Source organism: Zingiber officinale, chromosome 2A, assembly GCF_018446385.1.
Source record: "Zingiber officinale cultivar Zhangliang chromosome 2A, Zo_v1.1, whole genome shotgun sequence".
In the NCBI taxonomy this organism is placed as follows: domain Eukaryota; kingdom Viridiplantae; phylum Streptophyta; class Magnoliopsida; order Zingiberales; family Zingiberaceae; genus Zingiber; species Zingiber officinale.
Window position 1 is genome coordinate 148,095,112 of NC_055988.1, and position 70,931 is coordinate 148,166,042.

The 70,931-nt window shown below is 42.5% G+C and overlaps 4 protein-coding genes, 1 long non-coding RNA gene and 1 pseudogene across 8 annotated transcripts; 3 read left to right on the forward strand and 3 right to left on the reverse strand.

The window, feature by feature from the left end:
- Positions 1-3,972: 3,972 nt before the first annotated feature.
- Positions 3,973-6,184, reverse strand: LOC122042593 (septum-promoting GTP-binding protein 1-like). Its single transcript, XM_042602770.1, has 6 exons — positions 5,789-6,184; positions 5,575-5,698; positions 5,399-5,495; positions 5,269-5,308; positions 5,077-5,160; positions 3,973-4,288 (listed from the first exon to the last, which is right to left on the reverse strand). Exons 1-6 carry the CDS (start codon positions 6,080-6,082, stop codon positions 4,124-4,126), a joined length of 804 nt encoding a protein of 267 aa, XP_042458704.1. The 5' UTR covers positions 6,083-6,184; the 3' UTR covers positions 3,973-4,123.
- Positions 6,185-7,488: 1,304 nt separating this feature from the next.
- Positions 7,489-9,981, forward strand: LOC122040136 (annotated as a pseudogene).
- Positions 9,982-10,358: 377 nt separating this feature from the next.
- On the forward strand, positions 10,359-13,554 carry LOC122042595. The gene is made up of 3 exons (XR_006129313.1): positions 10,359-10,481; positions 11,267-11,370; positions 12,807-13,554. It is a non-coding gene; the product is annotated as an uncharacterized LOC122042595 (long non-coding RNA).
- On the reverse strand, positions 12,348-31,342 carry LOC122042594 (transmembrane E3 ubiquitin-protein ligase FLY2-like). 3 transcript variants are annotated; one of them, XM_042602771.1, is made up of 16 exons: positions 31,102-31,342; positions 30,808-31,031; positions 25,998-26,070; positions 21,560-21,687; positions 20,797-20,912; positions 19,648-19,708; positions 17,772-17,835; positions 17,603-17,680; positions 16,056-16,216; positions 15,922-15,981; positions 15,009-15,102; positions 14,145-14,312; positions 13,226-13,554; positions 12,981-13,097; positions 12,781-12,900; positions 12,348-12,669 (listed from the first exon to the last, which is right to left on the reverse strand). In XM_042602771.1, the coding sequence occupies exons 2-15, from the start codon at positions 30,955-30,957 to the stop codon at positions 12,799-12,801; spliced, it is 1,701 nt and encodes a 566-aa protein (XP_042458705.1). In that variant the 5' UTR covers positions 30,958-31,031; positions 31,102-31,342; the 3' UTR covers positions 12,348-12,669; positions 12,781-12,798. The 3 variants fall into 3 exon arrangements, with proteins under 3 accessions (XP_042458705.1, XP_042458706.1, XP_042458708.1); XM_042602772.1 differs by having other exon boundaries at positions 31,098-31,342; XM_042602774.1 differs by lacking the exon at positions 31,102-31,342 and having other exon boundaries at positions 21,560-21,697; positions 30,808-30,947.
- Positions 31,343-49,556: 18,214 nt separating this feature from the next.
- LOC122042596 (metacaspase-5-like) lies at positions 49,557-51,253 on the reverse strand. The gene is made up of 2 exons (XM_042602775.1): positions 50,826-51,253; positions 49,557-50,734 (listed from the first exon to the last, which is right to left on the reverse strand). Exons 1-2 carry the CDS (start codon positions 51,172-51,174, stop codon positions 49,824-49,826), a joined length of 1,260 nt encoding a protein of 419 aa, XP_042458709.1. The 5' UTR covers positions 51,175-51,253; the 3' UTR covers positions 49,557-49,823.
- An 840-nt stretch (positions 51,254-52,093) lies between these two features.
- On the forward strand, positions 52,094-57,206 carry LOC122042597. Of its 2 annotated transcripts, XM_042602777.1 has the most exons (8): positions 52,094-52,508; positions 52,594-53,581; positions 54,148-54,266; positions 54,823-55,434; positions 55,797-56,070; positions 56,154-56,310; positions 56,395-56,485; positions 56,586-57,206. In XM_042602777.1, exons 1-8 carry the CDS (start codon positions 52,498-52,500, stop codon positions 56,701-56,703), a joined length of 2,370 nt encoding a protein of 789 aa, XP_042458711.1. In that variant the 5' UTR covers positions 52,094-52,497; the 3' UTR covers positions 56,704-57,206. The 2 variants fall into 2 exon arrangements, with proteins under 2 accessions (XP_042458711.1, XP_042458710.1); XM_042602776.1 differs by having other exon boundaries at positions 52,094-53,581.
- Positions 57,207-70,931: the final 13,725 nt, after the last annotated feature.

Genomic DNA, 70,931 nt, shown 5'->3' on the forward strand with positions numbered 1-70,931 from the left:
AACTCGAGTTAGGTCAACCAGGTCAACCTTGACCTAAGGTTGCACCAACAATGAAGTGTGCCAAAAGGTTTGGAGATGAATTTGAGTCTCAACATTAGGGAATTAGCACAACTGGATTGTGTTTCATGCAAGAAAATATGGCATTGGGGTCATATTGTATGATAATTAGTTTTGAATGTATATATGCCATAGAAAACCAATGCTAGGGATGCATTGTGGTTTAGCATGGGCAAAATGCATTAAGAGGAAGTCAAAACTAGGACTTTAGGTCAAGGTTCAATTTAACCATTTAGCTAGTTTTGGGTTTTGTATCAATCTTGGGATTGGTGATAGATATATTTTTGAATGTATTTTTCACAAGTAGACATGGGTAAAACATACCTCTCCACAAAATTTAGAGATATTTGGATGTCTGTAGAATATTTGGCGCATTTCTGAAGTTGGGTTCAAAATGTTATTTCGGCTGAAAACAGTGTGTCAATCGACTGATGTAGTTACAAGTCGACTGGTAATAGTGTTTATCGAACACAGAATAGTTCTGTGAGTTTGTTTCGATAAGGGTAGTCGACTGGTGCTTATAGCAGTCGACTGATACCAGTCTGAAATTATTTTCAACACTGATTTTGACCCAGTTAGCTCGTATATGTTGAACCCCGTGGTTGTTTTAATGTGATCAACCAAGTTAAGTTAGGTCCTATTTTGTGTTGATCCTTGTGTCTAAGTGTGTAGGAGCTTAGGAACACAAGAAGTCGAGCGGAAGATGCAGCTAGCGAGAAGGATAACACGGGAAGGGAGCCAACGGGCTTGGTGCATCCGAAAGATGAGATGCTGCGGAAGAGTACACTGGTGGACAAGAAGAACGTATGCGACGTTCGAGAGATGAGAAGCCGGAACGGAAGCCTGCTCGAGGAGAAAGCCAGAAATTGGGTTCGGGTGAACCCTATTTCGGTTGGCCGCAATCACCCAGGCGATCGGAGCAGCAGCAGAGCAGAGAGAGGTTGTAAAGACTGATGGAGGCACCCTCAATAAGGGTTGAAGGCGCCTTCGAGGCACGCCCGCACCTCCGCCACCTTCAGGCGGAAGCCGCCCTCCATAAGCATGGAGGGCACCCTCCATGCTTATGGGAGGTGCCCTCGACTAGATTTCTAGTCGTTGCCTTGCTGGAGGTGCCCTCCAAGTCCATGGGAGGCGCCCTCAAGCTACGGATAGGATTTTCAGGAGCTATAAAAAGGCTCATGGAGCTAGAAAATACCACAACAACTACTGTAATCAATTTCCTAGTCTTTTCTTAGCTTTTTATAGATTATAAGAGGCTTCTCCGCCTACACGAAGAAGATATTTCTAGTGGAGTTTTGTAACCGCCTTGGATTAACAACCACCTAGGTTGTAACCAAGTTAAACTTGTTAGCCTCTTTTAATTGTATTAGTTGTTCATTTAAGTTTATAATTATTGTGATAGTGTTAATAATCTTAGTTGGAAAAACAAACAAAGATTTTGTTTTATTTTTTAACAGACGTTGCGCCCTCTTACCAGCCCCACTGCGCTAATAGTATAGGTGTATGAGATCCTAGGGGGGGTAAATACATGAATGAGTTTAGGATCAATTTGGATAATAAATTTCCGACAATTGGGATATTGTTGGAGCTTTTTGATATTAGGCAAAGGGGGAGAAGTAAGGTTTAGTTGGAAAAATCTTAAATGTCTTTGCATGAAATTCCTAGCTCAATGGAGAGCATAGGTGTAGGGGGAGTCTTGTGATAGGTTCTTAAATAGCCCTGTGGTAAAATTCCTACCTCAATGGGGTGCATAGGTGTCGAGGGAGCCTTGGGATAAGTTCTAATGCATGTTTGCATTTTTGATTCAGCGGTGTAAGTCCAAGTGTGTATCCTTGGCAATATAATTTCATTCGGTGGTGTAAGTCCAAGTGTGTATCCTTGGCAACGTAAGTCCATTCGGCGGTGTAAGTCCAAGTGTGTAACCTTGGCAACGTAAGTCCATTCGGCGGTGTAAGTCCAAGTGTGTAGCCTTGGCAACGTAAGTCCATTCGGCGGTGTAAGTCCAAGTGTGTAGCCTTGGCAATGTAAGTCCATTCAGTGGTGTAAGTCCAAGTGTGTATCCTTAGCAACGTAAGTTCATTGTTTTTAGCATGTTTATTTGCTATTATATTTCCCCTAACTTAAACGTATTGTCAAACATCAAAAAGGGGGAGATTGTTGGAGCAATCACAATGGTCCGTGCGACCATGTATTTTGGTGTTTGGGCAAAGGGTTTAAGTTTGATTCACCCTTGTATTTGATATGTGTATTTGAGTTGTGCAGGTTTGCAGGATACACATATGACTCAGGTTGATGGCTTCAAGTCCGGTGAAGGATGGATCATCCGAGGGACTGTGGACAAGGTAGCAAAGACAAGGGCCAAGGGAAGTGACTTCGAGGTATACACGATGGATGACATTGGGACAAGCCGCAGGCTTGGGTGCATCCGAGGGACGAGAGTCAAAGGAAATAGGCTTGAATGCAAGAGGTCAAGGTTGCAATGAAGAGTCAAGTGAGTCATAAGGATGAGGGTCAGAGTGCTGAGAAACTGTACTCGAGATACCAGTTGACTGATGGAAATGACAGTCCACTGGTATAGTTGACTGGGAGCGAACAGAATGCTTTTATTCACTCGGCCAGTGTGGAGCAGTCGACTAGTACTTTCACCAGTCGACTGGTGTCGAGCTGTTGGGTTGTAACGATCAAATCTCCACAGAGAGTAGTCGACTGGTATTTTCACCAGTCGACTGGTAGACGGGGGTTTCCAACCCGTGGCCTATATAACCAAGGCTTAGAAGCTTAGTTAAGGTTGACAAAATTAGTGGTGGTTAACCCTAATTAGTAGTCAACTAATGCCCTAACAATCTGAGTACTCTTGGTCGAGTTGTGGCGAGGTTTATCCACAAACAAAAAGGATTGTGCTAGCCGAAATTTTTGGGGGTTAATCCACCGACGGATTAAGGGATCGTCCACCTTACGAACAACCGTGGAGTAAGAGCCCTAATCTCTTTACCACGTTACATCGACGTGTATTGGTTTACATTTCTATTCTTGTCTTTAGTTTAACTTTCGTCTTTGTATTAAGTATTAGATTTTTGCTGTGCAAGCTAACCATTGTAGGAAGCTATTAAAGTATTTCAACCCTCCTTCTAGCAAGTCATAAAGATAACTTTACCATGTTTGGGAGGAAAGTGAGAGTAATGACGGTTAAATATATAAAGTTATAAAATTACCCTCATTTTTATTAAAGATATGTGTTCAAAAACCCAGTGCATCTTGCATATATTTACAGGTTAAGACTTACGCATTCAAGTAATTGTAGCTCATTTGTTAAAGTCTGCGTCGACATCGACGTTGACATCGAAATCAGTGTCAGCATCCGCGTCAAAGTTGTTGTCTGTGTCGAAGTTGGTGTCGGCATCAGCGTCTCGTCAAAGTCGGTGTCAGCATTGATAGAGTACAAGCGTTGGGCAATGCGAGTGTTTTTCGTCGTAACGCAAAGAATACCTAAAATAATATTTTTTAGAATTAATATAATAAAATAAGGATAAAATTGAAACATAATGTTTTTTAATTTTCCTTACCCTTCCTTACATCCCAAATCGGGGTGTAACAAATTCTTTAGTTTCATGATAAAAAAGATTACCCTTCCTTACCTTTTCTTTCCATAGCTCACTTCCTCCCAATCATAATTTCAAATTTCCCTTCCCCATCATTACTCTTCCCTTCCCTTCCCTTCCCTTCCCTCACCTCCTCCCAAACAATACATTATTCTAATTTTTTTTTAATATCATTTCTTCTCTCTATTATATTGTTTTGGAGTTCTATGATAACTCCCGATGATGCGGGATAAATTTCTTCCGCATCATGCTTCCGGCTCTAAATGTTCGTCTCTTATATTTTGGATGAATAAAAACAAAATAATAATAATAATAATTTGTCAAATAAGAGCATCGCATCTATTTATCTGTAAGTAATTCTGAACTGTTATTTCTGAATAAAAGGTAGGCCTGTGCTGCTATTTACAATTTCGCACTTGTTCTAAAGAGAAGGGAAGAATGAGTCACGAAAGCCAAAACTGAGAACCTTAAAAATCTATTATCGGTTCTCCAATGGTCAAATTTCTATGGAGGGACCATGGCAGGTTAAACAGCTTGGCCACCACGAACTTGAAGATTTTGTTGACGTTTATGTTGTGGGTAGCACTCGAAAAGAATAGCGTCGCTTTCATTGCTCTCGCATATGCTCTGGCCTGCCAAACCGTACAATAAACAAATCCACAGATTATCCACTTTAGTTAGAGAGCAAAGTGATAATTATAATGTTGTATCAATTTCAATTTACATAGTAAGTGTATCATAAATTATGAAAATTTTATAAAACTAATGTTGTGCCATATCAATTATGCCAAATGAGCCTAGCTATCAGGCCAATCTGTCGACCTCATTCAATCGATCTAGTCAAACAAGTTGCACAAGCCAATTCATATGATTAGGTTGGTCGAGCTAAGTGAGTTGGATGAATTGATTGAGACAAGTTGGTTTGGTCCGATCAGACTAAATTGGCTAGTTGAGCTAGTTGGACTAAAGAACAAAGGACTTTATTAGGACAATTGGGTCCGATAAGCAGACAGATTAGTCAAGTCAAATGGGTTGCAAGAGAATTGATCGAATAAGCCATCATCGAGTGGGTTGAACAAGCTGAGTCGGCGATGAGTTGCCTACTTATTCAGTTCATGAATCTACTTCCTCCTTTAATTCCAATTCCTTCTCTTTCCTTTCAACAGAGGTAAATGCAATGAAATCCTATGGACCAGTTTCATGATCTTATCAGATGAAATTTTCACACACCCAAAGTTGAAACCTCATGGAGACCCTACTGCAGTACTTTGGCCAGGCAATTGTAGTCAATCAAATCATGAATGAAGATGGAAAAAAAAGCTTAGCAATCATTGTACTCATTCAAAACTCAGAAGGAACCCAAAAAAAAAAAAAAAAAATCATTTCCTATCAGTGGCAACGTACTGTGAAGCAAAATTACCTGATTCACTATAGCCCATTGCATTTCAAGAGGGAGTTGAGCAAAATCATCAAACTTGGTTCCTATTAAAATAGGAATTGCTGCCTAAATTGAACCAAAAAGATCGTCAGCCCCATCACTAAAATCCCAAAGAAAACCATATCATACAGTTTTAGTGCATCCATAAAAGAAAACCAGGAGGAAGATTAGCACCTTGTTCCATTTTCTTGCTCTCTGATACCAGACAATGACACTAAATGCGAAAAAGGAGAAAATATCACAATGATTCATATTGAATCAGATGATTGATTACAGGAAAATTTTGAGGGGAAAAGAAACTAACTTGTTTAGAGTGGAGCGATTTGTGAGGTCAAACATTATGAGAATCGCCACAGAGTCTTTACAAGCTATAGGAACATGATGAAGAAATTTGGCATCACCTGCAAGTTCTCGATGGCAATCTCTCCAGTAAGATGAAGAAAACGAAGCTCGATTCTGCCTGATTAGTAAAGTAATTACCTCCTACATCCCAAATACTGAAAGCAATTCTTGCTCCTCCCTTAATATCCAAGACTTTGTCCATCAAATTTAAACCTGTAATTTCTAGCCCTCTTTGTTCTTCCGCATCACCCAAATACTTCATCTACAGAGAAAAGAGAGAAAACAAAAAATCAAATAGAGGAACTAATTCTTCAAAAAGCAAAACTATATTTAGGGTTGCAAATCCATATACCATGAAGCTTGTCTTTCCTGTGTGTTGGTCACCAAGCAGGCTGATCTTGAGAGTGACCAGGTCCGGATCCGCCTCGACGGCATCCGTCCGAGCTCCGGAGGCAACGGGACGGACGCACTGCGCGAGATCGATCTGAGGAAGGGAGGAAATCTGGGCCTTGAGGCGACGGTAGCGGCCGCGGCCGCCAGGGGAGGAACAAGAGAGGAGGCGGCGCAGGAGGAGGCGGAGGAAGCGGCGGAGACGGGAGAGACTCAGGACCCGGGACCATCGGAGGTCGACGGTGAGGCCACTCATGGCGAGGCGGAGGCGGAGGCGTTACCGGGAAGGAGGTTGGCCATCAGAGAGAGGAAGAGGATGAGGAGGAAGCTGGGTTGGGTAGGAAAGTGGAGGAGAAGCTAAAAAAAGGGATATTATGCATTTTTATTTAATTTATTAAAATAAAGTGAATTAATTTTATTAATTGTAGTGATCAATCAACCACGTCGAAAGTCGAAACGACTTAGTTTGGCGACTAACGACTTTTTGGTCGGGAGTTGACCGGGACTGCCCGGTCGGTCCAACATGCCGGCTCAAGTTGGAATACGTGTACTTCATAAATATTTTTAATATAAATTAGTATGATCATACACATGCGTAATATTTTCATTAAACCTATATAATAGTGATGCTAAAGAATCATATCTATAAAAAAAAAAAATTATTTTAATTTAATATTATATTTGTCTTAGTAAAAAAAATTAAGAAAAATATATTTTTTAATATCGTCGGTCTAAAATATTTATAGATTCTTTGATGATAGTATTGTCAATTTTAAGATATGGGATTAAAGAGAACTATATTTTTTTTATATAAAACAACCAGAGAAAATTAATGATAAGAAAAATTCATAAAAATACGTTGTAGCTGAGTCTCAAACTCTAGATCACTGATTATTTCGCTTGTGGAATTACTAATAAACCTTAGAATTATTTTTAATGTAAATAGAAAAAAGACATTAACATAAATGCATTTTAGACTTCACCAAAATTAGTTAGTAAAGGGGAAAGATTTTTAATAAAATAATAAGATAGTAAAATTAACGATTGTGTACATGTGTTACGGATCGCCTAAAAAATAAGTTAATGTCATATTTAATCTTAGTTAAAAATTTAATAAGAGTATATTTTTTAATATTATTAACTAAGATATTTATAGAAATTTATTTATTCATAGTGTTGAGCATTTTAAAATATGAAACTAAAAAAATTTACTATTTTTAATAGCTCATTGATGTGTTTATAAAAATTATTAATAAATTTTAGAATTATTTTCAGAATGAATAAAAAATAAGATATTAATATAATAGATCCTGATTAATATAACGATTCGATGATTGAAAATTTATTATTTTTGTTTATTAGATGAGAAATTAAAATTATATATGTGTATATATACTGGGAGCGGGGCCACACTATGCTTACCGCCTCGTTTTTTTTGTTTTTTAAAGTGTATCCTGAATTATCCGTTCTCAACTATAAATTAATATTTGAAAATATGTATAATTAAAATCTTAATTATTCTCGATTCTCAAAAATTCATTTCATAATTGTTCAGTTAAGATATCTCAACGGTACTCGATCTAATTAATGAAATTAAAGCACATTAATTATGCATTAATTTAGAATTACATATTTTGCCTCCATCTCTTGGTCAACGCCGGAGGAGTTTTTGGCGAACAAGATGGAGACAAACTAGGAGGAAACAGTCCCCTTAAAAGCTCCCACCACAGATCTCAGGAGAAAAGAAGAGGAGAAGAATATGGAGGAAGAACTCTCGAAGAGATAGATAAGAACAGAGCAGAAGGGCGGAGAAGGGGGGAAGAAAATGGCCCAAGAAATCAGAGGAGAAGAAGAGAAGATCAAGGAAGTGGTGGAGGAAGAGACAATGGCGGCGGTAGCGTCGTCGGAGCGGGGGAGTGTCTCGAGCCCAAGGTCGTCGTCCAAGTTGAACGTCCACGCTCCGGAGTTCGTGCCGCGCTCGCACCTGCAACCGGTCGCAGCGCCGCCCTCCCTTTCAGCCGAGTGCTTCTTTCCTTACCTTCAGTTCGGCGGACCAGCTGGGCCACTGGGGCCGGAATGGCTCTGTCTCGCGGACCAGCTGGACCCTCCTCCTCATTTTGCACCGGACCTCCACGAAAAGGGCGGCGGCGCGAGCCATTCGAAGAACAGCAACGGCGATCTGGTCCAGAAGATCGTAAAGCAGGCAGGTTCTTTGCTTCAGAAATCTTCGTCCCTGAATCTCTACCCGCGCCTTTAACGTGTTTGTGGAATTGCAACTGCAGGTGGAGTACCAGTTCAGCGACGCGAACCTCGTCGCCAACGACTTCTTGATGAAGATCATGAACAGAGATCCAGAAGGCTACGGTGAAGAACACATTCCTTTCATGCTTCCTCGTCGATTATGTTAAATTAATCGTGTATATATTTCAGTGCCAATGTCAGTGGTGGCGTCTTGGAAGAAGATCAAAGCTCTCGACGTCAATAACTACACGCTCATTAAGGCCCTTCGTACCTCTTCTAAGCTTGTGAATAGTGTTTCATGCATCTCCTTCATTTCTCTCTTCTTCTTCTTCTTCTCCTCGCTTTTAAGAAGATATATATGGCAACTTCGATTCACAGGTTCTCAGCGAGGATGGCAAGAAGATCAAACGTAAACAGCTCTTCACTGAACGAGACAAAGAGGAGCTCCAAGTAAACACTCAAATCTATAGCATCGTGTTTTGTTATACTTCTAATTTTTTTGTCTCTGTTTTTGAAGTCTCGCACAGTTGTAGTAGAAAACTTGCCTGAGGATTACTCACGCCAGAACCTGGAGAAGATATTTGGCGTCGCTGGGAGGTGAAAATATATAAGTCGATCGACATTATTCATGATTGTTTTCAAGATCAAAGAGGTGAAATTAAATATATAATCTTCTGTTTTGATCAGTGTGAAGAACATCAGGATATGCCATCCTCAAGAGCCGAGTTCAGCGAGGAGTTCTAAGAATGATTTATTGATCTGTAACAAGCTGCATGCGCTGGTGGAGTATGAGACTGCAGATCAAGCCGAGAAAGCGGTAAACAGATTAGTAAATCAAAGAACAGTACATTATTGCATTCAAAGAACAGTGCTGGATTTCAAAGAAGATAAATTTTTGTCAGATTTGGAAGTGAAGATTGTCGTTAAGGAGATTAATTATATATGAATATTGTGCAGGTTGAAAAACTAAATGACGAGAGGAACTGGAGAAAGGGGCTTCGAGTTCGAACGATGCAGAAATGCTCTGTAATTTTCTCTACCTTTACTGATAATTTAGCACATTTATAGCCTTTTTTTTTTTGGAAAAAAAGGATATATATATACATGTGTGTATACTTCCATTTGCAGCCAAAATCTGTGATGAGAAATAAGAAATTAGGGTTCGATCATTTTGACATGTATTGTGAGGACGATCAATCGCCATCTTCACAGAGTTTGGGATCTACTCACAGTGATCAAGTTCCTGACCACAATGTAAGCATCAATATTGCGCACTTAAACCACCCACCTAAATTTTGTATATATTTAAATAGCACATTTGACTTTTTAAAATTAGTAACTTAGGCACATTTTTTTTTTTCAAATTATACCCGCGGCCGCTTGAATAGACGGTGGAGATGATCACAAAATTGCGACTGAGTTAGTTGAGTGGCCTCCCGACCATGATTTCACACTAGCCGTGAAATCATGGCCGGGTCTAACCGGTTGCTAATTTTAAAAGTAGAGTGTTTGATTTCAATTACGGTTGAATATTTGAATGTCTAGTTAATTGGTATATATTTACTTAGTTATTTCGACAGAATGAGGAGAATCAAAACGGGGCTCGAAAAAGTTGGGGGAGGGGTCGAGCCAAGTCACACGGGCAAGGCTTGAACCAAATCGGAGAAGCCTCAAGTAAGCTGATGAGTCTGCCGGCCCCTAGAATGCCTGATGGCACACGAGGTTTCACCATGGGGCGCGGGAAGCCGCTCGATAAAGTTTTAGGGCGCACACAATCATTTCCGATGGCAAAGTGTTCTTCACTAGACCCATGAATGAATCAAGAACAAGCAGGCGTTGCATGTCTTTGTTGTAATCACTAGCCGATTGGATCAATTATCAATAGCTTAATTGTTTAATACTTAAATAATTTATCATAAGACACTCTTAGCACTGCCCTAATAAATTTGTCATACTATTTTGATTGTATAATTATGTTTAGCATGATAAGCTTTTGTGTCGATAGGTTACATTATGTTTAGCATTAATGTATAATTATTTTCGTGATTTTATATATTTTCAAAAATATTTTTAATAATTTTTTTTCTCATGTTTGTTTTAGGATTTTAAAATCAACTTGGTATTTTGAAAATGATCCATCTTTAACTTTGAAAATTTGCAAGATAATAACTTAGATCAAACCAAACCACATCATCTGATCCGGGTCGAACCGCCCGGTCCGGTCCGGTCCGGTCCGTGGATCACCGGTGCTGCTTATAAATGCGGTCCGCTTCCCCACTGCCACCGACACCTCTCCATCGCCCTTAAAGCGACGCCCAGCGCACTCCCAGCTCAAGCGGAGGAGTCCGAAATGGGAGGCACTCCGCTGCTCGGTGCCCGTACGAACCGCCTCGCCGCTTCCCTCTTCGTCCTCTGTGAGTACGCCCAACTTCTTGATCTCTTGTTCCGGTTTCACAGATCTCTTATTCTTTTTTTTTTTTCCGTCTGGTTTGTCAAATTTGTGATGTCGGCTTGGTTTTGAGGGTTTTACTGGCATTGTATTGACCCTATTTGGATGGATGGTAAACAAATTTGATTTCTCGAAAGGGTGTCTTTTGGTGGCATCCGTAGAAAGAAAGGAAGTTTCACTCGTTGACAAAATTTTGTCGCAGAATCCTGTTCAATTTTGTGTAACTTCAGTTTCCAATTGGATCAGTGAAACAGAGTTTGAATTTACATCTTTAGAATATACTGGACGTGAAGAATGTACTAGTTTATATTTAGTTTATGCAAACATGAAGAATCGATAAAACAAAAGAAGAAGAGTTTCTTGACTGATAAAATAATCGTAAACAACTCATTCAAGCTATCGGCTATATCTTATTAGTCTTTTTTTTTTCAGATCTGATGGGAACCGGTATTAAACTCACCATGATCTTTTGTTCATTACTGTCACTTTTGATGATGTAATCCTCTTAAGTGACATTGTTTCGATACTACTGATGCTTCTCGTACCACCAATGGTTAGATTTTGCGAGTGTTTACCAATACCCTTAACCATATCCTGCATTTGTTCAGTAAATCTCGTGCCCAAATTTTTGATTCTGTAGCTAACGAGGACTGATGGTGTGAGAACATTATTGTCTTTGTAATTAGTCACAGATCGTTTAATCCCATTTGAAACTCCTACAAGCCTTAAAAGCTTTATTACTCGTATCAGGGTGAGACAAGCTGTAGATTAAAAGTGTTCGCGCCGTCCTGCCTTTCAGATTCAACAAGCCTGAACTTTTATCCCATCCTCCTACCTTCCATCGTACCTTTCAGGTAAGCATTAAAATTTTTAAGCACATTTGAATGCAAAAAATAATCTCATTCTTTAGTTCCCTGTTGTCCTCGTAACAACCTCATGACCTCTGATAGGATATTTATTAGAACCAAAAGAATTTAAATATCTCCATGATAGTATGATACTATCCACTTTAGACCTAAACTCTCATAATTTTATTTTTAGACTCTATCCAAAAGGTCTCATGTCAATAAAGATATTTTATATCCTTTTAAATTCATGATCTTCTTCATATCTTTTTCAATGTGGGACTTTAACAACAATCTTCCCCTTAAACAAAGGATCATTATTACTCTTATGGTTCGGGCCTCTCCACGAGCATCCGATCACTCTTGAGTTACTCTGAACCTCCCCGCGAGCATTTAGTTACCTTAATCTGCTCCGAGTCTCCCTGAAAGCATCAACATTCAGTCACTCTTGACCAACTCCGGACCTCCGGACCAAAAGAATTTAAATATTTCCACAATGATATGATATTGTTCATTTGGAGCCTAAATTCTTATGATTTTATTTTTAGATTCTACCCAAAAAGTTTCATACCAAGATATCTTACATCCTTTTAAATCCATGATCTTTTTTCTATTTTTTCAATATGGGCCTTTGATTGTATCCCCAACAACCATAGTCATACGATTGCCAATAATTTCATCAAATACTTGGACAATTTTAAATGTGACCCCCTTCACAGAGCTTAGGATGGGTAGAGTCTACTTAACATTAAGATGAAGAACAGGGGCATCACAAAACATAAGTCAAACAAGTGCAAATGAGAGTTAAAATAGGATGTAGATGAGATGGAAAAACATGTGTACATGGATTGAAAGAAAGGAACTTTTTCATATTCAAAATGGATACTCAGAAATGCACTTGAACACTTCATAATGAGTTAATGAGATGGTTGGAGAAATAATCGAAGAACCTTGATTTCTTTTGCTGAGCTTATTGATGCTATAGATGATAAAAATTACATTCTATTGGATGGCAATTTATTGTCAGCTTTGAAATAAGAACAAGAGCAAACATATTTGTAACACTAGCACAGTGAAAAAAGAATAGTGGAAATATTACAATATTATCACTTACAATGCTATTTTCTATTAGATTCATCTGATCTTTTCTTCAGATCCTCAGGCCATCCTTTCAACTTTACAATATTGATATTTCATGAACACAAATCAGGATCTCCAGAAATTTCGAGATCATACGACAGATCTTTAATGTGTCGCTAGTCATGTATGCATATCTTTGTTACACTTTTTGATCCTTTGATAGGTTTCCTAGAAAAGAAGCGCCCAATCAGACCTGAATTTTTTTTAACTTGTTGTCCTAGTAATTTCACAAATATATTTTGAATATTAAGCTATTTTATGCAAGTCTTAGATGCTTACAATTCCAGTCAAGTATGATCATGCAGGTGGGAGGGAACGTCGGCAAGTCGGGCATTCCATCTTAATGTCCATCCATCTCTGTAAGCATCCAGTATGGAAGCAGTGATCGCATGGTGTAACCTGTGGGAGTAGAGCTTAACTGTTAAGTCTATGGCAACAGCATTTTGGTTTCAGGGGGAAAAAAATGGAACTCTCAATACCATGTAATCATTCAGACGTTGTGGAAGTTCGATACCAGTCATGCAAATCACACAATCAACTGCTTGATTACTGTGGTTCCCGAGCTTTCGGTAGTAGTTATATTTCTCCGGTAGGATCTGTAAATCACAGGCAGTAAAATAGTTGTACAAGCCAACTTATGAAGCCTTGTGCAACTCCAGAAAGAACCATCAACCGAGAAAAAGAACATTTGAACTCTTTTCAGTAGAATTGGATAAAGACATACCTGACGGGGAATAAACCACCGGGATCCAAAATAATTCTGAAACAGAAGGATCAGTGCTTGCAATGTCATAAACAACAAGAAATATACACACCAACTTCGGTTGATCTGAATTCGCAGAAAGTTGTTCGGGCAACCAAATATGTATAGTGGAATTGCAGTACGAGTGAGCGTCATGCCTATTATGTAATGAGGGTGCAGGGGTTTCCTTGTATCCCGAACAACATTAGTGATTATCTGAGGGATCCAAAACGAGTACATAACTAAAAGAATAGGACGAAGGAAATTGTGCAGCTCATACATGAAGAGAACTCCTCCCAAAAGAATGCCATCTGTAAAGCAGGAGAGTTTGGTTAAAGCATGAAAGTAACCAAGAAAAAAAAATATTCTCGATATCATTAAAAGGATTTCAGTTGGCTCATTCTATGATGTACAAGCCGATTGAAGACATTGTGAAGGTGTAGGCAAAACAAACTTAAGAAATCAAATGTTCTAAAGCACTGAAAGTTCAGACATCGACACTGAAAGTTCACGCATCAAAATGTATACTACTAGAACTGGTGGATTCAATCATCAACACTGAAAGCATTGATTGAGTAATTCAAAGTTCTCTTGAAAATCAGATTTATCATAGTTGATCGACATGAAGCTTGTTTACTGATCATTGTAGTTCCCATTCTATGAAGTTGATGCCATGAATTATCGCTCCAGTTATATGACAAGTTGCTTGTTTTCTAGTTTCTCAAATGTTTCCAAGATGTTTTTGTACATTGTTTGAATATCATATACTGACATGCAGTATAAATATTAGAATAACCATTCAAGTATCTATTAAACATCAAAGAAAACTAACACTAGTCTTTATGAGATGTAAACCATACAAAATAAAGTCCAGCAATTCACCAAGCAGACGGGAACTCACAAAAACGGCTGTAAAGAACAGACAGCTCATGCCGCATAGTTTCCCAACCTTCTCCACTGTTGATAGGTCTACCTGCCTTCCATATGGAAAGGAGATATCTCATCTCAAAAATCGAGAAAATAACAAACTTGAAGAAAGCCGCTGTCGCAAATGCATTGAATAGCGACTCTGTGTGCATAGAAATGCAGAATTAGTTGACCAGTGGAAGGATTAGAAATGTGCAATACTTTAAAAGCTAAAGAAACGACAGAGATATAAGATCATAGTGATAGTTTAGTGATGCCTAACAACATATAATAGTAAGAATTACTAGGATATTTTAGGTCGTTAGGGAGATTTTATTTCAAGGAAACAAATTCTGTTAAATTGAGAAAATAATATTAAATCTATCCTCAGTAATCTACTACATTGAGAAATCCAATCCCGACAACCTAAATGACACTCATTTTGGTGAGGTCGCCTGCCAACTCAATAAACAATGGATTGTTTCTTCTTGTATCAATGTAGAACTAGTGGAAGTATTTTGCAAATCTCTTTTGGTGCTTCATGCCACCAAAAGCTTGCAACTTGAGGGGAGGCTGCCTCCAATTATCTCATGGATCAATCACCACGAAACTAATGGTTAACGCCTAACCTATCCATTCGAGCACTTGGCATAAGTTACCTTGTGATAGTTGTACTACACTAACAAATGCACAATGAAGCACGAGATGAAACTGATGCCTAACATGTAATCACTTGAATGACAAGATATTCACAAATTGTGCTAAAAGAATCCAGCAAAAAGAGAAATTCAAAATGCAAATCATGAACTTGCTCTAAACTGACAGAAATTACAGAACTTCAAATATTTATGAAACTCACCAACTAAGATTCCTGCTGTCAAATGTAATAAACACATATATGCATCCAATATAGCTTGTTGTCCGATCATTACGATAGAAACCTTCACAGCACCCTGCCAATAGCATTTACACAGTTAGAAATATCCAACCATTTCTTGGTATTTGGACAAAGGAGAGCCTTGGAACAATAGTAAAGTTATTGTCATATGATCTAGAGGTCACGGGTTCGAGTCGTAGAAATAACCTCTTACAATGCAGATTAGGAATGCATACAATTGACCGCATTGGCAGGAGCTTTATACACCGGGCTGCCCTTTTATAAGGACTTAGAAACATGTATAAAAAACTAATGTAACAAAGATAAGGATATTAATGTTGATGTGTGGGGTAAGTAAAAAGGAAAAAAATAAAATAATATTGTTATTCAAAAGAAATTAAGTATAATTTTAATGGGTAATCAAAAAAGGACAACTCGGTGCACGAAGCTCCTGCCAATGCGAGGTTCCAAGGAAGAGTCTATTGTAGGTAGCTTACCTTACTTTACAAGAGGCTATTTCCAAGACTCGAATCCGTGACCTCTAGGTCACACGATAGCAACTTTACTATTGCGCCAAGGCTCCCCTTCAACTCCAATAGGTAATAGAATGAGAAAAATAGATAGACATAGTATAAATATGTTAAAACATGACCAATATATGCTATGATTGGGCGAGATGAATCAATTAGAATGGAAAGGAAATAAGGACTAGAGGGAGATAAAAATGTCTTTTAGTCAATTTAATAAAAGATAATTTAATATATTTGAATATTATTATAGATATAACCTTGCAAAGAGCAAAAAAATGGGATACCATGTAGCCGACCAACCGCAGATAGTTAGGACAGACAAATGAGAATGATGATAATTATAAATTTTTGGATGATATACTCACTGATTGGGTATTGCTATGCTCCATTTGTCTGATCAGAAGAAGAACTTGAAGGAAGGAGACCTATTAGATGTCAAGGTATCCCAAAGAAGAAAGGAAAATCAACAAGCACATTGTTGATTGATTATAAAGGATACAAAGGTGACCATCAGCGTGTAGTTGACTGCTTTATTGTAGTAAACCTCAATGTTCAATGAGGTAGCATTCAACAAAATGGGGGAAAAGCACTCTCCATCATCTTCAACCTTTGGACTCTCTAAGAAGCCCTCTAAATGGTACTGTTCATTGTCTCTACCTCCTAAATTAAGAAACAATAAGCAGAATCAAGCGAATGAATATGGTAAAGATGCACAATGTTGACAGAAGCAGAAGCCATGCATGCATGCATTAGAACAAATGGAAACGCCATGTTTGTGAAATCATATTGTGGTATGCAAAACTCAGTACATCTGGACATCTCAATCTGTATTTTTGTAATAGGTTATTACCATGCAATATGAAGGTATTTAACGAGTTGAGCATCTATGAATAAGAACTTGACCAGGGGTCTAGGTTAAGATTGAAGGCCTATAATTCCTATGAAAAAACAACCATTTCAAATCAGCATGATGCACAACCGCAAAATATCATAGGATACGTGAACAAGAATTACAATGCTTTGGTTGGTGTTGCGCATGTTTGACAAGGACATGGTGCCATAATTTTTCCTTGATAAAGTCGTGGCGCCTATGCATTTTTAGTCTTTGTTGCTTCTACTTGTTGTTTTCTAAACCATAGTTTGAAATCTTGCTCAATGGAAGTTGGTGAAACTGGTCGCAAAGCTTCACCTAAGGCATGCAAGGCTTCTACGATGTCCTGTAAAGCTTCCTCAAACACGTGAGACTCTTATGACAACAACACAACGGAATGTTCTGCATGGCAAGAAGGATAGGATTTGGTACTCCTAATTCTCTTCTTCTTTCCTGATCTTCTTCCTCTTCTCCTCCCCAATTCTTTCATCCTTCTTGTTGGTACCTCAAGCACAGCGAGTCTGCACTGGACATTGTGGATCAGAGACTAAAACCGTAGCTTGCAATGAGCTTTCAATCCTTGGTCTAAACAATTTAATATTTCAAAACTTCGAGAATAAAGAACATGCAGGAATCATATTACACCTAAGCACATCTTTAAACAATTTTAAGTTTTTATGATCTCAATATTTGAATCATTGACCATTATTTTTTCTAAAAAACAAAAAAAATGAATTGGGGATCTGATCTTAATTTCGTCAAATGGAAATTTATGTTAGTAAAACTGATGTATCATATCATCTTTTTACCATCTTCTGCCAAGGCACTCATTTGGTAATAAATCTGACATGAATAATTTAAATAGCTTCGAAAAGATGATAGAGGCAATTGGTTTTGCAAGCCTTGAGCATTGACATTAATTTTTCTAATTCAATAATATCAGTTTAAGTCAAAAATATATACTTTAAACACATGTTTCTATGATCACACATCCAAAAAATTATGAGAAAACATATACTTGCCAAAAGTTAGTAAAAAGAACAATGATAAGTAATTTCACCAACAATGCTAATTACATCAGCATGATATGATTTTCCCCTCATATATGGAGGTATAGAAACAATGATACAATAAACAATAAAAGTGAACTGATGTGATATCAAAGAAACCAGTACCACTTTGTCGAGATGATGTACGTGAAACTTGAGCAGCTATTTCTATGTTACAATGTTTGTCCATGTCATAATTTAGAGCTGAAAAAATAAGTTAGAATGCAGTGACAAGTTGCAATGCCAGTCCACATAAAAATAAAAATAGACCAAGAGGAAGCAGGAAGACACTTACATTTTCTCCTCCATACTTTATCTTGGTGAGATTCTTGAAGCACTTGCGAAGAAAACAAACCAAGCTGTTTGGAAAAAGAGACAAAAAACACCATTTTACTGCACTTTCTAAGAAAGAGCAAGTACATTATAAAATCCTAAAATAAAAAAATAATTTTATTATTTTTAATATATTGCAGATATAGTGACAAATGTTCAGAATTTTGAGGAGTTTTGATCTTTGATTGGAAGGATATTGTTTTAGTATAACATTCTGATGCATGATGGTGGTGACGGATTGGAGGTTGAAGAAGGAAATGAATCATAGGAAAAAGGCATTGTTTGTATTGATGGAGTGATATCAAGTTTTAGTAATTTATTGGAATGATATATTTCGACCATTTCACTCGGCACGGTATGAAATTTCAAACCATGGTACTTACATGATTTTTTTTAAAGAAAAGTGCATGTAAACACTGGTATGAAAATTTCTTGAACATTCAAAATGGATGGAAATACCGTTCCATGCCGCCCGGCACGGATGGTTTTTACCGTTCCCAGAACCAAAACCAGCACCCTACGCGCAGCTATTTCGATCGCGCGTCACAAGCAGTAAGTGTCCCGAATGAGTCATCGGATGCTTCCGGAAGCCTCCGGTGCCGACGGAGGCGTCGCAAGACTCCTGAAGTGTCGCAGGCGCCGAAGACGTCACGACACGACCCTTCTGGAGGAGCCGAAAGTGTAGCGGGACACTTCTGGCGTTGCCGGAGGGGTGTGGAACACCGGAGGAGTCGCGGGCACGCATCGTGGGCTCGAGGTCCCGGGCTTGCGTCATGGGCTACTGTGCAAAATTTGTAATTTAAATAATTTAAATATTTCCCACTTAAGTGTGTTGTTTTAAAGAGATTTTCGTAAATCCTAATTAAATTATCTCAATAAAATATAAAAAATATATTTAAAATTTTATAAAATTAATAAATTTTATTAAATGATAATCTGAAATTGTTTTTACTATTTAAATTTTATTTAAAAATTCTAAAAAAATCCTTAAAAAGTTTATAAAAATTCTAAAAATTTTTATAAAAATTATAATAAATTAAATTTATATTCTGATATTTTTTTACTGTTTTAATATTTAATTGATATTTTAACATTTTTTATTATTTTAAATATGTATTATTTAAATTAATAATTAATTAAATAATTAATTTATTTATTTATATAATTATTATATATAAAATAGTAGCTTTGTATTAATTTATATAATTATTATATATAAAATAGTATTTTATATTAATTTATATAATTATGATTATTTAATCTGGACATTGAAGAACTATAGAGGTTATCTTAGTAAAATATTATAAGAACCAATGTTTCTATCTGATTCACGCTACTCCTTTTAGTATTAGCAAAGTAACATATTATGATGTATTAATTTTAATTCACATTATTAATAGATCAATTTTTTTTTTTATAGAAAACTATATTTAATTATTTTTCCTAACAATATTATGTTGTTTAATAATGGAGAACTTATATAAATTTAATATACAACTTATTTTTAAATTATACACAATAAATATATTTATCTAATAATTACTATATATAAATAAAAAAAATACTGAAATTATATCGGCACGGCACGATATAATATTGAAACCGTATCGTTCCGGTCTAGGGCCGAAACTTCGGCACAGGTCAAAATTTTAAACCTTGATTTTCAAATTCACCATGTCATCAGGAAAGCTCAAAGAAACACTAGTACTAAAAAGAGTTTAGCATAAACAGAAAGCACCAGTGCACCACAGCAATATGTGCAACTGTCCTTGCTTAGAAATTTTAATAATACATGAGAAAAGAAACTGAACTTTTTGTAATGAATATGAAATAGTTACCAAGTAATATGGATTGGACAAAAAGTAATCCTCTTCTCGAACAGACTTAACATCTGCTCCACTGTCAAAAAGGTAAATCACTTTAGTTTCAAAATAATATCAAGACACCATTAGTAGACAGTAGTTAATCCACAATTCGGTTACACACAAAGCAAAAGCAAATTAAAAAAAAATGCAGAGATGCAAAAGTAGAGAAATTGGATTCATCACAGCAGATATGTATATATCCATACATCAAATTAACTATAGGCTGACTGTAGGATCGGTGCAGTCGAGAGAGGGATCAAAGAAGTTGATTGCACCAACACTGACTATTTGCGTATGTACACAAGTAGCCAGCATAGAGCAATCTGACTTGTAGATGAAGGTAATTGCGTCATTGATACTATGATACTAAGAAGGAAAGGAACCAAAACATCAAGCTAGGTTAATATAGCTTCAAAAAGTATATTCCACTGTGTGAAAGAAGATTTCACTCGACAGACAGTATACATTTGTTATGACATTGACCGTCCAATACAAATTGCAATTAGCAGAGCCAAAAGTTCCATGGTGAAAAAGGACCAAGAAAGTAACATGGAAGGTTCAGTTATACTCTTCATTTAGAGTTCACACAACAAAGAATCATACTCATCCTAAAGTCTCAACAATATGCTTATTAAGTAATATTAATTGAAACTAAACACATTTAGAGTCAATTGTTTGTCACCATCATCATCATCAAGTTGTGTTTAAGTATTTGGGGAGAGCCAATCCTTTATATATTTCAATATCAAAAGAAAGGTGGCTTATCCCCCAAGTTAGAAAGAGTTCCCAGTACATGTAATTTTCAAAATTGTCAGACTCAAATTTTCAGAGAAACAAATGTGGAACAATCCAGTGTTCATATAAGAAATGAAAACTGATAGCAGATGATAATCCGTGAAGTATAAACTTCAGCATCCACAGGACTTTCTATTAAAAGATATGACACTGGAACTTGAATATGGATTGTGGATGCTAGAACCTTCATAAGCTGAGATTATCTAAATATCCAAAGCATCACAGGAACATTAAGAAATTTAGCTCAAGAACATCAATATCATTAGTAAATACTACCACAGCAGTATAACACAATATGGGAGAGAAAAAGGGACTTAATAAATTTACCTGCTAGCTACCATTCGAAGTTGTCTAAAGGGCCAAATATATACACCTTCTACTCTCATCTTAGCAAATCCATGATCATGTCCATTTTCAAACACATCATAGAAAGTAACTGCCCCCTGCCATTACCAAAATTAGCAGTGATGAGTTAATGATCCAAGATAGTGAAAGTCTACAATTTCTTAATCCATCCTTTAAGTTGGTTTGGCATGGATTATCGTGAAAATAGATTAAGGTGGCCTATCAAAAGCTTTTCCAACTACTGACAAGCTAGATTAGGAGCATGCCAGTGATTTACTTAAGTATGTGAGGTGACCAGGTTTGTAGTGTATTGAAAAACACCACTGCAGCTCCAGTTAACATAGTGCTAGGAGAGCTTGCCAGAGACAGTGAAATGAAATTCTATGCTACTATAGCATGATTATTTAAATAACTATTTTGGCATTGTTCGTGCACAAGTTCCAGAAACGTACAACATTAAAAACAGGTGTCACTGACATACAAACACTTTTTATGAATAAGAAATTATAAAACAATTATTCAAGTAATATAAACATGTTTAGTAAGATATTTAAATAATAAATAATAAATAAAATCAAATATATGGCATCTAATAATCTAATTTCTGATAAACACTGAAAAGGAATAAATGGAAATGAAAAATGAAAAATTTTGTAAGCCTTAGGGAAAGAACAATTTATGATGATAAATAATAAGCAATAGACAAGAAGACAAGATTGAAAACAATTAATAGATGTATTTTTACCTGAATGTAGTGTACACCACTTATCTTTGTGGGCGTACTCACCAACTCTAAAACTGATACACCATCAGATTTCCCAAAATCAAAAAGCCTAGAGGAGACATTGGTGGTCTCTACAAAATTCCATCTTCCTGCATAGCACTATAAGAATAATCAAGATTCACGAGGAGAAAAAGAATAGCAGAAACTAAAAGGATAGCATGCCTCAGAGTAACAAACTAATTATACAAGTAGGAAATTCTCAACTTGAGAATATTCTATACAGCAACACTGATCGACATTCGCATTAATCAAGGATGCAAAAATATAAGGAAACCTCAAAAAATTACAAGATTAACATGTCTATTATCTCCATGCCTATAGAATATTCTTCTCTATTGAGTAATTCAAATACAAACTCCGCCCGTGATGAACCAGTCATGGCCGATCCCAAGCCTGGATAAAGGAGGGTTGCGTTAAGTTGTTAGCCAGTGTTAAAATTATAGCAAATATTGAATAAATAGATCCATTAAACTATTGTGGCTTGTGCTAATGCTAGGTTATTCCCCGGAAGGAACACGTTGTAGGGTTGACTGTAACGTCTCGGCAAGGACCGTTACATCTCCAGAACTCAAATGCAGTGCTAAATATGCAAGAGTTCGCGTTGTAAGGTCCGACTGTAACGAATTGGCAAGGATCGCTACATCTCCATGAGAACTTGGGTGTAGTGTTAAATAGACAAAAGTTCTCACACCATAGGTTGGATAAGAACAAGTATGATAGGAAAACTAATAATCTAAGATCTGGAACATGGAACATGGAACATGGAACAGGAACCCTCACTAGTAAATCAATGGAGATAGTAGATATGATGATTAGGAGAAGAATTAGTATTTTGTGTTTATAAGAGACAAAATAGGCAGGTAAGAAGGCAAAACTGATAGAGAACTCGGGTTTTAAGTTATGGTACACAAGAAAGAGTAAAACAAGAAATGGAGTGAGTATTGTTGTAGATAGTTCGTTAAATGATGAAGTTGTAGGAGTAGTTAGAAGATAGGATAGAATTATAGTCCTTAAGATAATAGTAGCGAAAGAAATTATAAATATAATTAGCATATGTGCACCGCAAGTAAGATTAGATGAAGTTATCAAATCAAAGTTTTGGGATGACTTAGATGAAATATTACATAACATTCCACCAAACAAAATGATTTTAATAGGAAGTGTTCTAAATGGACATGTCGGAGTGAAAAATGAGAAATATGAGAGGGTACATGGGGGTTATGAGTTTGGAACAAGAAACGAGGAAGGGAAAATTATATTAAATTTTACGATAACATATGACCTTATATTAGCTAATACGTTTTTTAAGAAAAGAGAAAAACATTTAGTCACATTCAAAAGTAGAAATAATAAATTACAAATTGACTTGTTTATGGTTAGGAAGAAGGATAGAAAGATTTGTAAAGATTGCAAAGTCATCCCTAGAGAAACTTAACTATTCAACATAGATTAGTAGTGCTGGATATACACCTCAAACATAGTATCAATAGAAAGAAAATATATATGACTCCTAGAATTAAGTAGTGGAAGCTAAAGGATGGGAAGTAAAATATATCTAAGAAGAATGTAGGAGTACAAACATTAGGTGAAATATACGGTGATTCTAATACGATATGGGATAAGATGATATCAAAGTTGAAAATAGTAGCTAAAAGTATACTCGATGAATCAAAGGGGTATGCACCACTATGTAAAGAATCTTAGTAGTGGAATGAGAAAGTGCAAGAGAAAGTAAATGAAAAAATGAATAGCTTATAAAGAACTATATATTTAATGAGGAAAACTTAAAAAATATACAATGGCCAAGAAAGAAGCTAAGAGAGCAGTGAATGAAGCAAAAACTGAAACTTTTGAACGACTATATCAAGAATTGGATACAAATGAAGGGGAAAAGAGACATTTATAAAATAGCTAAAGTCAGAGAAAGGAAGACAAGAGATTTTATCCAAATAAAATATATTAAAGATGAATGTAATAGGGTACTAGTAAACGATGGAAAAATAAAAGAGTGGTGGAAGAGATATTTTCATCAACTTTTTAATGAAGATTTAGGTGACCATTATAGGGGTGTCAATTCGGGTGGGTCGGGTCGGGTTGGGTCGATTTGAGTTTTTTTTTTTTTAACCCAACCCGAACCCGACCAGAACCCGAGTTCAACCCAAAACACCTCAACCCGACCCATATAACCCGAAAATCCGATTCAAAACGACTTTTTTAGGCTATTTTCCCTATAATTCTTCACTTTTATCTCAATACTCCATCATTATCATACAAACATGATATTAATATACATAAAAACATCTAAATTTTTAAAATAAAATTTGATTTAACCCCAAAAAAACCCACAAAACCCTACATTTAAGTCAAACCGGGTCAACCCGAACCCGACCCGACCCAACCCGAAATTTTTTTACTCTCCAACCCTCCAACTCGAACCCGACCCGAACCCGAAAATGCCCAACCCGAACCTGATTTTTTTCGGGTCGACTCGGGTTGGGTTGTCGGGTCGGGTTCATTTTTGACACCCCTAGTGACCAACTTAACTTAGGTAATTTAAGTAAGTAAAATGAGCATAGAAATTTAAATTTTTATCGTAGAATTCAAATTCATAAATAGAACAAGCTTTAAATGGGATGCAAAATGGAAAAGTCATTGGACCAAATGATATTCCAATAGAGGTATGGAAGTACCAAGGGAAACACGGAATTGAATAATTTATAAAATTATTTAACATGATATTGAAAATGAAAAAAAATGCTTGATCAATAGAGGATAAATACTATAGTTCCCTTATATAAGAACAAGGAAGACGTACAAAATTATGCAAACGGGGTATTAAACTAATGAGTTATATTATGAAATTTAGGAAAAAAATAATAGAAAAAAGATTAAGAAGGAGACTACGTAACCGAAAATCAATTTGGGTCCATGCTTGGAAGGTCGACAATAGAAGCTATACATCTTCAGACAATTAATTGAAAAATATCGGGAGCAAAAACAAGATCTACACATGATATTTATTGACTTAGAAAAAGCTTATGATAGAGTCCTAAAAGAAATTATATGGAGAATTTTAGAAAAGTGATGTGTCAGCGTAACATATATTGAACTAATTAAGAATATGTACGAGGATGTAACGACTAAAGTAAAGACTTCAAGCAGAGCAACTGAAGCATTTCCAATAAAGATAAGGTTACATCAAGAATCAGTTCTAAGACCCTATCTTTTTACACTAATTATGGATGAACTCATTGAATGCGAAGACATAATACTGTGGTGCATGTTATTTACAGATGATATTGTTTTGGTAGATGAAACACGTGAAGGAGTAAATGATAAACTAGAATCTTGGCGAGAAACACTAGAAGGAAAATGTTTTAGGCTTAGTAGAATAAAAACAGAATATATAGAATTTAAGTTTAGCAATATTAGACATAATGAGACAATTATTAATATAGGAGGTGACGAGTTGCCCGGAACCGAGAGCTTTAGATATTTCAGATCATTTTTACAAAATGATGGATTGAGAGAGATGTCTTTCATAGAATACAACCAGGATGGTTAAAATGGAGGAGAGTGAGTACCTCTAAAACTTAAAAGGAATATTCTACAAAACCGCAGTTAGACCTACTATGTTATATGGAGCTGAATATTAGGTTATGACTCGAGCACATGAGCAAAAGATGAGAGTTGTAGAGATGAGGATATTAAGGTGGATGTGTGAACATACGAGAATAGATAGAATAAGAAATGAGAGCATTAGAGAGAAAGTCAAAGTTACATCTATCGAGAGAAAACTCAAAGAGATAAGTTTATGATGGTATAGTCATGTACTTAGACGACTAATAAATTCTCTAGTTAGGCGACGTGAAACTATGACAAACACGCATATCAAATGAGGAAAACCAAAAAAGAATTAACAACAATAAAACAAGATAAAATTTATCTAAGTATGGATGATATAATAGGAGATGGAGCTCAATGACATAAAAGGATTCATATAGTCGACCTCATCTAGTAGGATAAGGCTTTGTTGTTGTCGTTGTTGTTAATTCAAATACAAATAAATACAAAGTGGCTCAAAGGAAAATAAGACATTTTTAGAGAAAATTCAGCTTAAATTGATTTAATTCAATTCTACCAAGACAAAACTGGATGTTCATGATTATAAATTCAAGAAAAATAAACAAGTTTTAAATTTAGTATGAGAGAGGAATCTGACCACAGCAAATTTTAATTATATCATTAGGTTCGAGTTGGAAAAGGTAACAGAAAGATGAGTGTCAATGAAGCGACTACAAGAAGCAATATTCAACCAAAGGCAGAAAGTTATATCTTCATTTTAACTAGCATGATATCGTTCACAGTATGTCTTGGAAAACAAGAGTGGAATACAAACCTCTGTATGTTCCAGTAATATTCCATGATGAATAAGGATTGGCATCGCTCTCACGTCTTCTCAGGAAAAGTCTCTGCAAGAAGGTAAATATAGCCATAAACAAACCAGAAAATGATAATTATTTCTATCATATAACCAAAACCACAAAAATAAGCGCACAAGATGACTATAGAATAATACGTACAAAAGTGTGTAAAGTTCATAACTCCATATCATGCTCAAAGGATGTTGTGCAGCTCATGAATAGAAGTAGTATGAAAACCAAGGGCTTCAAGTTAAAATATACCCATTCAAGAACTAAACATACTCTCCCTACCTGGTTTCTTACCTCAAGTCTGCAATAGATACAGTTTAAGAAAGACGCTTTCTTAGTAACCCAAGTTCTTCAAGATCCTTCTTTGTGTAGTCAAAAAATTGGAAAGCAGATAGTCGTTTGGATGGATGCATGCAATTTCCATGTTAAGAATTAAGGCCAGGGCTGAATATTCTCATGTGACTCTATAGAAGCTACTGCTTAAAGGTCACAAAAAGTAATTACAATAATTACACAAGCTTGATAAGTACAACTAGCTAGGTATATCAGTGTTAAAGAATATCTCTAGTAAGTACACTGATGACTGATGTGCACATGACCTAACCAATGAAAATATCTAACCTGAAGTCTGATAAATTTGATCATAACCCTTCTCACTTTTGATCCTCATTCATGGTGGATCCACATGAAGTTACTCGTCATTGCATTATGTAATGGACTTCTTCTATATAACAAACTCAAATAGCTTATTGAATAATATGTTGGTTGAGCTTATACAAGGTTCGGAGAAGAATAACTAATATAAGGCTACTAATTATCTGTGTCTTGGGTAACTCTAGAGAGAAATAGCAGATAAGACCAAGAGAGAGAAAGAAACTCAAGACACAAAAAAGCAATATTTTTGAGAATTCATGTTATTTCTTATGTCCCATAGATGATACGTAATGTAGAATAAATGTATGGAATATCCCTAGCTGGTTAAAAGAGATTGCTGAACCAACTAAGTGAGTATTTAGGAGAATTCTAAAGCATTTCAAGCATAGAGGTAGGAAAATCTCAATCGCCACTTTAGGACAGTACTGATTTAACAAGTGGATAATTGCTTAAAATAGGAAACTATTCAATATGATCTTGTTCAAGTCACAAAATAGAAAGCAGATAAACCATATGAAAGGTCCTATAGTTAGTAGGTTTGCCAGGATGAATTTTAGTTTATGGATAGAAAATTTTGAGCCTATTAGGCAATAAGTATCTCACTGAGGATACATAATACTAGTTACGTACATGTCAGTAACCACATTTAGATATTTTTGAAGTTATTGTTTGGCTATGATATTGTGGACTAAGAAGAAGAGATTTCATTCCAAGTCCTAAAAAGACGATGCTAACAGGCCTTGCCACCAAGTTTATAACTTGTATACTTTGCTTTCTACAGCTAATTTTTCCACCCTCCTTGTCGTGCCTTGCTCTTCCTCAATTACATAATGTCCTAGTACAAGAGCCAGATTCATAACACAATTGACCATGAAAAACTATGTGATGAATACAAGTCACCTGTTTACTTTGGGGAGCAAAATTGTAAAATATGACTAATCTTATATATTTTAATACAGGCAACATACAAGTGATGCAAGTCAAAATTCTTGATGTACCAAATTGTTGACTATTTCAATAGTACATCCCAAAGGATTAATGAAGGTTTAGCAGGTAGAGAATAATAACAACAACTAAGCCTTATCCCAAGGGTCGGCTATATAGATCCTTCTACGTTGATCCTGTCCGAAAGTCGAAGAGACAGATGTTGGGGACGTGACACTCCTGCTGACCTCCGATGGACTCCGCTCCCGCCTGCAACACAAGCAACGTCAATGCCGAGCCAGGGAGGGGTCCCGGCGATGGCCCTCCGACACTCAAGTCAGTCTCCGGTGAAGCAAGAAGTAGCAAAGAGAAGTGCAACAGTAGAAATCGCGAGAAAAACATACCTCCGCCGATGCCTAGACCCCCCTTTATATAGGGCTCTTGTAGCGTGTGTGCACACTTCATAAAGCGAGCACGTTTTCCCAAGCTTTCTCCGAAAAGATATGTCAATAAAGTATCTCTGACACAGTACCTTAACGGGCCGAGCATATCTCTGAATGGACTTTCAGCCGAGCGGCTATCCCGTTCGACATGACAGCAGATAACGCAGGGATATCAGAATTCTGGCCGAGCGGTCATTTCGCTCGGCCAAGCAGCAGACACAACGGGATATCCTTCGACATCCTCTAGGGAGCTAGTGCCGCTGACAGGCGGCATGGTCAGACAGAGGATCGTACGGCGGAAACTTCCATTGTCATTTCAGAGATATGCTCGGCCCGTTAAGGTACTGTGTCAGGGACACTTTATTGACATATCTTTTCAGGAAAAGTTTGGGAAAACGTGCCCACTTTAAGAAGCGTGTACACACGCTACAGGAGCCCTACATAAAGGGGGGCAGGCATTAGCGGAGGTATGTTTTTCTCGCGATTTCTACTGTTGCGCCACAGTTCTCTTTGCTCCTTCTTGCTTCACCGGAAATTGACTTAAGCATCAGAGGGCCATCGTCGGGGACCCCTTCCCTGGCTCGGCACTGACACTGCTTGTGTTGCAAGCAGGAGCGGAGTCCATCGGAGGTTAGCAGGAGCGTCACGTCCCCAGCATCTGTCTCTTCGACTTTGGACAGGATTATATTTAGCGTCGGGTAAGCAGATAGTGAGATACTCGCTGAGCATGTGGACAAGGGCTTCATGCCGAGCGGCTATCCCGCTCGACCCGACAACGAACGATACAGACAGTGGACTTTCAGCCGAGCGGCTCTCCCGCTCAGCGCAGTAGTGGACTTTCAGCCGAGCGGCTATCCCGCTCGGCGAAATAGCAAATAACACAGGGATATCAGAATTATGGTCGAGCGGTCATTCCGCTCGGCCAAGCAGTAGACACAGCGAGATATCCTTCGACACCCTCTTGGAAACTAGTGTCGCTGACAGGCGGCATGGTCAGATAAAGGATCGTACGGCGAAAGCTTCCACTGTCACTTCAGAGATATGCTCGGCCCGTTAAGGTACTGTATCTGGCACACTTTATTGATATATCTTTTCAGAGAAAGCTTGGGAAAGTGTGCTCACTTTAAGAAGTGTGCACACATGCTACAGGAGCCCTATATAAGGGTGGTCCAAGCATCGATGGAGGTATGTTTTTCTCGCGATTTCTACTATTGCACCTCAGTTCTCTTTGCTCCTTCTTGCTTAACTGGAGATGGACTTGAGCATCGGAGGGTCATCGCCGAGGACCCCTTCCCTAGCTTGACACTGATGCTACTTATGTTGCAGGCGGGAGCGGAGTCCATCGGAGGTCAACAGGCGCGTCACATCACCAGCATCTGTCTCTTCGACTTTCGGATAGGATCATACGTCATTGGGCTCTATTCCCTACTATATCATCATCTATACTTAAATAAATTTTATCTTATTTTATTGTTATTAACCAGTCTTTTTTGCTCTTTCTCTTCCTCGTTTGATATGCGTATTTGTCATAGTTTCACATCACCTAACCGGAGTATTTATTGGCTATCTAAGTACATGTACATATCATTTTAAACGTGTCTATTGGAGTTTCCCTCAATAGATGCAACTTCAACTTTCTCTCTAGTACTCTCATTTCTAATTTTGTCCATCCTTGTATGTTCACACATTCACCTTAACGTCCTAATCTCTACAACTCTCATCTTCTGCTCATGCGCTCGAGTCATAGCCCAACATTCAGCGTCATATAACATAGTAAGTCTAACCGGCGTTTTGTAGAACTTCTCTTTAAGTTTAGAATTGCTTTACAATCACATAAAACACCGACGCCCTCTTCCATTTTAACTATACTATTTGTATTCTATGTAAGACATCTCTCTCAATCCCTTCATCGTTTTGCAAGGTAGAGAATAAATAATAAGTAAAATAGCATATAACAAATATATGAGTTGTTGCTGCTTGGTAACCAAATATGATATAAGGAATCAAAAGCTATGGAAATCAAAAGACTAGAACAAAAGCCGAATTGGAATGTCAAATCATCTATTGCTAATTCCACTTTGTTAACACTTCAAATTGCCATCAGAAGGGATAAATCTTTGATAGTTGAGTAGAACAAGCAAGTTAAAATAATGAAAATAGGGATGTGCGGTCAACTTCTAATAGCATATCAAAGCATGAAAAAAAAAGAGAAAGGATTCGATGAACAGTGTAAATAAACTGTACAAAAAAAGTTTATATAGGGAAGATTAGAATTTAAAATCAAGAAATTTCATACATAACTGAAACATAAAAGCATAATGAAATTGTTTGATGCAAGATTGAGCCATCTCATGATCACTTAATGTGGAAGACATAACTTATAATTAGAATTGCTTACTTATCCCAGTTATTCACACCCTAAATGCTTAATGAAGTTATCCAAACCCTATATTGACTGAAATTTCTAACTCTTGTATGATAATGTCTTAACAGGTCTTGGCCTATATCTGATTAGTGCAGCAAAAAGACCAGAAACTCAATGATTTTTTACGCTCCTGGATTGAATGTAACTCCAAAAATTAGCCCAAAAAATCTACAACCCACCGCCATAGCAATATCAAGGCGCTACAATGCATTAACTGTTTAATCATCCAGGATAATTGAGGATTTCAATACTCAATAGCCTAAAAAATGGCCTTTTACATTCGGAACTACATACTCAAGAGAAATGGAACCCATTAAAAAAAATATGAACCTCATCACCCCAAGGACCAGCAGAATCCATCCCCCTAAGAGGCCTCAGCGCCGCCAAAGGCCGAACCAGACCCAGAAGCACCACTGCCACAGCACCCACAGCCGCCGCCGCATCCCCAAGAAACCATTTTTCTCTCCTCCGCCCTGCCATTCCCTCCAAGCGCAACCCCTCAGCGCAGGAGAAAGCTATTCTGAGAGTAAATCTTGCAGGTTACGCCCCAAAACCTGCGAATTAAATCAGTAAGAAAAGAAAAAGGGGGCAGTTTGCTTCATACGGAGTCAACTACACACCAACCACGAGGAGTAAGAAGAGGAGAAGAGGAAGGGGAGGGGGAAAGGGAGGCCGCAACGAACTGACGCAGAAAGTCCAACAATAACTCCGCCCATGTCTGTGCAACAATCGCATCAAATCCAGACAGCGAACCCAGAAATTTTAAACGAGAAGCGATTAGAATAAGGCGCAGCCGCTAGCAGACGGCGAGTCTCCGTCGGAGACGACCTCCAGACTCCAGTGGAGTTTTCGGGGGCGGCGAAAGATATCCGGATCGAGTGTTGCGGTCCACTAACATATACGAAATGGGATCTCTCATCCTAGCCGTTGGTTTGATGCTAATGACGAGGTGCAGACGCGTGTCGATATTTGAGGGGAATTGGAGATTTAATTTGCTGCGGTCATGGGGCGTGGCGCAGCTGGCTGGGTAAAGTTGGTAGTAACGTGCGATGCGTGGTATTGTCTGGACTTGGCTGTCACGTTGACGTAATATGATTTATTATGGTAAATTATATATGATTAATAATTTATCATAAGTTTTTTTTACTTATCTTATCACGCTAGTTTTTTTTAAGTCCTCCTAAATGTATATAAAATTTTATCTTAAAAAATATCATTCATCCACGTGCAATACGTAATTGGATAAAGACTACATTATTTATTGGCAAAAAAAACGTTTTTTTCTTCTTGAAATCGTCGAAAAACTAATTTTATAATCAAAATTGCGTTCAACCATCACCATGCACACCCCTCCCTATTTTACCTTTTCGAAACTAGTTTTATTTTTCTTACGTTATTATAGTAATTACGGCTTTGTCATAATGGTACTTATTACTATTTAATTAAAATTTTGAATATTTAATAACTAACTTTAAATTAATTTGGTCAATATTTTTTTCATTTCATATAAAAATAATTTCAAGAAATTTTAGTCATTTCAATTTCAATACTTATTAATATTTTTAACTTTTTATTCGTCTCAAATCACATACACATAATTTAATTTTTACTATCTTAATTATTTCTTTTCACCGTTTTAATTCTTATCATCTTTCTCTCTTCCCCTCTCTATCTAATTTTTACTATAACTTTCTCCTTCTTATATATTTTATATCACAATACATCAATATATTTCGACTTTTCTGCATATTAATACAGCCATATCAATCCATCTACATATATCTCATCGATTTTTCGAGAAAAATCATAGTCATATCTATTCATCTCTTTATCCCATTGGTTCTTCAAGGGATATAAGACATTATTGCTACATAACTTGATGTATGATTAATAATTTAATTTTTATTTTATTTTTGGATTAATTTTTTTATATAAAAAATCATACCTAGAGCATCCACATTATATACCCTATTTAAAAATTTTACTCTAAATTTTGGATAGGGTAGTTAAAAAATCTTTTATCAAATACCTTATCTATTCCCTAAATTATGCATTTATGAACAGTAATTTTTTAAATTTAGGAAATGAATTTCATTATCTAAACATTATAAAAGATGATCTGGTGGTAAGGACGGGGGACCTTCGTTGGCGGGAGGTCAATGACACGTGGAGGTCAATGGTCACGAGGGTCAACCCCAAGGTCATACCGAGCGGACAATGGTCACGCCGAGCGAGAGGCATTCGGCCGACCAAACATCTGGCTGGGAGGCTCCCAGGCCGGACGAAAGACAGCCCGACCAGGGGTCGGGTTTCCGATGCTGAGTCACAGGATAATAAGGCGCAATCTCATCCGAGCGCATGAGCAGGGCTTCCCCGCCCCAGGGCGAGGTATGCGCATTCCCTGAGACCATGAGCGCCGATCGGCTAGTTCGCCTGACCTTGGAACAGGCAAGAGCGCAAAGGGACAAAAAGGACAGCTGGTAACATCATCCTCGACACACCTGCCGCCGACAAACAGCATGGTCGACGGCCGGAGCGGGCAGAGTATCGTACGGTTGAAGTTTCCACCGTTATGCTCGGATGATTGCGGAATGGCGTCAGGCATTCTTTTCTGACACAACCCTACTGAGGTATGTTTGGAGAAGCGCGCACGCATCGAGAAGCATGCCCGCGCCTCCCCAAGGTCCTATATAAGGACCCCCAGACTTCGACGGAGGTATGCGATCCTCATCACTGTAGCCACAGTAGCGTTACTTCGTTTCTCTTCTTCTTCACTGCCTGACTTGAGCGTCGGAGGGTCGTCGCTGGGAAACCCCTCCCGGCTCGGCTTCTTTGCAGGTTCGTCGGAGATCAACATCACCCGTCGAAGACAGCGGAGAGTGCCACATCCCTAGTGTCCATCGACTCAGCGCTCGGATAGGATCAAATTGAGGAGAGTGTCACGTCCCCAGTGTCCATCGACTCAGCGCTCAGGCAGGATCAAATTGGCGCCGTTTGTGGGAACGTTCCTGACTCCGAGCATAGACGATGGAAGAAGTTGGACGTCAACTCATGGTGACACTCTCCCCCGAAGAGATCGACGCACTCATCCAAGCGCGAGCAGCGAAAATTGTCGAGCAACAGCAGAAGGCGAAAGCCGATCAGATAGCACAGCAGGCGACGTCAGCATCTGGCGGTCGAGCGGCGCCAGAGGACCGGTCGGAACAGCTATCAATATGGGGTCAGAACAAAGGGCCGACCGACACTCAGGCGAAAGCCCCGCCCGCCCCAATACTGTTCCATCGGGCTCTGTTCTAAACGTCCTCGGAAGTCGTGCAAGCTAACCTCGACCGGGGCTCTTCGTCCGATGAGGCACCCCTCCGCGACGCAAGAAAGGGCATGGTGCCACAGACAGACTCGCCCCCCGAGCGGATCAATAGGCAGTTCTCCGAGGGCATCCTGCGCGACCCACTACCAAGGCATTACGCGCCCCCGGCGATCGAGGAATACAACGGGACCACCGACCCGGACGACCATCTGGGTAAGTTCGACAACACAGCCACTTTGCATCAATATACGGATGGTGTGAAGTGTCGGGTGTTCCTCACCACCCTCTCGGGATCGGCGCAACGATGGTTCCGGAGGTTGCCGGACGGATCGATCACCAGCTTCAAAGAGTTCCGCACGACCTTCCTCCATCACTTCGCGAGCAGCAGGCGCTACCAGAAGACCAGCGTCAGTCTGTTCACCATCAAACAAGGATCGAAGGAGTCGCTCCGAGCATACATCCAGCGTTTCAATCGGGTGGCCATGGATATCCCGACGGTCACTTCAGAAACCATGATGAACGCGTTCACACAGAGAATCGCAGACGGGGATTTCTTCCATTCACTCATCAGGAAGCCGCCTTACAGCTACGACCACATGTTGAACAAGGCCAACGAGTACATCAACGTGAAGGAAGCTCAGATGGCGAGGAAAAAGGAAGCACCATCCGAGCCACCAGCTCATGCCGAACGGAAGCCGCCTTCCAATTATCAGCCACCGAGAGGACCCCGCGCAGAGGTAGCCCGTCCTCATCAGCAAGCAAGGCCGCATACCGTTCAACAAGTAGCGGTCGATCGGCCTAAGCCGAAGGAGAAGATATGGACTCCCATGTTTTGTTCGCTCCATCAGTCAATAACTCACAACACCCGCGACTGTCGGAGCCTTCCCCCAATCACTCACCCTACACTAAGGAGCTATCGCCGTCGATCACCTTCGCCGAACCGACGACGTCAGCACCAAAGTCCTGGCCGACGTACAAAAAGGAGATCTCCCGAGTGACAACATAACCAGCAGCACAGGGTCATTCCTCGGGCATCGCATGAGCGACCCGGACCATCCGCTCGGGAGGAGGAGAACAGAGGCAATACGTCGAGGGGTGAAATCAACATCATCGCTGGAGGGCCGACCGGGGACGACTCCAACAGGGCACGAAAAGCGCATGCAAGGCAGCTCACGATCCATGCAGTTGGCTGCAGTCAGGAGCGGGCGAATGGGCCCAAGATCAGCTTTGGGCCTAGGGACCTCGAAGGAGTCGACGTCCTGCATGATGACGCCCTCATCATCCGAGCGGTAATAGCTAACTACACTATTCACCGCATCTTTATTGATACAGGCAGCTCGGTCAACATAATCTTCCGGAAGGCATTCGACCAATTGCAAATCGACCGAGATGAGTTGCTGCCGATGACGACCCCCCTCTACGGGTTCACCGATAATGAAGTTTTGTCGGTCGGATAGGTCCGGCTAGCTATCTCGCTGGGAGAGGAGCCGCTCAGAAGAACGCGGACTGCCAACTTCATTGTAGTCGACGCTCCCTCCGCGTACAATGTGATTTTGGGTCCACCGGCTCTCAACGAGTTCCGAGCGACCGTCTCCACCTTCTGCCAGAAAATCAAGTTCCCAGTAGAAAACCAAGTCGGAGAAGTTCGAGGGGATCAACTGGCGGCCCGGCGATGCTACGTAGAGATGGTCCGAGCCGAGGCTAAATCCTCTCGGAAAGTGCCCCGAGTCGAGGTAAACGCTATAACCAAAAAGTCACCTTCTCTAGTTTATGAAGAAAAGGAGGAGGTACAAATCCACCCTACCTGATCGGAGGCCACGACTTTCATAGCGTCCGACCTGGAGGCAGGCCAGAAGGAGGAGCTGATTGGATGTCTCCAGCGAAACTGTGACGTCTTCGCTTGGTCAACTCATGAACTACCGGGGGTCTCGCCGAGCATAGCGCAGCATGAACTCCACGTCCGACCGGACGCTCGGCCGATGAAGCAAAGGAAAAGGGACTTCAGCGCTGAACAGAACGTCATCATCCGAGCTGAAGTCGAGAAACTGCTGGAGGTCGACCACATACGGGAGGTGCAATTCCCAAGCTGGCTCGCCAATGTGGTGTTGGTCTCCAAGCCAGACAACAAATGGAGAGTCTGCATCGACTTCCGGGATCTAAACAAGGCATGCCCAAAGGATTTTTACCTTCTGCCCAGGATCGATCAGCTGGTAGACTCTACCTCGGGGTGCGAGCTGATATGCATGCTGGATGCATACCAGGGCTACCACCAAGTGCCGCTCACTCAGGAGGATCAGGACAAAGTGAGCTTTGTTACTGCGGACGACACCTATTGCTACAACGTGATGCCGTTCGGACTCAAAAACATTGGGGCTACCTACCAACGACTGATGAACAAAGTATTCCGGGAGCAGATCGGGTGCAACCTAGAATTCTACGTGGATGATATACTAATCAAGTCTCTTCGAGCGGTCGATCTTTGTACAGACATAGAGGAAACTTTCCGAACACTGAGGAAGTATGGAGTCAAGCTGAATCCCCAAAAATGTTTATTCGGAGCAAAAGGCAGGCGCTTCTTGGGATATATCGTGACCGAGCGGGACATAGAGGCGAGCCCTAACAAGATGAAAGCACTGCAAGACATGCCGCCTCCCAGGAATCTAAGGGAAGTACAACGCCTCACCGGTCGGATAACGGCATTGTCAAGATTCATTTCCAAGACAACCGACTGGAGCTTGCCATTTTTCAAGATCTTGCGCTGAGCAACCAAGTTCCAATGGGATCAGGAGTGCGACCGGGCGTTCGAAGAGCTAAAAGCCTATCTCAACTCGCTACCTGTATTGGCTAAACCAAACGTGGGCGAGCCACTCCGCATCTACCTGTCATCAACTGAGCATGCTGTCGTCTCGACACTGGTAAAGGGAGGCGGAGAAGAGCAGCCAGTGTATTTCTTGAGCCACATTTTAAAAGATGTTGAGTCCCGCTACACTGATCTCGAGAAGCTCGTGTTCACCCTAGTCCTGGCCGCACGGAGGCTCCGTCCTTATTTCTTGGCGCATACTATCATCGTTATGACAAACAGCCCGCTGGAAAGAGTACTCCTAAACCCTGAGGCGTCCGAGCGGCTCATTAAGTGGACGACGGAGCTCAGTGAATTCGACATCCAGTATCAACCCCGCTCGGCGATCAAGGCACAGTCCTTGGCAGATTTCATAACGGAAGTACAAAATCCTGAACCTGAAGCTTTGTGGAAGGTATTTGTGGACGGATCGTCTACTCGGCTCGGGAGTGGGATCGGTATCTTGCTGCTCTCTCCTCAAGAAGAGAGGATGCATCTGTCCGTCCGGCTGGATTATCGGGCAACAAATAACGAGGCGGAATATGAGTCCCTCATAGTCGGCCTACAGGCCGCTCGGCATGTGGGAGCCCACCGGGTGACACTGTACTCTGACTCCCAATTGGCCGCTCAGTAACTCTCGGGGTCCTTCGAGATAAACAGCACAAGGCTCTGGCTCTACGCGGAGGCCTTTGAAAAGCTCAGAAGTAACTTCATCGAGGTTGTCATACAGAAGATCCCCCGAGCCGAGAACCAGTCAGCGGATGAATTAGCCAAGCTCGCTAGCTCAATATCACCGATTGTCATCCAACAGCCAATTGAGCAGGTGTCCTTGGTGGCGCACATCGACCGGATGGAAGGCCTCGCCTTCCCAAGCGATTGGAGAACAGCTATAATAGAATTTTTACATTCGGAGATCACGCCGTCCGATCGGGAGGAAGCCCAGCTTCTGAGGAGGAGAGTCGACCGGTTTACGCTCATTGGAGACCAGCTTTACAAGAAGGCGTTCTCCTGTCCGCTGCTGAAATGTGTCAGCTCGGAAGACGCAGAATATATTCTCCAGGAAGTACATCAAGGATCCTGCGGAGGTCATCCGGCGGACGATCGTTGGCTAGGAAGATCCTGCTGGCCGGATACTTTTGGCCAACTCTACAGGAAGACGCCGCTCGGACCGTCGTTACCTGCCTTTCCTGTCAGAAGTTCCACAGTTTCTCTCATAGGCCAACGAAGAAGATGAAGGCGTCTACTGTGTCCTGCCCGTTCGACCAGTGGGGTATAGATGTAGTGGGCCATTTCCCTATGGCGACCGGGCAGCAGAAGTTTTTATTAGTGGCGGTCGATTATTTCTCCAAGTGGGTCGAAGCCGAACCACTGGCCAAAATAATCGAGCAGATGGTCAAAAAGTTCATCTGGCAATATATAATTTGTTGGTTCGACATTCCTCGTCGACTCATTTCGGATAACGGGTGGCAATTCCTTGGTCAGGAGCTCGGAGAATGGTGCAAAGAATACGGCATCGAACAACACTTCACTTCCGTGGCGTATCCTCAAAGCAATGGTCAAGACGAAGTAGCCAATCGGGAGATCCTGCGAATACTTCGAGTTCGGCTCGATCACATGAGAGGAAGCTGGGGTCGACGAACTGGCCGACATACTATGGGCCATTCGCACAACCCCAAAAGAGGGAACGGGGGTAACATCGTCCCACTTGGTATATAGGGGCGAGGCGGTCGTCCCAATCGAGATCGGAGTCGAGTCCGATCAGATCCAGAACTACGATGGGGCCAACGCCGAGCGGAGACAGCTGGAGTTGGACCTAGTCGACGAAGCACGAGCTAAAGCAGCCGTCCGGCTAATGGCGTACCGACAAAGAATGAAGCAGAATTACAACAGGCGGGTAATTCCCAGAGCATTCCAGGTCGACGACCTAGAATGGAAGAAGGTGAAGCCAGTCGTCAATGTGAGTAAGATGGCAGCTCTCTGGGCGGGGCCCTTCCGAGTCGTCGAAGCTCCGATCGGGGGCATACTACCTGGAAGATGAGGACGGACGACGGCTAGAACGACCATGGAGCGCAAACCATCTCCAGCCGTACCGAGCGGGTTAAAAGGCGCGCCAATGTAATCTATTTCATGTATGCCTCGTTCGTTTGTATCCTTTGGCTGCAGGAGTAAAAATTGAAAAAGAAAGGATATGAGCATTTATTGTCGAACGACAAGACTCCTCGAAGACCGTCGAACGACGACGTTAAACTCAGAGTTGAACCGACGACTATAAACCCCCCGGCTTGAAGACCGTCGAGCGGCGACGTTAAACTCTAGAGTCGGACCGGCGACTATAAACCCCCCCCCCCCCCCCCCCGCGGTGTGAAGACCGTCGAGCGGCGACGTTAAATTCTAGAGTCGGACCGGCGACTATAAACCCCCCGGCTCGAAAATCGTCGAGCGGCGACGTTAAACTCTAGAGTCTAACCGACAACTATAAATCCCCCGGCTTGAAGACCGTCAAGCGGCGACGTTAAACTCTAGAGTCGGACCGGCGACTATAAACCCCCCGGCTTGAAGACCGTCGAGCGCCGACGTTAAACTCTAGAATCGGACCGATGATTATAAACCCCCCGGTGTGAAGACCGTCGAGCAGCGACGTTAAACTCTAGAGTCGGACCGGCGACTATAAATCCCCCAGCTTGAAGATCGTCGAGCGATGACGTTAAACTCTAGAGTCGGACCGGCGACTATAAACCCCCCGGCTTAAAGACCGTCGAGCGGCGACGTTAAACTCTAGAGTCGAACTGGTGACTATAAACTCCCCTGCTTGAAGACCGTCGAGCGGCAATGTTAAACTCTAGAGTCGGACCAGCGACTATAAACCCCCTGGTTTGAAGACCGTCGAGCGGCGACGTTAAACTCTAGAGTCAAACTGGCGACTATAAACTCCCCGGCTTGAAGACCGTCGAGCGGGGACGTTAAACTCTAGGGTCGAAGCGGCGACCATAAATATCCCGCTCGGAAGACCATCGAGCGACGATGTTAAACTCTAGAGTCGGATCGGCGACTATAAACCCCCCGGCTCGAAGACCGTCGAGCGGCGACGTTAAACTCTAGAGTCGAACCGACGACTATAAACTCTCCGGTCGGGAAAAAATGGCGTGCGCTTACCAGCGCCGACCAATGAAAAGCTAACAGAAGTTCCATGCGGAATGAAGGTCATTTTAACCGAGCGGCGCAATTGAGAAAAACCCTTCTAACGAAAAACTAACAGGAGTTCTGTGCGGAATGAAGGTCGAGCGGTGTAGTTACAAGAAACACTTCACGGAAGAGCAAAAATTGGCAATCCAAAATTACATTTATAAGTTCGCCGATCAGAAGGATTACAGAAGACACTTCATTATAGATAATTGAAAACATGCTTCGGAATGGTGGTGAGGAGCGTCGCATGCTCTGTAGCAGGGATGACCACGGACTCGAGGAGCTGACCCTTGGACTTCAGATAGTCCGCCGTGGCGGTGATGGCCAACTCGAAGGCAATAATCATCCGGTCGCAGACCTTTTCAGCAAATTCCTTCGAGCGGATGTACTTCTTGTTGGTGCGGGAAGCATCCGACGATCGAACCTGAGTTTTGATAATGGCAAAGAATTCAAAGTTAAGGGTTGTTGTTATCTAACATGTTGAATGAGTGTTTCAGGAAAGTCCTAACTGCGGTTAGGCAGGTGAAAACCCTAGGGGGTGGTAACCTTAGGTCCTAGGGGGCGGTAACCCTAGGAGGAGAAAAGTCCTAGCTGCGGTTAGGCAAAGGGAAAAACCCTAGGGGGTGGTAACCCTAGGTCATAGGGGGTGGTAACCCTAGGTCATAGGGGGTGGTAACCCTATGCGGAAAGTCTTGGCAGGTCGATGGCTTCAGGCAAAAGTCCTAGGGAGTGGTAACCCTAGGTGGAAAGTCCTGGTGTCGCGAACCAGGTGAAAGACTGGACTAGCCGAGAAGCGGATGTCCAGCAGAAAGTCCGGAAGCGTCGAGTGCTGAGCAAAAGTTCAGTCGATCTGGAGGATCGTACTGGCAACAGGTAAATCTCCTGAGTGGAGTAGGTGAGGACGCGTTCCCCATAGAGGGAACAGTAGGCGTCGGGTCGACCTAGGGTTTCCGGTTGGAAACCCGAAGTCAGACTCGGACAGTCCGGAAACTGTCAATACTTCATTTATTATATTTATTGTATTATGTGCTAACTTTGTGCTGCAGGGTAGTGTTTGGGACTAACGTATCTTGCAGGTGTAAAGAAGCAACCTAAAGCCTCGGATGAATAGTGTCCGAGGTGCCTTCATGGAGCTTGGAGGCGCCTCGGGTGCAAGGCTGGAGCTGGCTGCGAGAAGCTGTTCAAGGCGCCTTGATGAACAGTTGAAGGCGCCTTAAACAGATGAAGGCGCCCTGTGAACAGTGGAAGGCGCCTTGAATCTGTGATAAGATTCGACCAGTTCACTCCTTATCTCCGCGGCTGACTCGGCCTATTCAAGGCGCCTTGGGTAGCATTCAAGGCTCCTTGAACACTATTTATAAAGGGGGTTCGACCAGCAGCTAAGATCAACGAATTCCAAGTCTTCTTTCTTCAACGTGCTGCTCCGAAAGACTCCCGGAAGTGCTGCTACAAGTCTCCGACGACCCAGAGCTCCAAGATTTCTCTTTTTGTCATCGGTATAGATTTCTTTTATCGCATTTCTTGTAATACTTAGTTTGTAATAATCGAGCTTATAGTTGTTGCCCACCGGAAGTGATCAAGGATCGCAGACCTTCGAGTAGGAGTCGCCTTAGGCTCCGAATGAAGTAAAAATCTCTTGCGTCTTTGTGTGTTTGTTTTTATTCCGCTGCATTAACTCTTATGCTTTTTACGATTCCGATAATCGAACGAAATAGCCGCGAGCGCTATTCACCCCCCCTCTAGCGCGTCTCGATCCAACACTTCTGCCTCAAGGTGGCGACACGGCCTAGCTCCGCCTCCTGATACTCCTTGAAGGCGGCGCGGGAAGCGTCGAGAGCTTCTTGCAGGGCCTTAAGATCGTCCCTGAGAGCCACCGCCTCGACCAAACGACCCTTCTTCTCGCGGTCCAGCAGATCCGCCAACTCCTTTACCTACTTTTCCAGGGCACGGGCCTCCACGTTCTTCGCTTCCAAATAGGAGATGGCGGTATTCTTCCGAGTGGTTGCAAGTTCTATCTTGCGGTCATAAGTTTTGACCTGTTTTTCGATCTGGTCAAGCATGTAGGCCTGATCGACCGTCTTCTTCCGCTCGACCTCTAACAGGTCCTTGGTTTTTGCGAGCTCCTTCTGCAGCTCAGTATAAGAAGGGCCTCGAGAAGAAGACGGGCCGCTCGGACTCTTCAGTCTCTTCAGCTCCTCCTCCACCATTGCCAAGCGGTTGGCGACAACAATGTTTTCCACCCATCTCTGATATACACAAGAATGTTAAAAGGCCGACCGGGAAGGCTACATAAAAGAGCAGAAATGAAGCTTATCCCTGCGGACTGCTGCATGTGACTGTCAGCCAGTTTGTCGAGCGGTATCATGACCACACGGCCCCGGGCGCCCGCCCACATCTCAGCAAGGGGAGTGATCATATGCTCAGGAGCCGTCGGTTGATCGGACTCGACCATAAACGCCTCAGTGGGGGAGGTGCAGGGTGACCCTAATAGTGCGGCGCCGGCTCGGAGTCGTGTGAGCGGACGCCGAGGGATCGAAGGCCGGGTTGGACATTGTGGACAGAATGCCCGAGCGGCGAACTCGGCGGGGTACAGGAGGAAGAGAGTTGACCGGCACCGCTTCGAGGGGGTTCGCAGGTGGATCCAGTTGGGAGGGGGTCCGGTCGGAGGAGAGCGCCTCGACCGATAGTGCTTTGCCGCGTTGAGATGCGGTGCCCGTCCGCTCGGACGCTTGCACTGTGGAGGTGGCCGAACGGAGAGGCACCTCAACACGCCGTCTTTTCCTGTCGAGCGGGAGCTCGTCCTCCGGATCGAAGTCTTCCTCCCGAACGATCGGTTCCTTGCTAGAAGTTGCATCGCCAGCCGCATCCACAGGTGAAGCCTGAGCGGCCGACTCCCCTGCATTTGTCTCGCTCTCACCCTCGTGAGAGCCGACCGGAGCAATGCCCAACTGCTCCATTTCCTTGGCCGCTGCCGCCTCGAGTGCGGCCACTTTTTTCTTCAAGATCCCGAGCAGCACAGACTCCATTACGATGTTCGCTGCAAGGAAGATAGAAGAAAATCAGTTAGAACTCAAGGCAAAAGCACAAGTAAATTTCTTACCAAAGCTGCTCGGGAGGGGAGTCCGGCTCGGACTCAAACCGAATATATACATCACTCCTTTAGGTAGGAGCTTGTTGATGTCGAGCTTCAGATCGGCTAGCATATTCGCTGCTTAGAGATAGTCCAGTCGGGTTTTATACTTCTTCAGCTCGGGAGAGGTGGGCGGTCTGACCTGCCATTTAGTACGGAAAGGGAGCCGCCCGGGAATACGAAGAAAGAAGAAGTTCTCTTTCCAATGTTTGTTGGAAGAGAGGAGTTTATCAAAAAAGACTAAGCCGGGTCGAGCCTGAAACAGATAAGTACTCGGCTCGGACTGCTTGGGATAGTAAAAATAATAGAAGACTTCCGGGCGGAGGGGAATGTTGTGTATCTTAAATAATACCACAACTCCGCACAGAAGGCGAAAAGTGTTGGGAACCAACTGGGCGAGCGGGATGCCAAAGAAGTTGCAAATTTCAACGATGAAGGGGTGGAGAGGAAACCGCAGACCGACTGTAAATTGTTCACGGAAAAAATAGATAGTGCAGCGCGGAGGGTTGTGTGGCCGAGCGGAAGGAGAGGGTAAAATCAGTTCGAAATCAGAGGGGATGTCAAAGGCGTTTATCAGGCTCTCGGTGTCCCGCCGATCGAACCGTGACTCCATGGTAGTATACCATGGGCCGAGAGCGAGGTCCGCGGGTTGGGAAGAGCTAGCCATCGCCGGAGCAATGGAGGAGGCGGAAATCAGGAGAAAATACAAAGGCTTGAGGGAGATGAACGAAACAGTAACCAAAAGACGAGAACGCGGCAAAGAACGCAAAGAAACACACAGAACCAAAGAGAGAAAGACAAAGAACCTTACAAAAAAGATGAGGATCGAAAGAATAGGGCAAAGGGTCGCCGGAGTGCCGAAGGACGAGGTCACCGAAGCAAGGAGCGCAGGGAAAGCTGCTGAGCACGAGAAGGCGAAAATGCGGCGGAAGAAGGCGACGAGAGCTTTATAAGGATGGGCTCGACCCGACCGAGCCGTCGGATGTAGGTCACATAACCCGATGCCCGCATCCAACCATCCATTTCAAACCGGTGAACGTCGCATCGGGCGTAAGGCGACGGGCGTGCTATGACGTCAACAGCGCTACGTGGCACTCGGTCAGAGGAAGGCATTTAATGAGCCCCATCACGAGGCAAAACCCGTGTGCTCAATCATAATGGCGGAGATTTGCACGTATTCCGAGAAGATCCCCGCAGACATCATCACAGGCCAGCTGGGGCAGCCCTCGGCAATTAGTCGACCGGCGCTATTCGACCCCATAATGGCCGAGCGGAGGTACACTTTCGGAAGTGGCAGGATGGCTGTCGCTCAACCAAACTCATAGTCCAGTCAGTTGGACTTAGCGCTTCCTTCGACTAGACTTGAGGGGAAGGCATGTGATCCGGTGGTAAGGACGGGGGACCCTCATTGGCGGGAGGTCAACGACACGTGGAGGTCAATGGTCACGAGGGTCAACCCCAAGGTCATGTCGGGCGGACAGTGGTCACGCCGAGCGAGAGGCATTCGGCTGACCGAACATCTGACCGGGAGGCTCCCAGGCCGGACGAAAGACAGTCCGACCAGGGGTCGGGCTTCCAATGCTCAAGGTAAAAGATTGTCTGGGGCGAGCGGACAGGCCGCTTAGACGAGTCACAGGATAATAAGGCGCAATCCCATCCGAGCGCATGAGCAGGACTTCCCCGCCCCAGGGCGAGGTATGCGCATTCCCTGAGGCCATGAGCGCCGATCGGCTAGTTCGCCCGACCTTGGAACAGGCAAGAGCACAAAGGACAAAAAGGACAGCTGGTAACATCATCCTCAAGACACCTGGCGCCGACAAACAACATGGTCGGTGGCCGGAGCGGGCAGAGTATCATACAGTGGAAGTTTCCACCGTCACATCAGGGATATGCTCGGATGATTGCGGAATGACGTCAGACATGCTTTTCTGACACCACCCTACTGACGTATGTTTGGGGAAGCACACACGCATCGAGAAGCATGCCCGCGCCTCCCCAGGGTCCTATATAAGGACCCCCAGACTTCGACGGAGGTATGCGATCCTCATCACTGTAGCCACAGTAGCGTTACTTCATTTCTCTTCTTCTTCACTGCCTGAGTTGAGCGTCGGAGGGTCGTCGCCGGGAAACCCCTCCTGGCTCGGCTTTTTTGCAGGTTCGCTGGAGATCCACATCACCCGTCGAAGACAGCGGAGAGTGCCACGTCCCCAGTATCCATCGACTCAGCGCTCGGACATGATCAAATTGAGGAGAGTGCCACGTCCCCAGTGTCCATCGACTCAGCGCTCGGACAGGATAAAAAAAATAGAAGAAATAAGGATACTAAGATATATGATGTATTAAAAATTAGATATCCAAATTTAATAAGGTAATTTTTTTACTCTAAATTATACATTTTAGATAGAGAAGTTGATATGGATACTTGAAGTATTAAATAATATTATTTAATTATTTAACAGTAAATATTTATTTTACATAATTTATACGTATTCATGTATTATATTATAGATTAATTATAATAATTCATGAAGTTATTATATAATTATAGTAGTTACGATTATGTAATTATTATAATTATATATGGGGTTACAATAATTATGATGTCATAATTGTAGTTGATCCGGTGGTAAGGACGGGGGACCCTCGTTGGCAGGAGGTCAACGACACGTGGAGGTCAATGGTCAAGAGGGTCAACCTCAGGGTTAGGCCGAGCGGACAGATGTCACGCCGAGCGGACCGGCGGGCCACCCAAGCATCCAGCTGACCGGACATCCGGCCAAAGATCCCCGGACTGGACGAAAGACAGCCTGACCAGGGGTCGGGTTTCCGACGCTCAAAGGTAAAAGAGTCTATGGTCGGGCGGACGGGCCGCTCGTATGGGCCGCAGAACAATAAGGCACAATTCCATCCGAGCACGAGCAAGGCTTCCCCTCCCGGGCCGAGGTATGTGCATTCCCGGGAGCCAATGAGTGCCGAGCGGCTGTTCCGCTCGGCCCGGAAGCAGACAAGAGCGCTAGGAGACAAAAAGGACAGCTGGTAACTTCATCCTCGAGACATCTGCCGCCGACAAATAGCACGGTCGGCGGCCGAAGCGGACAGAGTATCGTACGGTGGAAGTTTCCACCGTCACATCCGGGATATGCTCGGACGATTGCGGAATGGCGTCAGACATGCTTTTCTGACACAGCCCTACTGAGGTATGTTTGGGGAAGCGTGCACGCATCGAGAAGCGTGCCCGCGCCTCCCCGGGGTCTTATATAAGGACCCCCAGACTTCGACGGAAGTATGAAATCAGGATCACTGTAGCCACAGTATCGTTACTATGTTTCTTTGTTGTCTGACTTGAGCGCCGGAGGGTCGTCGCCGGGAAACCCCTCCCGGCTCGACCTCTTTGCAGGTTCGCCGGAGATCTACACCACCAGTCGGAGACAGCGGAGAGTGCCATGTCTCCAGCGTCCGTCGACTCAGCACTCGGACAGGATCAGTAGTATAATAATGATTAATATTAATCATAAATAAATTATTTATATTGTAATAATTATAATTTATAACTGAATTGATATATGCTAACTTAGGTTGACTAAAAAATGATAATCATAATTAGTTTCATTGATTATTTCTGGGTGATCGATTCGATCTCACAGAAATTTTTTATCGATCATCGGGGTAAATCGGAAAGTGCACATGGTAGTTAGTCGAGAAACGTAGCATCCTTTTATTGAGCTCCCCATTTGGAGAAAAAAATTTCCATAAATACATTATAGCTGTGGTTCGAATCGTAGATATCTGGATGATAATCTGGATATTCTACTATAATATTATAACCCCAAGGACTAACCTATGCTAACTAGGATTAATAAGAGATGAGTGTTTATATTAAAAGAACTATGAAATATAGTTGCTGTACTATAACATTATTGCCCATGAGGTGTAGCCATTAACTGTGGTAAATTTGTAGAAAAGTATAATACAATGTTATTTTATTGGGAGTTTGACTTTTTGGTCATTGTATTAGGGTAAAATATCTTTTATAATTTATTTGTCAGTATCTTATAGTAGGGTCGATGAAATTAGGCTGCTTGAGATGAGAGATATCACTATTTACTAATACAATACACTATTATTAATGTTGTTTTTTTTTTATTTTTTTTAAAAAAATTGATATCAAGTATCCAGCTTACATCAATTAATCCTAGGGGTAATCGACAAGGGCGGAGTCACATTGTTGGCTACTCAGGCTGTAGCTCGAGGGCCAACAATGATGGAAAGCTAATTTGCTTAATTTCCTTAAGCAGAAATGGAAAAAAATAGAAGGCTAGCTTGGGTGATATCGACGTCCACACCACACTAGTGGCCCACAGTCCAGGCAAATCACCCAAGCTGGCTCTGGCAGTGGTGATCTGTTTGACACCACAAAAGTTCCCTCAATCATTAAAATAAATCAGAAAGCACTCGTAATAGACGACCGATCATATAGAACGTAGTGTAGACGACCGATCATATAGAACGTAGTGTAGATGGTGAACATATGAAATCTATAATATAATAATCAGGAGTTAATTTTCATAAATCGATGACTTAAAATTTATTCCAACGTGCATCTAACGTGCATATATATATATATATATATATATATACTTATCTATTGGTCAACCGGATCTAGTTCAGATAAAGAATTTATTTTTTTTTAATCAACCTTACGTTAAAAAAATTTATTTATTAATTTATTAAAAATAAGAGTTGATCGTTAGATATCACAGAATTGAAAAGACAGCCGCTGAACCATTACCTCGGTGACAATGTTATTAAAATTGCTAAGAGTTGCTACTATAATATAATATTAATTGATAAGAAATACATGTTCGCAGTTACGAACACAGTTAATAATATTAAGGAAGTGTCATGAAGATATAATAATATTAAAAATAAAGATATATTTGAAACGTAAAATATGTAGAGGTGGGTGAGATGAGGGTGGACTGCGACATAAAAAATTTGAAAAAAACCCCTGCTTTCTAAATAATATTCTATTTTTTATCTTAAAAATACCATTATTTATAATAATTTTAGTTAAAATGTATAAATAATTTTAATTGGATTAAAATCAATATATATATATATTACTATTTTATTAAAAATCTTACCCCTTTACTAACTAACTTTGGTGAAGCCTAAAATGAATTTACGTTACTGTCCTTTTTTCTATTCACACTAAAAATAATTCAAAGGTTTATTAGTAATTTTCTTTGGTTGTTTTATATAAAAAATATAGTTCTCTTTAGTCCCATATCTTAGAATTGACAACACTATGATCAAAAAGCTTCTATAAATATTTTAGGTCGACGATGTTAAAAAATATACTCTTCTTAGTTTCTTTTATTAAGATAAGTATAATATTAAATTAAAATAATTTTTTATATAGGGAAATCCATTACAATAGTTTATTGCTGGGATTCTGACACTAGAAAATCCAAACAATTCGGATTTTTAAAGACCCAAATAATTTATATATTCGGATTTTCAAAGACCCAAATAATTTATATATTATTATATTACCGATCACACTAGTATATATAATATTCTTAGACTCGATATAAAACTGTCCTAATTTAATTGAAATTGCTCCACTTAAATTTTTTAAAAAAATATTATTATAATAAATTTAGTAAATTTTTTATATAATAAACTCCGCCCTGACGGATTGAGTTAGATTGTTAATTAAACTATGATAAACATTTAATAAATTATATCACTATGGTAAATATTGAATGAGTTATATGATATATAAACTTCATCTACAGTAGCAACCATATTCAATAATTTTGGTTAAAGTTAGCAACTTTATATTTTTGTTAAACAAAAATTATTTTTGTTTACAAAAGCAAGCGGCGACTGTTTAATTAAACCGCCATTATCACAAGTCAATTACATTTCAATTGTTATTAAAATATATATTAATGTCGTTTTCTCTCATTTTCAAATAAATTATGTAAAATAGAATTTTAAATCTTTGCTATCGAATGGGAACCTAATATGATGGCTCATCATATTAGTAATAATTGGGTTTGACAAATTCCTACGAATACGGAGCAACCATAAAATACTCAAAAGAATATTAAAATTTTGAATCAATATTGTGAAAGTCTGACTTCTTGCGTATAAATTGTAATAAATTAAAAAAACTATCACTTATCTTCAAGATTAATTAGACAAAATCGGACATCTATATTAAAAAAAAATTTAAATTTGTGAATATCAAATTTTTTTTAATATATAATTTTTCAACTGTTCATGATAAACTAAATCATTTTCCAAATAAAATAAAATAAAATAAAAATATGGAACACGTCAACTAACTCCCAGGCCGTTGAGAGAGTTAACTTCCGACCACTGAGGTACACGACAACTAAATCATTTTCCCCGTAGTAGGTCAGATGGGGACTGATAACAAAAATTAGAGTTTTATGTCGACACGAAACTTTGATTGCAAATGTTGCTTCGACTGCCTCATCGTGACCTTGACAACTAATGAGTTAGTGGAGGCTGTAATTTATGAATAAAATTGTTCTATTTATTTTTTATTAACTTAATTAAAAATATCAAAAGTAATATTATAATAATTTTAGGATGAAAAATATGCTGAGTACTATTTTATTTTATTAAAAAAAAACACACCATTTTAATTCTACCCTTTATTCTCAATAACTCTTCTCTCTCTCTTTGTTTTTTTGGCAAATTAACAAAAACAAACAGCAGAACCCAAAGCACATAAATTGGACTTCATAGCCACAAATAGTAATTGGACCTTTTGGGCAAATAACAGCAATCGACAGCCCAGCAAACACCACACACTCTTCGCCTCCGGCATTGCGTGGAATCTCGATCCGCTACGGGTCACAAATGAAGGGAGCGTCCACATTCTCGTCGCTGCAATAGAGCCCTGGCCGCTGCGTGAACCCTTGCTTCTCCAGCATCTTCCTCGCTCGGATCACCAGCTTCCGGTTCGAGATCTCGCCGCCGTTCTCCTGGAGGATGCTCTGGATCGCGTTGCTCAGAGCTCCGTACGCCCCCCCGCCCTTCCCGCCTGCCGGATTCGCGTCCGCCGAAGTTTGGTCCGATTGGCATCCGCTGACCAATATCCCGTTGTCCTGGCGTTCTCCGTGCTTGCCGCTGCTCGCGTACACCTCCTCCGGCTTCACCTCCTCGTCGTCGTCCTCCCCGCCGCCTAGCTTCTGCGTCAGGAGTTCCTGAGCCAGGCCCCCGACGATGCTCAAGAATCCGCCGCTGCCCTCGCCGTCGTTGCCGTGGCGGTGGAACTTGTGGAGCAAGAACTTCATGAACTTCTTCACTTTGGGGCTGGCGTCGTCGCCGAAAACCTCGAAGAGGGTCGGCCGGATCTTGCCCACGTCGATGTCGTCCTTCCCCGTCTTTTGCTTCAGGAGCTCAAGAAAGGTGGAGAGCGGCAAGGATCGGCTCTTGAAATATCCCTCGCCGCCGCGCTCCCGGTACTCGCGCTCGGCGGCGGCCCCGTCGTCGCCGCCTATGAGGTGTCGACCTTCATGGGGAAGGTGGATACCGCGGGACTCGAATGCTTCGTGCACAGCTTGCTTCAAGAAGGATCTGAAACCAAAGCCGGATCCGGAACCGGAACTCTCTTCCGCATGGTCCCCGTGCTTAGTGCTCTCGCCGATCTGCTCCTTGGCATGGTTGATGAGGCCGCCGCTGTGGCAGGAGTCGGAGACGATGGTAAGCCGGCAGCCTCGATGTACTTTGTCCACAAACCCTCTAAAGTCATCATCTACATCCCAAATCCCATCCAAAAATCACAAACTCAATGTTCAACGCTCCCAATACCTAATTTAGACAGGCGGAGGAAGGGAATTACATACCAGTGATGAGGTTCATGTCGCAAGGAACGATGCACTCGTCGTAGCCCGTATCATCATCCTCGCCAGTCTCAGCAGGGAGGCGGGTGCCATGGCCACTGTAGTGGAAGAAGAGATAATCGCCGGGCTTGGCGGCGGAGACGAGGTCGCCGAGGGCTCGGCGGATGTTGGCGCCGGTGGGCTGAGTGTAGGACTTGTCGGTGTCGATGAGGACGGTGATGTCTCGGTCGTCGAAGCCGAACTGCTCCACCAAGGAGCGGTGCATCCGGTTGACGTCGTTGATGCATCCCTTGAGTTCGGCCTTGGTGCCTGGATAGTTGCAACCCACCAACACCGCCCTCTTCGTCGCCATGAATCTCCCTCCCTCTCCTCCCCTTCCCTCTCCTCGCTGTGCTGCTGCTGCAGGCTGCAGCTGTTGGTTCGTCAATGACTACGAGTGGAGATAGGGACAGGCTGGCGTGGGGTAATGGATTGGTGGTGGAATTGGGTATAAAATAAATATTATTTCGGTGCCAACCAATCAACCATCCACAGCAAACGGGTAATATGTTACAATTATACGCATGGAAAGTCTGAAGAATTGGATAAAGGATATGAACTAGGAAGGCGTCAGCTGTGTATGCCACGTAAGCAAGACAAATTCTTCTATTATTGAATGTTAATGAACACCTACTAAATTATACCTTTGTTATTTGCCGACTTATATTTTCAATTCTACCACGCACAAAACATGCTAGGATCACATAAGATCACATAAGATCAAAATTTGTCCGAACATATTTCTCCTCAGTTTTACTATCTATGATTTATTTTTTAATTTAGGAACGGATTGATAGGAATATTGAAGGTGAGCTAATCGAATTAATTCTTTTGCTATCTAAATTATATTAATTTTTTCTTATTTTCATTATATTTACTAAAAGCCATATTTATTATTTATTATTATTTTTTAAAATTTAAAATAATAAAAAACTAGCCTCAATCAATATTGGTGTGGAATTATAGCCAACGGTACTACTGGTTGGTCATCCCGATTGAACTCTTGTTCGTAAAATTTTAATAAATTGTTGAAGATATATATATAGGTGATATGTTTTTTTTTATTGTTAATCCAGTTATCCAAGCCATTGATTTGTTAAATATATATTTGATTAGCTTCAATATATTTAGACACGTTATAATGTAATATATACTTATATATAAAAAATTTAATTTTAATTTACTGAAAAAATACATTCTCAGAGAAATTAAAAAGGTCTATTAAAAATTTCCGATTTTCGAAGCCCCTCTTTAGGAAAATTGCCCGCGAGAAGTTGGAAAAATCTCGGGAGTTTCTTGGGTGTCGCCATTAATGTCTTCTTCTTAAAAATCAACGGTCCCTTCTGTCGCACCTCCAGTTTTCAACCCTCGTCCTCAACAAACCTTACAACGCCACTCCCGAACCCAAATTTATGGCTGGCGTCGCGCTTCTCCCGGCGGAGACATCTCTAAACCTCCGCCTCGTCCCCTCGCCATTCTCCCAACTCAAGCTTCAAATCCATCCGCCTCTTCCCCCATCACCGGCGGTTTTCTTTTCTCGATTGCAGGATTGCAGGATGAGCGCTTTCAATCCCCACGGAGAGGAGAGGCAAGAGGATGGCGGGGATCCTGTTGCTGTTCGTGTCTCGTTCGAACCATGGTTTTGAGGTTTCGTTTCTTGTTCTCGTCTGCTGTTGCATGATTTGGCGAGTTGGGTTTTTGAGATGGCCTCGTCGGTTGCTCGCTTGTCCAGCGCCGCCGATGACTGGGGCGACCGTGGCCACCTGGCCGTTTCTGTCCTCGGTGCCTCACATGGTCGCCCGTCTTATGCCCCTGCCGGCATCATGAAAGTCCACATTCACCAGCAGAAGAAGAGGGTGGGAGGCGACGCGCCTTCCTCCGCTTCTCCTGCAGCGGATTTGGATCCGATCGGAAAGGAGGAGCGCGGAGAGTCAAGGTCATCCGCGCGACGGAGGGAGTCGCAGATCCTCAATAAGTGGGCGGCGCGGCAGGCGCGGGAGATGGTGACGACCATCGAGCGGGAGGCTCAACAAGCGGAGATCTCCACGATTACCACCACGGGACGGCCCGTCTCCGCTCGCGCAGGATCGCTTCGCCGCGAGTCGTCCTTGTCCGGGTTTCTTGAATCATCTTCCACCGCCTCCGCCGGCTGCAGCGGCGATTTGCGGGCCAATGTACGGGCTTCATCGTTGATTCAAATGTGGCGGGAGCTGGAGGCGGAGGCAGGGGCCACGACCAAGCACCAGGAGGCGTTCGGCGGAGTTGGTAGTAATGCCGAGGACGCCTGCGGTGGCGACAACAACTCTGATGTGTCGGATGCGTTGGACACATTCGGGGATTGGAGTTCGGACATGATGTCGATGGCTTCGACCGGGCCAGCGAATTCCGCATCTGCTTCTCCGATGCACGAGAGCGAGATGAGCCGTGTGGGGAGCATTGTCAGGATGCTGACGTCGAGCTATGGAGCGGGCGGCCGCTTCGTGGCGCCGCTGAACAACGACAACAATGGGTCCGGAAGAGAGAGCCCGGCGGCAGATAAGGCCGAGAGGCCACGAGGCAAGGTCTCGGGGCCGTTGGGGATGATGAATTCACGGCCGCTGAGAGGGCGAGGAGAGATGGAGAGTTTTGTGGCGAGGATGGAGCAGGAACGGCGTCGGGAGCTCGTGGCATTGGCCGACCACCATCACGTCTCACGCTTTGCCTATTGCGGCCGTCTTCAGGTGAATTCTAACAACAACAACTCAAACCATTCAGTACATTCCTAAGAAAATTCCAAATCCTCATTTCACGTCTAAATTCACACGAGAAATTTAATTCTTTTTCTTAGAAATCTGATGTATCATTGTTTGTGTTATCACTTAATGAACTATCTTCTGATGGATTTCGTTTCAGTTGCAATATGTTGCTTGGCTTTCGAGTTCCAAGTTCTAGAAATGTTTGTCTCAAATGACCATTTGAATTATTTTCAATAAGAGTAACAACAACAACAACAACAATCAAATTTTATCCCACTAAGTGGAATAAGCTATATAGATCCTTCTACGCCATTGCGTTCTATCCTCTATTATATCATCATCTATATTGAAATAAATTTTATTTTGTTTTATTATTACTAATTAAGTTTTTTTTTGTCTACATCTTCCTTGTTTGATGTGCATATTTGTCATAGTTTCACATTACTTAAATTATTCTTAATAAGAGTAATTTTGATAAAGTTTTCATGATTCAAAGAAGTAACCACTCCTTTGGAGAACAATTTCTCATGATTTTTCATAATTTCTTGTAGTCAATGCTAAAGCTCAGATCTTTCGAACGGCGAGTGGCGATACAGGATCAAATGCGAGCTCCCTCAAGAAGATTCCAATTGGATCAAATGCAAAATGGATCCACAATCTCAGTTATCAGGTACTACTAACCCACGTTTTGTGTTACACAATACAGGGAACTAGAGACTTCTCCCTTAGTAATAGAGGGCATATCAAAGAGGGCAAGAGACTCCTTTCACAATGCCTATGAGATCCTCCTAAACTATCGAAGGATTTTGGGTTGTATTGAGTCTCTGCCATTTGTATATTGATAGTCTTCTTGCACTACCCAGTTGATCCGAAACAATAGACATTACATGTTGATCTTGTTGCAAAAAGGTAAAATCCATCATCTTAACAGCCCCCACGACTGCCCCACGCCATTGAGAGGGATTAAATCAGGTACCGAGCAGGCCCGCATGTGTGAGAGTATTTTTTACTAGCTTGGATTCGACCCTTGCTCCATGGATTACATGTTGATCTTGCTTAGATGTCTAGATGCCTAACTTGTTTTTGAATTATTTGATGTTTCTAAACCTTAAAGATTTGTTTTAAAAAACCCATTTGAAAACATTAAATTATCTTGAGAGACATTATTTTGTAGGGTTTTTTTTCTTTCACTTTCTTTCATATATATGTGACTTGCTCAACACCAGGGAACGATTTAACCATAGAAGACAATGTTCTGGTAGCAAAAGGTCATTTGTGGAGAGCTCAAGCAGTGTACATATTCAGTTCCCAGCCATGATCGAAAGCACGGAGTTTCCAATAAGTGTGGATGTCCAGTTCCCTGTAAATGCTGAAAGTTCAGACACAAGCATACATGTTCAATTTCCCATGGATGCAGAAGGCTCAGTCCATGCTTCTCCTACCGACCAGTTTCCTTGTGATAAACATCAGTTGCAAGAAATAGATTCCCCTAGAGATTCAACGAGCATTCCAATGGAAGCCTGCTCGCCTATGCCTAAGCACAACGAACCACAGGATGAAAACCACAAGATTGATGGTTCTTGGGATGACAGAAATTTGTGGGTGGATAACCTTGATTGGCAAAGGCCGCTTGAATCGCTGCCATCCAATGGGTGGGAAAGTGAGGTTGCTGTCGAAGACATGGAAACTTCCCCACGGCAAGGTCTTGGGCCTCTTGGCGGTTGGATAGGCGATCAACATTCGGAGTCATGGAGATGGAGCATACGAAGAAAACCTCAGTGTTATGACTGGTTTGAGCACTTCTCAGATAATGTTGAAATAAGGGATCTCCTTGAGAGGTATATCCTGTTTCCTTCTTTCATTTTTATTTTTAGTAAATGGATTCCTTCTCGCATCATCTGTAGATAAAGCTTCACTAATCATTTAGTGTGTTTCATGCTTGATTATTTGTTGTAAATTCATTTCTCTTTTCTCTTCACTTACTCTGCATTTTGAACAGAGTTTCCCTGTGAATTAATTCCAAACAATGTATGCATTGATTCATAACACAAATTAGTCAATATATTCCACCTGCAAGAATCCTGGCGACAATGGGATTAAGAAACATATATTTTTAGTTTTTCAATTTCCAGGTATTTTAAATTCTCAGTTTGAGTTCAGATCTTTATGCACTTATGTATCACTTTCATTCGCTTTGCAGAAAAAGAGTCTCTACTTCCCTCGCAAGTGACTTTTGCAATAAGATGAACCAGTTGGTATTGTCATTTATACAACGAAGAGATCAGTATTGCTCGGATGAAAATTTTGCAGAAAACAGCATGGATTATCCATTCTGGCAACAAAGTCTTGTATACCAAAATGCCGAGCCTATTGAATCAGACTCATCGTCAATGGTACCTCTGCATTATTACAACTTGCAAGCCCCAGAAAAATGGCAGAATGCTTCATTCACAGGCCAATCATCTCAAAATGTGGTAACATGCCTTTCATCTTTGCACTCCCATTTCCATGAAAAATCTTGGTTCCTAGGATACACTATTTGTCTGCAATATAACAGGACAGGGAAGCCTTGAATGACTTGAGAAGTGAGATGACTCAAATTCATGAAGAAATTGGTGAACTGAGGCTAATGGTTCAGAATTGCATGGAGTGGCAGGACAAGCTCCGACAGTCGATCAAACAGGACATTTTGGATGCAATCAACCAGTCATCAGGTTATGGGCATTTCATATGTTTCTAATTTGCTGAATTGCACTAAGCTTTATTAACATCAAAACATGATGCTTTAACCGGAACAGCGAATTCCTCTCTCAATTTCAAAGCTAAATCTGGAAGAAGAGATACCTGCAGAATTTGCTGTCAAATGCAAGTTGACTGCCTACTTTACAGGTACATTACAACAAAACCTGCTGCATTTGCTGTCGGATGTCTATCTTCAATTAGTTTGTGACAATTCTCACAAAAATTCTTTGTTTTCTGTCACCTGCAGGTGCGGGCATATGTGTACCTGTTTCAATTGTGCTCATCAGCTGCAATGGAGCAGTGCCAAATGCCCAATCTGTCAAGCCCCAATCATTGACATCGTTCAGACAATTCCCAATTCATGAAAAACGATCGAAACTATCAACTTGAAACTGACATCAAAGTAAAAAAAAAAAAAACTCTCAGATTTTGTTTGCTGAACTTGCATGACCCTTAAGTTTGTAAAACTATAAGCCTTAGCCAGTCTCCACTTTCTTTGAACCATTGTAAGTAATCTTCTTGTGTCTTCACTACTGAAACCATGTCGATACAATAACAGGAAAGGGTTTCAACTGTTTGAGATGGATGATGTAAAATTTACTCCCCATTTAACTTTATACAAGTTTGTATTACAAGAAACTAGCTCAATGCTTCTGTTTGCTATTTCTGCAGAAGGTACATAAATGTATTGGGATTGTCAAGGAACAAAAACCTTGAACAAGTGAGGTTGATTGCTAAATTTGCCCTAAGTTTAGTATGTGACATAAATATGGTCGAGGATGTAAGTCGTGAAAAATGTGCATATGGTTTCTGCATTTTTGTACCACAGTTTCTTTTTAAACAATAAACTAATTGGTGAAATGTTCAAGTCGGAGATCATTGTTTACTATTGGTGAAGTTATAAATAAACTATTTATTTCATAACCATATTCAGGATAAAACTTACGAAGGAGAAACTGGCTGTATCTTAAGGTCATAAAGTCTTGCAAAATGTAAGGTTAAGTCAATATAATAAACCTTGATCCGACACTTCCTTGCACTAATGGGAGTTTCACAGCTGCTGTGTTAATCCATACCGTTATTATCTATAAAAATTGGTAGAGGCGCTAGCTGACATAATTGTATAAAGATGCACCGTGCCTTTACTTCGCTTCTAAACGTTGCATCAACTACTTCGCAGGAAACCATCCTTGTAGCATCTGACTTGGATTGGTCGTCGTAGAAGGTCCGAAGGATTTATGCAACAACCGCCTGTAGCCTCTTGCTTTCCTTTGCTGCTACATGGTGTAGCAGCTACATGGAGAGGTATCTGATACAACGTGTAGCAGTTAACTCTCCGTGTAGCTACGACACCTTGTAGCAGCTAACTTGGTAAGTCGTGTTTCTAGCAGCTCTATTTTCTAGCAGAGATTAACCCAGTAACCATAGTTTTCATATTGTGTATATCAACTTGATTAAAAATTATTTTCCCAGTCTTACAGTGCCATGCTTTGCTTATTCAGCCGCTCCAGCATGGTGGCCTGCCCAGCGCTCTTTGCCCGTTCGCCCTCGAGCAGCTTATCGCTCTTCTCCAGAGTGGCTTGGTGTCGGGCCATCTTGGCGTCTGTCTTATCCTGAGCGGGGAAGGATTGACCGCTCGACGCTTTCAGTTGTTTTACTTCCTCCTCCAAAAACGCAATCCTGTGGCACATGGACATGCTCTCCACCCAATACCGTGAACGAGCAAAAAATAGTTTGTGGGTGCCGATCGGAGGTACATTATGAATTTACATTAAAATACTCACCCAGTGGACATTTGGGTGTGGCTGTTCGCAAGGGCGCCTGGAGGCATCATCGCCGCACGGGCTAATGCGTCCTCCCAGATATTGGTGAGCGGTCCTTGAATAATGATTTGATGCTCAGGGCCTCGATACCCGGGACTCGGATGGCTGTACTCTTTAGTGGGCAAATGGAGGATCGCAGTGATATGGCGCTGGCCACTCGGGGCCGACTGCGCCGAGGTTGCTTGGCTCGAGGGGCCAGACACCGTTGCCGGATGGATGTGGGACTTATAAACCTTGGAGGGCTTCGAAGTCAGTGGCAGGAAGGCCATCGGTGGCGTGACAAGAGTCCCTTGTGGCAGCTCGACAAGGGACGACGTCCGATCATATGACGCGAAGGCCACCATTTGTTGAACCAGAGTGGGGGTTGAAGTTTCAACCCGCTCGACCGACTACACCCCCGAAGTGGTGGAGTACGAGGAGGGTCCGGCTCGGTGCCTCTTGCGCCTGTTCAGTGGCACATCAGAGGAGACCAAGCCCGACGGCTCCTCAGTGGGAATAATGGGGCGTCGCTCGGCTGGAGGCTGTGAGCCCGGGGCGACTCCTCCGCTCAGCGCATGACTGGCCTCGCCTTCTCCCACAACAACAGGCATCTCCTCGCTCACGTAGAGTAGATCGTCATGTGAGCCGACCGGTTGAAGTCCTTGGCTCGCCAGTTCTTCACTGGCCACTACATCGATTGTGGCATCCTTGAGCTTCACCTTGTTGGCCATACATGCTCGCATCATGACTTCGGCTACAAGAGAAAAAGAAAAATCAGTTAGCATCAAAGGAAGAGGAAAAGAAGCTTCATACCTAGGTTGGTCGGCAGCCTGGTGCGGATCGGACTCAGGCCGAAGATGTACAAGACGCCCTCCAACAGCAGCTTATGGATGTCATACTTCTGACCGGCTAGCATGGAGGCTGCGTTCAAGTAGTCCGAGATGCTCTTATAGCTTTTCAGAGGGGACTGAGGCGCCACTTCGAACTGCCAGCTGGTCGGGAAATCTGGATGCTCGGGAAGGCGCATGAAGAAAAAATATTCCTTCCAGTGCTTATTGGAGGTCGACATCTTGTGGAAAAAGACTAGACCGAACCGAGACTGGAAAAGGAAAGTTCCCGGATCTGACAGTTTGGGATAATAAAAATAATAAAAAATCAGGGGGATAAGAGGGATGCTATGCAGCCGAAACAAAACAACAACGCTGCACAATAGTCGGAAGGAGTTCGCCACGAGTTGATTAAGGAAATGTAAAAATATTTACGCACTATAGAAATGAAGGGATGAAGGGGAAATCATAGACTGGCGATAAATTGGTCTCGGAAGAAACAAATGTAGCCAGTCGACACAGAGTTGGGCCGATCGGATGAAGAAGGTAGAATGATCTGATGATCAGAAGGAATTTCAAAGGCCTCGCGTAGGCTCTCAGCGTCACCCCCATCAAACCTAGACTCCATGAACGCGTACCAGAGTCCAGGGACAGGAGCAAACGACTGAGAAGAGCTGACCATCACAAAATAGAAGAAAAAGGGGAAACATGATCGAAAAGGAAGAAAGGTCGATGGAATACTGTTGGAGCAAAAAGAAATGATGAAAAGGATCGAAAGCAGATGTGAGGAGGAGAAGGCTTACAAGAGAGAGGTCACCGGGAAAGCCGAGATCGTCAGAGAAGAAGCACTAAAGATCGTCAGAGATCGAAGGAGGCAGGGAACTCGCGCGCAAAGTGTGCGAAGGAAGCGGTGCAACGGGCTTATAAGGCCCTAGCTCGGCCGACCGGAACCGCCCGATCTAGGTCACGGAAACCTAGGCCAAGATCTCTCCGTTGAATTCAAACCACCAAATATCACATCACGCCTGTCACGTCAGGCGTGTGGCGGTGATGGACGTGACACGTGGCACACCACCACAGGTCGGTAATTAAGGAAGACGTGGGAATATGTTCAGCCTTAATGAGCGAGGATTTGCACGATTTCCAAGAAATCTTGGTGACGTCAGCCTAGCCCGCGCTCGCTCGAGACAACCCAAGGAAAAAATGCTACAAGTGCAAATCTTTATTTGTCCGATCGGATTGAGGGAGCATGCTTATGACCGAGCGATAGGGTTCAAAAGGCCGATCGACGAGGATTGGACCTATCCTGATCGGAGTCCATACAGTAACGAAGGTCGATCGGGAGGGAATTTGCTCACGCAATTGTCCAGTCAGTCGGACTACAATCTCCTTCCACTAGACTTGAAGGGGAGGCTTGTGATGCGGTGATACTGAGGGGCCCCATCCCGCTGCCACGGTGGGGTCAAAGAAGGTCAAAGTCAAGACGGTCAACAGGTGGATGGTGTTGGCCGGTCGGGCGAGGCATACTCCGACAGAGGCTCAAGCATTGACCCATCGTCTTTAACACGGAATAATCAAATCGACGCTCAAGGGTTGCACAGAAGCCGAGCCGAGCGGCTCCTCCTCTCGGCCTAGCAACAGACTCAATATCAGACGAGCACGTCGATAGTGAACTGCGTGCTGAGCGGATATCCCACTCGGCCTAGCAGTAGACTCGATATCAGATGAGCACGCTGACAGTGAACTGCGTGCCGAGCGACTATCCCTCTCGACCTAGCAATAGAGCATGTGGACAGTGGACTTCTTGCCGAGCGGTTATCCCGCTCGGCCCGGTAACAGACGACACTTGAACAGTGGTCTCTCAGCTGAGCGGATAGCTTGCTCGGTGCGACAGGGGACTTTCAGCCGAGCGGCTATCCCGTTCGGCGTGACAGCAGACAACGCATGGAAAGGAAAATTTCGGCCGGATGACCATTTTGCTCGACCAAGCAACAGACACAGTAGGATATCTTTAGACATCCTTGTTAGTTCAATATTCCCTAGGTCAAGGTTGACCTGGTTGACTGAGCTTGAATTGGGTCAAGCTCGAGTTTTGATGTTTGGATTTCGATGTTTGACTATACATGGAGACAAGACATGGAGATTACAGGTGCAATTGTTCATGTGGGGAGATTGTGAAGAAGAGTCAAGTAGGTCAAGGTTGACTGGATACTTGACTGGAAAATCCTGGTGAGTGAAGCCAGGTGTAAGTCCTAGTGAGTGAAGCTAGGCAGAAGAAAATCCTGGTGAGTGAAGCCAGGTGGAAAGTCCTAATGAGTGAAGCTAGGCAGAAGAAAATCCTGGTGAGTGAAGCCAGGTGAAAGACCTAGTGAGTGAAGCTAGGTAGTAAGGAAAGTCCTAGTGAGTGAAGTCAGGCAGAGGAGAAGTCCTAGTGAGCGAAGTTAGGCAGAAGGGAAGTCCTAGTGAGTGAAGCTAGGCAGAAGGGAAGTCCTGGTGAGTGAAGCCAGGCACAGGAAATCCAGATGGGTCAAGGTTGACCAGACATCTGGTGAAAGTCCAAGTGGGTCATGGATGACCGGACACTTGACACGAGGAGAAAAGTCCAATTGGGTCAAAGGGATTGACCAGACACTTGGTGAGGGAGTCCTGACAGGTCAAGGGTGACCGGATACTAGGCATGATGTACCAACAGGTTATGGTTGACCGGATTTTGGTTTAGGGGACTTTGGATTTGGTTTTGGGCAAAAACCTTGAGCTGGATCGATCAACCGATCGATTGGCTCATGCCCAATCGATCGGCTGATCGATTGGGTGAGTCCCCGCAACAAGCCTCCTCCCAATCGATCAGTGGATCGATTGGGAGAAGCTTGCAATCACACAGAATGGCTCTAGATCGATCGACCAATCGATTCAGAGCATCCAATCGATCGACCGATCGATTGGGAGTCGCGATTCTGTGCGATAAGCCCTGGATCAATCGACCGATCGATCTAGGCAATTCCCGAGAGCACAGAGGTGCTCTGGATCGATCGACCGATCGATCTAAAGTCTCCCCAATCGATTGGGAGCAATCCAATCGATTGTGATTCGATTGTTGGCGTCGTATTTAGCTGTTGGCGAGCGATTTCGTCAGAAGAACTCTCGGCTTTCATCTCCGATCTTCACAGCGAGTTCACAGCTCCTCCACAGACTTCTCATCGCCAGATCTTGAAGGTTCTTGGAGGCATTTGCAAGTCAAGAGGAGGATCTACAGCAAGAAGAAGAAGCTAGAGTTAGGGTTTCTTGTGTAAATCGTGTAAGCTTTCCCTTGTATTTGCTTCTCTTTGTTTCTTGTTGCATTGAGAGTATTGTAGGGCTTCTCCGCCTTCGGTAGTTACTGTAAAGGAGAGTTTTCATAGTGGAGGGTACGTGAGTGTGTGGATCCTTGGATTAGTCACCTCTTTTTAAGGTGGATACCAAGTAAATCCCTAGTGTTAGCATTGAGTGTTGTTTCTTTGTATTTTCCGCTGCACATCATCTCAAGAAACAAGCACCGACGAGCACGAGATCGCGCTGAGCTATTCACCCCCCTCTAGCTACATTTCGGTCCCAACAAGTGGTATCAGAGCGAGGCCGCTCTTCACCGGAATCATTGCCGAAAGGGGCAACAAGGCTAGAGGGTGTAGAAGTTGGAGCAAATTCTATCAAGTCAAAGACTTCATCATCAAGCTCAACGTCAAATGGAATTTCAAGATGGACTTGGATTCGATACAAGGGTGCCTCCACCGTTCACAATGATGAGCTTCGATATTTAGAGATCAAGGATCGAAAATTTCTTGATGGTGGAGATAGAGCAATGGTTTGCTCTCATAGAAGGCTTCGAAGCTCCAACAACTTCAAAGGGCAAAATTCTCAAGAGAAGCAAGTGGAGCCAAGAACAAATTCAAAGGAGCGAGATAAATGATAAAGTTACCAAGCTTTTGGTCAATCTATTGCCTAGCCACATTTTGGAGCAAATTGGAGAATTCAAGGATGCCAAAGAGCTTTGGAGCAAATTGGTAACGATTCATGTGATCCCCTCTACTGTACCAGATCAAGAAGAATCCAAAGAGGGTGACTCATTGGATCAAAATCAAGAGGACTCCGAAGTTGAGAGATGCTCAACGTTTGAAGAAGAAGTCCAGGAAGCTTCATCTTCAAAGGAATACAATGAAAAGGGCAAAGAGAGAGCATACTCTTTGTTCCATATACAAATGAAGATGAAGAAGCCTCCACCTCTAGGATTGAGGGGGAGCGACTTTCGGTGACACCGGATCAAGAAGAAGAAGAAGCTTCTACATCCGGGTCAAAAGGAGAAGAAGATGATGTATTCTCCAAAAATCAAGAGACATCAAATGGAGGATCAAGTGCCATCCCTACATATGAAGGTATAAATATTTCAAATAAAAATAAACAACATATCATATGTTTTGAATGTAGGGAACATGGGCACTACAAGAGCAAGTGTCCTAAATTGGCCAAGAAGAAGGGCCAAGTGGCACCAAAGGGCAAGGAGAAGCCCAAAGAGACCGCTCGCGGAACAAAGAAGAGTAAGGAGCACATTGTGTGCTTCTCTTGCAATCAAAAGGGACACTATCGGAGTCAATGTCCCAAGGGGAAGAAAGCGGTCAAGGCTCAAGGAGGAAGCACAACTCAAGGGGGGCCTCAAAGGTAAAACGAAAGGTATCATTTATAGAGCCTACCCCTTTAAATAATGGTAAAAAGCATGCTAATTCAAATTTTATCATTTTAATGCTATTTACCGTAAACATAGGGAGCATGATAACATTAAAGAAAGACATATGGCTCTCCATGCTAAGACTACCACACCTAGGGTTAGGAAGGTAGGTAAAAGTTTAGGCAATAACATTAAGGACCATAGTTATAAGCCTAGAAATAAAAATGCTCAAGGATTTAAGCAAAAATCAAAATCTAGGGATTTATGGGAAGAAAATCAAGTATTGAGGTCAATGCTTGATAAAATGAAAAAGACCCTAAAAAGGATGGAAAGTATCTTAAAAGGGCAAAATGAGCAAAACCTAGGTTTAGCACTACAAGGGTCATCCAAGAGCCATAATGGTTTGGGATATAAACCTAAAATTAAAAAGGATGCGCCTTCTTACCATATGATTCCATATAATTATAGAACCAACCCTAGGTCAAATGAATAAGTCAAAAATACTAGGGAGGTTGTTCCTAAGAGTATTTTTGTAACAAACGTGACTAAGAGTTCTAAGAAGTCCAAGAAAGTCACAAAGAAGGTCACAAGGGAAGAAATTCCTAGAGTTGATCTAGAAAAACTGACCAAGGTCTCCAAGAAGTTTAACAAGGTCACTAGGAAGGTACCTAGGGAAGTTATCCCTAATGAATACCTAGAGCATCCAAGGAGCACCAATAGGTTTTGGGTTTCTAGGAGCATTTTCTCTACCTCTTAGATGGGATAGAGAGTGTCAACTCCGATTAGAAGGGTAGTTAATCTAATTTTGATGAAGTTGACACTCGGAGAGCATTTTCAAGGTTATTGTTAATCTTTGAAAATGATAAGGATTAATGGCTTACTCTTGGAAAGAGTAAGATGTGCCATAATTTGAGTATTTGGATATAATTTTAATTGGCACAAGAAATCAAGTCTAAAGAAATGCCAAGTTGGGATTTTGGCATTTTATTGGGAAGTTAAAGGCAGATCTAAGCCTTAGTATAGTTGATTTACTCTTGGAAGAGTAAATTGGGCCAAAAATTTGAGAAATTTGCTTAATTTAAATTGACATAAAATTAGGAAAATCAAAAGAAATGTCAAAATTGAATTTTGGCATTTTCTTGGGAAATAGTGGGCAATCTAGGTTTTTAAGTTTTAACTTAGCTAAGGGTTAAAGATACTTAGATAAATAATCTAGGTATTTCATTTATGCTAATTTACCATGCTCTGTTTGCTCATCATATGCCATGACATCATATTTTGCATTCATGTTTTGTTATGAAAAACATAAAAATACCATGTCATGTCATACATACATCATGTAGTCATAGGAAATTTTCTTTTGAAGATTATTTATCTTTGATGTATGCCATAATGCACCATGCATTATTTTCATTCCTTGCAAACTAAGGACAAATGACATTCATTAACAAGTAACATCCTTGGTGGATGTTCATGACCTCAAAATGCCTAGATAGATATGCATGATCTCTAGATTAGGGCAAAACCAAAGTTTACATATCACTAAAGAACTATAAGGTGACTTGTATGTGTTTTTGTACACATTAGACGCAAGTGAGATGTTAGGATGATGAACAAAACTCAAGATGTTGATTTAGTACATTTTTATTAGTTTTAGGTTCATCAAAACATATAGTTATGTGTTTTCCAATCATTGGGAAAGCTAATGTACAAGTCATGTGCATTGAGCCCAAAGAACATGGTTGGAAATTGATTTTGAAAATGATTTTAAAATGCTTTTGGAAAACCTTGATGAAGACTATCTTTTGATAGTAATCATCATTGAATAGTTAAGCACAAACTTGGAAGAAAAGACTAAAGTTTTTACAAGTTTCAAAGTTTGTGTCAATCTTTGAAAATAGGAAGTGATCCGGCAGTAAGGACGGGGGACCCCCTTTGAGGGGAGTCAATGACATGTAGAGGTCAAAAGTCAAAAGGGTCAGCATGAGGTCCGGTCGACCGGAGAAGGGTTGGGTCGATCGGCCGAACGGGTCCGGGCGGAAGCAAAGACAACCCGACGGGGAGTTGGGTTTCCGACGCTCATGGTGAACAGGGTCATCGGGCCGAGCGGATAGTCCGCTTGGTCGAGGCGTAAAGCAGCGATGTTGTGAAGGAACAGTCTCAGCTGAGCACCCGGTCGGATCGACACCTACGCCCGGTCGGACCGACGCCTGCCGAGCGGATGGACTCTTGGCTCGGGGAAAAGGAGACAAGGACAAGGGGACATTGGGGAAAATCATCTTCTGACAGCAGACATATTCGACGACTAGGCCATACGCAGAATCGTACGACGGAAGGTTCTGCTGTCCCATCAGAGAGGTTCTCAGACTGTAGCAGTATGGTGTCAGGCATGCTCCTCTGGCAAGCCCATACTAAGGTATGGTACAGGACACGTGTACGCCTCGGTAGGTGTGCACAAGCCTCCCCACAGCTCTATATAAGAGCCCTCAGACTTCGCCGGAGGTACGCGATCTCTGATCTTTGGAGCCACTCCATCATTTTCCTCTTGCCTGACTTGAGCGTCGGAGGGTCGTCGCCGGGAACCCCTTCCCGGCTCGACTTCCTTGCAGGTTCGCCAGAGCTCCACACGGCCGGTCAGAGATCCACATCATCAGTTGGAAGAGCGCCACGTGCCCAGCGTCCATCGACTCAGCGTTTGGACAGGATCAAATTGGCGCCGTCTGTGGGAATGCACCTGCATTCGAGTGGAAGAGATGGACGAAGCTGGACGACCGCACACCGTGATGCTCTCCCAGGAGGAGCTCGATGCTCTAATCGAGGCAAGAGCAGCTAAGCTCGTGGAGCAGCAGAAACAGAAGGCTCAAGCCGAGCGAATGGAGCAACAAGCGACGTCAGCGTCAGAGGCCGAGCGAAAGCACCGCCTACCTTGGTTCCATTTCATCGGGCCCTATTCCGTACGCCTCCTGAAGCCGCACCAGCTAACCTTGATCGAGGATATTCATCCGATGAGGCACCCAGGCGAGACTACAGAAAAGGCAAGACTCCCCGAACGGACGCCTCCCCCGAGCGGATCAACCGACAGTTTTCAGAGGCTATCCTGAGAGACCCTCTGCCCAAGCATTATGTGCACCCGGTGATCGGGGAATACAACGGAACCACCGACCCGGACGACCATCTAGGAAAGTTCGACAACACAACCACACTACATCAATACACAGATGGAGTGAAATGCCGGGTGTTCCTTACCACCCTCTCGGGATGGACGCAACGATGGGTTCGGAGGCTGCCGGACGGATCCATCACTAGCTTTAAAGAGTTCTGCATCGCTTTTCTCCATCATTTTGCGAGCAGTCGGCGTTACTAGAAGACCAGTATTAGTCTATTTACCATCAAGCAAGAGCCCAGGGAGCTGCTCCGAGCTTATATCCAACGATTCAACCGGGTGACCATGGATATTCCAACGGCCACCTCAGAAACAATGATGAATGCGTTCACGTAAGGCCTCGTGGACGGTGACTTCTTCCGTTCACTTATTCAAAAGCCGCCCCGAGATTATGATCATATGTTACACCGGGCCAACGAGTACATTAATGTGGAGGAAGCCCAGGCGGCCCGAAGAAAAGAAGCTCCAACTGAGCGGCCAGCCCCTGCCGAGCGGAAGCCGCTCACTGGCCACCAGCCGCCTAGAGGACCCCAAGCCGAAGCAGTCCGCCCTCACCACGCAAGGTCCCACGCCGTTCAAGAGGTAGCTGCAGAGCGACCCAAACCAAAAAAAGAAGGTATGGACCCCCATGTTTTGCTTATTCCACCGGACCGACACGCATAACACACGAGATTGCCGAAGCCTTCCCCTGATCGCCCACCCCGCTCCTCGGAGTGGCCGTCGTCGATCACCATCATTCGACAGGCGACAGCGACACCATGACGCCGATCGGCGGATATCCAGAAAGTCTCCCGAGCGGTATCATCCTCAGGGGCACGAGGACAATCCCCCGGTATCTAAGGAGCGGCCTAGGCCGTCCGCCCGGGAGGAAGAAAATAGAAGCAACACGTCCCGAGGTGAAATCAACATCATCGCTGGCGGACCGACCGGAGGTGACTCCAACAGAGCAAGGAAGGTGAGTGTCAGGCAGCTCCAGATCCATGAGGTCGGCTGCAGTCAAGGACGGGCGAGCGGGCCCGAAATCAGTTTTGGGCTCAGGGACCTTGAGGGAGTCGAAGTGCCACATGATGACACCCTCCTCATCAAAGCGGTAATAGCTAACTATACTATTCACCGCATTTTCATCGATACAGGCAGCTCGGTCAACATTATATTTAAAAAGGCTTTCGACCAACTGTAAATTGATCGAGCTGAGTTGCTGCCCATGACAACCCCCCTCTACGGGTTTACGGGCAATGAAGTTCTGCCGGTCGGACAGGTCCGACTGGCTATCTCGCTGGGAGAAGAGCCGCTTAGAAGGACGCGGACTGCCAACTTCGTCGTGGTCAACTCTGTTGGTGCAATCTACCTAGGTTTTGATGTGTGTGTCAAAGAGTTTAAGTTAGACTTTCATATGTATTTGATATGTGTTTGAGTCTTACAGGACTTGGTGGAACACATGAGAACTTGATGCGGCCAAGTGTAGGGAGCTCATCCAAGGGCTCGAATCGTTGAGTCGGTGAAGGGTGGTGTGGAAGACATCCGAGGGACCGCAGGACGAGGAGCAATGGAGTGGAGCCGAGGGAAGTGGACTTCAAGGCAGCGTGAAGGATGGCACGGAGAGGAGCCGCGGGCTCGGGTGCATCTAAGGGACGAAGGCCGAGGAGAGGACTTCAAAGGCGACTCCGGAAAGGATGAGAGGAGTGAATGTACTGGGACCAGTCGACTGGTACTTGGACCAGTCGACTGATCCCAATTCACAGAATGCACAGAATGGTTCTGTGCTGCTCGGCTACGGGGACCAGTCGACTGGTACATAAGACCAGTCGACTGGTACATAGCCGTTGGCAGAATTTGGCTTTCTGCAGAAAGCCGTTGGCTGGGTCCAACGGCACACCAGTCGACTGGTGCTTGGACCAGTCGACTGGTGTCGGGGTTTGAGTTGATTGTTGATCAACTCTCTCCTCTTATTTAAGGGGAGCTTTGGGGCATTGAGGAGGTTACTGATGCTTGTAGTTTAACTCCTATTCTGTGCCCAAAGCTCCCAAGTCAATTCTCTTCCTCCTAAGTCTAACTCCATCTTGTAAAGAGGAAGAGTGCCTTTGTGAGAGGTTTGCTCCACCGAGAAGGAGAAGCTTTAGCCGGAGATTGCCGGGGACTGATCCACCGAAGGATCAAGGGATCATCCACCTCAAGGACACGCCGTGGAGTAGGAGCATCATCTCTGAACCACGTTACATCGAGCTTGTTAGCGTTTGCATTCTTGTTTGTTTTTCATTGCTTTAGTTTTAGTATATTCCGCTGTGAACTAACTCTTGTGTAGAGAAGAAATTGATTTGGGGGTGGCCTAGCTATCCAACCCCCCTTCAAGCCGGCCGCAAGATCCTCCAACAAGTGGTATCAGAGCGAGGAAGCTCTTCAACGGACTAATCGCCAAGAAGAACAACATCATCAAATGGCCGGCTCAAACATTCATCCACCCAAATTCGAAGGAGACTTCTCTTGGTGGAAGAAGAAAATGGAGGTATTCTTTGAAACCGATTTTGATATTATGCTAATCATGGAAAATGGTTTCAAAGTGCCTAGGGATCAAGACAATAAAATACTTGAGAAAACAAGGTGGAGCAAGAAGCAAAGGGAAGAACATTTAGCGAATTCTAAAGCCATACATCATCTACTACATGTTCTTCCCCAACAAGAAGTAACAAGGGTGGGAACCTACTCAAGCGCCAAGGAGTTATGGGAAAAGCTAGTGGAGCTTCATGAAGGCACATCCGAGGCTAAATTGGCAAGAAGAGATCTTCTCCGAACTCAACTCAACAATGTAAAGCTTGAGAAGGGAGATAAGGTATCTACACTTCATGCTAAAATTAAAGAAATTTTAAGTGGACTAACAAGTGTAGGTGAGAAACTCTCCAACCGAGACATCATAATGAAAGCCATCAATGCTTTCCCAAGAAACTCGACATGGAGCTCCATTGTAGATTCATTCTACATTTCAAAGGATCTAGAGAAGAGCTCTCTAGATGAATTCTTCTCAGCAATGGAGCTTCACGAAACAAGGGTTGAAGGTTTAGAAGGAGAAGTAAATAGATCAAGAGGAGTAGCCCTTGTGGCAACCAAGGGAAAGGGTAAGAAGAAGAAGTCTTCATCCCCACCATCCTCCGACTCCGAAGAATCAAGCGCCTCAATGGATAGCGACCAAGAGGCGTATATGGTAAGAAAAATGAGAAGAGCTTTTAAAAAATTTTCATCTAACAAATCCCATGCTAGGAAAAGCTCAAGAAGCAAAAGTAGGACAAGGAAGATCATTTGCTACAATTGCCAAGGAGAAGGACACATAAGAGATGATTGTCCTCTCTTGAAGAAGAAGGAAGGGAAGAAGAGGGAGGAGAAGAAGACAAAAGAAAAGGGGAAGAAGGCTCAAAACCTAAAAGCAACATGGGATGATCCTTCATCATCATCAGAGGAAGAAGAGAACCATGTAGTCAATTTCGCGCTAATGGGAATTGATGATATAGCCTCCACCTCATCCGAAAATGAAGAGGGAAAGAGCTCAAGTGAAGATGAAGAGGGGAGCTCAAGTGAAGGGGGAGGTCAAACTTCGGATTCGGACTTCTCGGTAAGTGAGGTATATAATCTTCCTCCCCATGTTTTAATTAAGATTATTAAAAGTACAAATGAGGATTTGTTCAAGGCAAAAAGGAAAAACAAGTCTTTGAAACATGATATTAGCATGCTTGAAGAAAAATTAGAATCCATGTGTTCTAAGGACAATAATATGTATGCTTCTTTTAATTCTTCAAATGATTCATGTTTAGAAGAAGAAAATAAAAAATTAAGGGAAAAGGTAGAATACCTTACCAATACCCTTAGGAAATTTGAAATTGGCTCTAAAACCCTAAATATGATCATTGGGAGCCAAAGGGCAAGTTTTAAGAAAAATGGGTTAGGATACAATGAACCAAATAATGAAAAGACCTATCATTGTCTACTTGCTAGGGGGCAATCAAAAACAAAAACCATAGATAGAAAATGGATCCCCAAGGAATATTTGGTTAATCCAATTAGAAAGAATTTCTATTGGGTGCCAAAATCAATTCTCAAGGGTTAGAGGATTTTAGGT

Coding starts and splice junctions, on each gene's coding strand:
- LOC122042597 (XM_042602776.1), top strand. CDS start 52,565: ATGGCCTCGTCGGTTGCTCGCTTGTCCAGCGCCGCCGATGACTGGGGC. Junction 53,582..54,147: donor CCTATTGCGGCCGTCTTCAG/GTGAATTCTAAC, acceptor AATTTCTTGTAG/TCAATGCTAAAGCTCAGATC. Junction 54,267..54,822: donor TCCACAATCTCAGTTATCAG/GTACTACTAACC, acceptor GCTCAACACCAG/GGAACGATTTAACCATAGAA.
- LOC122042596 (XM_042602775.1), bottom strand. CDS start 51,174: ATGGCGACGAAGAGGGCGGTGTTGGTGGGTTGCAACTATCCAGGCACC. Junction 50,735..50,825: donor CGACATGAACCTCATCACTG/GTATGTAATTCC, acceptor TTTGGGATGTAG/ATGATGACTTTAGAGGGTTT.
- LOC122042594 (XM_042602771.1), bottom strand. CDS start 30,957: ATGGCAGGGCGGAGGAGAGAAAAATGGTTTCTTGGGGATGCGGCGGCG. Junction 16,217..17,602: donor TACATCATCTCGACAAAGTG/GTACTGGTTTCT, acceptor TTCTTAATTTAG/GAGGTAGAGACAATGAACAG. Junction 15,982..16,055: donor ACACGCTGATGGTCACCTTT/GTATCCTTTATA, acceptor GACATCTAATAG/GTCTCCTTCCTTCAAGTTCT.
- LOC122042593 (XM_042602770.1), bottom strand. CDS start 6,082: ATGAGTGGCCTCACCGTCGACCTCCGATGGTCCCGGGTCCTGAGTCTC. Junction 5,309..5,398: donor AATCGCTCCACTCTAAACAA/GTTAGTTTCTTT, acceptor TTTCGCATTTAG/TGTCATTGTCTGGTATCAGA. Junction 5,161..5,268: donor GAGCAAGAAAATGGAACAAG/GTGCTAATCTTC, acceptor GGTTCAATTTAG/GCAGCAATTCCTATTTTAAT.